The sequence below is a fragment of the Eurosta solidaginis genome, chromosome X (assembly GCF_040869045.1).
Source record: "Eurosta solidaginis isolate ZX-2024a chromosome X, ASM4086904v1, whole genome shotgun sequence".
NCBI lineage: Eukaryota > Metazoa > Arthropoda > Insecta > Diptera > Tephritidae > Eurosta > Eurosta solidaginis.
In genome coordinates this window covers 37,773,162-37,845,250 of record NC_090324.1, presented here as the reverse complement: position 1 = coordinate 37,845,250, position 72,089 = coordinate 37,773,162, and the positions used below count along the sequence as shown (strand labels likewise).

The 72,089-nt window shown below is 40.6% G+C and overlaps 1 pseudogene; it reads left to right on the top strand.

Annotated features, from left to right (window-relative positions):
- Window positions 1-34,580: 34,580 nt before the first annotated feature.
- LOC137234850 (uncharacterized) lies at window positions 34,581-49,656 on the top strand (annotated as a pseudogene).
- The last annotated feature ends 22,433 nt before the right edge of the window (window positions 49,657-72,089 follow it).

The following is a 72,089-nucleotide window of genomic DNA, read 5'->3' as shown; positions in this document are numbered from 1 at the left end:
TCATTTATTTGATTTTTACTATGACGTTTTACAGGTTTATGTCTTTATCAGGATCTTCTTCGATTCTTCTCAAAATGTCATGTTCAGTTAGAGTAGTATTACCATTTAAAGTTTCAGCTTGATTTTGACTTTCTACAGCCTTGTTTATTAATTGTTCATCATTTAGTTTGTTGGGAATATGCGCGGCTGGTCGCTCATAATTATTCATATAATTTATTTTTTCTTTAACGCCAATAACACTATCTCATTTTGAGTTTTGTCAAAACATTTCTCATTAATGATATCACCAGATTTTCGCGTTTTCAGGTTTTTTATCGATATCTGATTCAGTTTTCATTACATTGCTTTGTACAGCTCATTTTATTAATCCATCATCATGGGGCTTACTTGGAATATACGAAGCTGCTCTTTCATAGTCTTTCATAAAATTTATTTTTCGTCTAACGCTAACAAAATTATCTGGTTTTTGTTTTTTATTAAAACATTGCTCATTAATAATATCAATAGGCTTTCGCTTCTTTTTGGTAGGTTTCTTCATCGCTTGCCTCTCAACATTTTCTTTCCGTAGAATATTCTAAATCTGCATCGTTCGAATAAATGTTTGTTTTACTATCAAGATCATTATCATTCACATAATTTTCAACGGTTAACAATGTATCAACTTCCATGTCTTTACTTTCCTTTGCATTGTCCGCCTGCCAAATTTCATCATCACCATCACCATTATAATTGGTAACATTATTTTTATTACTAGAGTTTTTCAAATTATCAACTAACTCATTTAATGGTTTCGAAATGGGTTTAAATGTATCCTCCAACAAGTTGATTCTATCCAATTCTCCCAATTATATTCTTTTTAGTTTTTCTTTTAATACTTTCCTGATCTTAACAAAATTTGCTAATACAGTCATATGATTATTTGACATGATTTTGGTAAATCTGTTACCTATCAGCTGTGTATCTGATAAGAATCTGGTAAACTTCTTTTATAGTTGTATAAAATTATCGAAACCCCTTCGATATCGCCTTTATTTATAGGATCATCTTTACTTATAACAATTGTAGCAAATTTGCCAGTCAAACAAACCACCGCTGTATAGCTAAATGGTTAGCGCAGCATGCCTAAAGCGTACTGATGATGATGGCTTAGCACCCTTCGAAATGGATCTATCTGCGCAGCTATGGCAGGTTGTCTGAAAAATTTTCTACTTACTCTTCCAAAAACAAAATACAATTTTTCAAATTTAGAAAAATTAAAAAATAACAATAATTAGAAAAAAAATTATTGTTCTGGCCTTGAGCTCGAATTGAACTTTGAATCATTTATCAATAGGCCGATAAAAACAAAAACAATTGTTAATAAACCATGAGCGCTTGGGAATGTCAAACAAAGTAATTGACAATAAACAAAAATCCAGCATTATCAGTGATTTGCACCAGATGGCGCAACACTGAACAAATATAGTTGGTAAAAAGGAATAGAAATAGCAAATTTGCCAGTGAAACAAACCACCGCTGTGTAGCTAAATGGTTAGCGCAGCATACCTAAAGCGTACTGATGATGATGGCTTAGCACCCTTCGAAATGGATCTATCTGCGCAGCTATGGCAGGTTGTCTGAAAAATTTTCTACTTACTCTTCCAAAAACAAAATACAATTTTTCAAGTTTAGAAAAATTAAAAAATAACAACAATTAGAAAAAAAATTATTGTTCTGGCCTTGAGCTCGAATTGAACCTTGAATCCTTTACTTATAACAACAAACCCATATTCATTTCTCCAAGACTCTATACAAATTTTTAAAAATGTTTTGTGGGACATATCTCCGATAACATGATCATTATAGATATGCTTAAGATTAATTTCATCTTGTTTGAACACAATAATCATATTTGCATTATCACGAATTAAGTGTTTAGGAATTTTTGTATAAGTTTGACATATATAGAAAGAATCAATGTTCTTCTGACGACCCATACAAAAATAATCTCGTATTGTACTTTGTTTTTTCATATTACATCATCGAATATAAAAATTGAGTCTGGTTTAGCTTCAGCGGGTTTGATGACATCAACATTTTCACTAAATGTATAAAGATTTATTCCTTTTATCGGCTCCATAAGCCTTTTTAGATAGATATATTTTGGTTGATATAAAGATTTTGAATAAATGTATATATTTCGGAAATTAAGCCCTTTGGGCTTTCAATTAAACTGAGCATAACATTAGTTTTTCCACAATTTGACGGTCCCACAATCAGCGCTCGTATGGATTTTGGTAAAAGGGGACTATGTCTGGTAACATTTTTAACATTTATACAATTGTCGGCATTATTAACCTTAAGTTGGAGACGTTGTTTAACAACTTTCATTTTGTTTACTAGATTTATAGCAATATAAACAATAGCTTTTATAATAAATAAATCATCACTTAATTATAACTCACCCACACTCACTCTCATTATTATTAAGAAGAAGAAGAAGAAAACAAACACTTAATGGGACGAATACGGAAAAACGCTGGCCAGGGTTTTGTAAATAGTTTGATTAATTCTTTACCTATTGAGCTTCATTTACCTAGATATCAATTTTGTGGTCCTGGAAAGAAACTCCGACAACGGATAGAAAGAGGAGATAAGGGTATAAATCCTTTAGATGAAGCCTGTAGAGAACATGATATTGCATATTCCCAATCGAAAGATATAAATAACAGACACCAAGCTGATAAAGTTTTATCTGAGAAAGGCTGGCAACGTGTAACATCTAAGGATAGTGATTTCAAAGAACGAGCAAACGCTTGGTTTGTTACAAATGCAATGAAAGCAAAACTCAAATTGGGAATGGGTTTAAAAAATAAGAAAAGAAATACATCTAAATATAAAAAACGGAAAAAGATGAAAACTCGTAAAGTATCATCTAGTAAAACTTTTTTGATGGCAGTTAAAAAAGGTACCAACATACTTAACAAAAAGAAGCCGCAGACATTTAATGAGGCCTATAACATTTCTAAGAATGCTATAGAGTCTAGCTTTAAAAATAAAGAAATTAATATACCCAGAATAACTCCAGTCCCAAAAATTGGTGGAATTTTACCACTACTTCCAATTTTAACAGCGTTGGGTGCACTTGGTGGTATAACATCTGGTGGATCAGCTATAGCAAAAGTTTTGAATGATATCAGGAATGGAAAGGAGCAATTGGTTGAGGCTAGCCGTCATAATAGATATATGGAATCAATCGCTATGGTGAAGGGACTCTTCCTCAAACCGTATAGAAGGCGATATGGTTTATTTTTACGACTCTATCCAAAAAGCGAATAAAAAGCGTACCCAAAAGGCCGTTAACAGACATAGATTTAATGAAATATTGCAAACATCTTAAATACTTCAGAGGAATTTTTATGCGAAGTTCCTTACCGAATAAACCGAATGCTCAAGAATATGGAATTCCTAATTTGGACGATGCTGATGGTCCTGGCACTCATTGGGTAGAATACTATAAAAACAAAAATTATAAAGAATATTTTGATAGTTTTGGAAATTTGCAGCCACCGATTGAACTGATTAATTATCTGAAGCCACCAATACATTACAATTATGATCAGAAACAAAAATACAACACAGTAATATGTGGTCAATTATGTTTACATTTTTTATTTAATAAAAATAAATTATATGAAATATAAAATATAAATTGTTTATTTTACTCTTAAATATATTACAGTAAAGTACTAAGGGGGCATTTAAAAATTGGGGGCCCTTTAAAAATTTCGGGCCCCTCATTTAAGTTCTGAGCTCGATACTCTCCTATATTGATAAACGTCTAAGCTCATTTTTTCTTGCAGGCAGAATACAAAACAAAAGGCTCTAAGCTTTTTCTTATAGATCAGCCAGAACGTATGCGTCTAAATGTAAGCATACAAACTTACAATCTAATGAAATACGACATGTGGTTTTATTTACTTATATATATATATATATATATATATATATATATATGTAAATATGCTTCAATGTTGAACAGTTAAGGTTTCTTATCAGCACGTTTTGATTTTTTCTCTTGTACATACATATATGTTACTATTTACATATAAACTTATGACCTAATAACAAGACAAACAAAATGTTCAGCATTCATATTTATTTACCCTTTCATGAAATTCTAACGTACATGCATATGTGTAAGTATGTACATACAAACTTATACCCTAATAAAAAGACAAATAAAATGTTCAATCTTCATATTAAAAAAATTTTATAATTTATATGCAGACATGGTTAAGGAGCCCAAATGGAAAATCATGAGTTCAATATTAAGATAACCTTTAGTTAACAATCTGCCCCTGATCGGGTACCCAACAGGCCCGTTTTGCGGACGAGAAAAAAGGGGAGAGGGGGGAGTTACTACATGTCCCCATCGACTCCTTTTTGTAGACGAGAAAAAAAGGGGTTTGGGGGTTGGGCGGTACTACAGGTGTCCAACTGCTACTTTTTGTAGACGAGAAAAAAGAGGAGGGTGGGGGATTGGGGAGCAGTCGCTCGATTAGAAATCTATGGGACTCTTTAAAACGGATCGGGTGAAGTCTAGGACTCATTACAAATATGAGGGACATTTAAAAATTCAAAAATGTAGGGCCCCCCATTTAACGATCCTCTCCGGAACGGCAAAGCTCTGCTAAAAGCAAAAATATCTGGTATAGGGTATGTGTCAGGAATAGTTATGGCATTTAGACGTTTAAAATCTATAACAATTCTATATTTTTTCCCGCGATCAGGCTGCGATTTTTTTGGCACAATCCATATGGGTGAATTGTAGGGGCTTTTTGAAGGAAGAATGATGCCTTCTGATAGTAGATCCTTAATTTGTTATTCTACTTCGCTACGCATGTTTACTGGATAGGGGTAGCTTTTAGTGAAGATGGGGTTTTCTGTTTCTCTTCTTATCTCTGCCCGGACGTTGGTTTCGATCATCATTCTATGATCGACTGGACCGAACACGTTTTCGTATTTGTAGAGTATCTTTCCCAGTCCTTTTCTAATAGAGTCAGAAATATTGGAGTCAAAAGGAATGTCTACGTGGATACTATTGACTTCTTGTACCTTTTGTCGCTTAAGGGGCAGAAAAATATCTGGTTTTAGTATGAGAAGATTTAATTCCCTATCTAACACTTCTTTAATCTCTGTTAGTGTATCGCCACCTATGATACCATCGAAGGATTTGAGTCCTGAAAGAGCAAAGAATGTGGTATGTAGATCTTTACCAACGAACTTAAAAAAATTTCCGCACACTTTTCTGTGTATTTTTATTTCTCCCCCCGCAGAAAATACATGGAAAGGCTTCTCCACCGGTATGGTATTTTGCGTTATGCGCTCGCTTATATAGTTCTTGTTTTCCCCCGTATCCACTAAAAACTTGAGTGTTCCCTGGCCTTGCGTGGTGTATTCTAAATACGGTACGCCGGACACGAGGCCCCTACCGTAAAATTTACCTGATACCCGGTGGGTTGTTCCTTATTGCTTTCTATAATGCCTTCTACGCCCTCCTCTTCATCTATTGGTACCTAATGGAACAATTTTCGTTGTTTGTTTGCTGAAACCCCTGAAGAACTAGGTCCCCTTTTTAGACTATCGTTTCTTCGAAAATTGGAGCTATTGGATTGCCGGCTTTGGGAAGATGGATCAGCATCCATTCTTGTGACGCCTGAGGGGCTGTTGTTGTTGCGCCAGCTCTGCGAAGATTGATTACTAATGCAAGATTTTCCTGACCCTGGGTGGTATGGGTTTGATCATAACTGGCTTGGGAATCTATTTATAAAACTTTTGTTTGTTGGGGCTGTATACCTATATCTAGATTGGTACTGAGGTGGGTTATCTCTGCTGCCTTGTTGCAAATGACGCGACTGATATACATCAGCGAATATTCTGTTATTTCTGTTGAATTTTTGTAGAGCTCTATAAATGGCACTTCTGCTATCCACGTTCATAAATGCGAGGCATAATGAGTATGCCTCTGGTAAGGATTTTGGTTTCTGTATGAGGAGCAGCGTCGGCAAGTCCCCATTTAGACCTCTTATAAAGACGTCGAGTGCCCTTCTTCGGTGCGTCTCCGCCAAAGCCTTAACTGTTTCCTTATTCTCGCATTTTTCCGTATTGATAGTGTTTATCATTAGAGATAATTGCTTGTTGATTTGAGCGTAAAATTCGGAGAGTTCTTGCCGTCCTCGAGTCATGTGGGTTAGTTGTTTATCGAGCGTTTGAATGTCTCTGGCATCGGCATAGTGCAGGGAAAGAATTTCCTTAATACTTCTTCAATCAGCATCCAGTGTAACGTAGCGTTACAATAGTATGACCCTAACTGTAACCCTTTTTCTCCTACACCTGAGACCCCACTCTAACCTTTTTTCACCTACGCCTGAGAGTATACATACATAGTACATTAACAGGTAGCCAACATAAGCAGCTACATACCAATGCATGCGAATAGCATTTGGCGATAACAATAATATGCACACGGTACGCCAACTCACAGTAAATGGCAGACTGAAGTACCCAATTAGCGGTTCATTTCTCACTCGCATCATAGCAGAAGCAGTCATTCCTCGGAGGTTAGTCAGAGGAAGTGGTTGCTTTATTAAGCAACCCAGTCACTCCTCCTGACTAGCTGAGTTGAAGGGGTGCTGCCTTGGCACTGGTCACCCCTTGCTTGCGGGGACAACGGGTCGTCGCCTTTATGGTTTTCTCGCCCGTGTCCCAGCTAAGTAAGGGGGGGGCGGCGCCTTAGGGCTACCCTGCCCCTTCCTCTCAGCTAAGGCTCCAGCCGACCTGGTTCGGCAGCTGCGTAGCGTGGTGCCTTCGGGCCCCAGTTTCTCCTCGCAACCTACGAATCGGCAAGGACAGAGCTGGTGCACCGCCCCCCGGCACCTTACCTTAGCGTGCAACCACGGGGTGAGCGATGTCCAGCGAACGAGCCAATCCCACCTCCAGAGGGAAAGGGGGTGCCGCCACGGTACTGGTCACCCCTTGCTTGCGGGACAACGGGTCGTCGCCTTTATGGTTTTCTCGCCCGTGTCCCAGCCAAGTAAGGGGGGGCTCGCCGATAGATCCCTCCCCCTCAGTCCTGGCTCAGGCAGTAGAGCGACCCGTCGGCTAAAGGGACTACCGCTGTGCCGTCAAGGCCCACTTCCCCTCAGCCCATGGATCGACCTACAAAGACCCGGCTGGTACAACTCCGCGTCCAGCCCTGCCATCGTGCAAGAATGGAGGCGGCCGTGTCCAGGTAGCGAGCCAGCACTGGAGGCGAGTGAGCCAACCACACCACGGAGTGGAAAGGGGCGCTGTCAGGGAACGGGTCACCCTCACTTGCGGGGACAACGGGTCGTTGCCTTTATGGTTTTCTCGCCCGTGTCCCAGCTAGGTGGGGGGGGGGGGGGGGCTCGCCGCCTTATGACCATCCGGCCCTGTTCCCCTCCGCCCCGGCCCGGCCGTCGACCGGTCCAGCAGCTAAAGGGGATACCGCTGTGCCGTAAGGTGCACTTCCCCTCAGCCCTTGGATCGGCCTTCGGAATTCCTGCTGGTACAACTCCGCGTCCAGCCCTGCATTCGTGCGGGCATGGAAGCGGTGGTGTCCAGCTGGCGGACCGGCATTAACCAGAACTCTTATTCAATTCCTTGCAGGTCCCTCCGCCGCCGCAATGTGACAGCGTCCTTGCAGGAAGCCGCCACCCGCAACCGCCGCTACTGGTAACCCCCCGAAAAGATAATCAAGTAGAACGTTCGCACCGACACCCCGTCTTGGCCACGCCACTGGTACGCGCTCCGTTGCCCTGTTGTTTCCGTCGCTATCCTACCGCCCTTGCGCCGCTGCTCCGACGATCGTTGGCCGCCCGCTATCCTACCGCCGTTGCGCCGCTGCTACGATGACCGTTAGCAGGTGCTACCTCACCACCGTCCAACCAGATCGCTGGTACCGTCACTGCGTCCATACCACTACATCGATCCGTCCGCTAATACTGTTCGCCGTCCAGCCGCCGTGCTAATCCCTCCATTGCATACCGCTGTACCAATCTGTCCGCTAATAGTGTCCGCCGTCCAGCCGCCGTGCTAATCCCGCCACTGCATACCGCTGTACCAATCTGTCCGCTAATACTGTCCGCCGTCCGGCCGCCGTGCTGATCCCGCCGCTCGACCGCCGCACTAACCCCTCTGCTATTACAACGACCGTTAGCCGCCGCTCGCCTCCCTTCCCCGCCATCTTCGCACGGAAAGCTGCTGCCTTCACTAACCGCCAAGCCGTGTGTGTGTATGTGTGTATTCGTCATTAACACACAACAACTGTGTTCTTATTAAGTGGGGGTTTGTGGGACCTCTACTTGACCCTGGATTGACTGAGTGCTACCTCAACGTTCGACAAAACCCACCTCATACCAGGATATTGTGGGATACCAGTGCAGCGTCTGCTGTCCCCTAATCTTATACCTAATATGCCTTAATATGGCCCTATAGATCGGCTTGTGCCGAACAACCTCATAATCCCTAACGATTTGCTCTGCACTGTGGAGCTCCTCGAAGTGTTCTAGTTGCGAGAGGATAGCATTTACTGCGCCATTCATTTCCATAAGGGATTTTTTCATTTCCTCAGTGTTCATGTTTAAATAGCAAAATTTCATTCGGCCGCTGTTGGTGCTTTTGTTCTTGATGCTCTGGAACTTGCTTTTTATGATTTCGCTCTCACTCTGTTTTTTCTGAGTGCTCGATTTACTAATTTATATTTTCCTTAGTACTTATTATTTTGATCCACTTTACTTTCACTTTAATTTTGTGTCTGTTTTAAATACTTTTTTCCTTAGTGCTTATTATTTTGTTTCAATTTAGTTTCACTTTATCAGTATCGAAAAAAATTTGATTGAGCCATGTCCGTCCGTTAACACGATAACTTGAGTAAATTTGGAGGTATCTTGATGAAATTTGGTATGTAGGTTCCTGGGCACTCATCTCAGATCGCTATTCAAAAGGAACGATATCAGACAATAACCACGCCCACTTTTTCGATATCGAAAATTTCGAAAAATCGAAAAAGTGCGATAATTCATTACTAAAGACGAATAAAGCGATGAAACTTGGTAGGTGAGTTAAACTTATGACGCAGAAAAAAAATTAGTAAAATTTTGGACAATGGGCGTGGCACCACCCACTTTTAAAGGAAGGTAATTTAGAAGTTTTGCTAGCTGTAATTTGGCAGTCGTTGAAGATATCATGATAAAATTTCTTAATAAAAATTAGCGAAATCGGAGACCGACCACGCCCACTTTAATAAAAGTTTCTTTAAAGACAAATTTAAAAAAAAAGTTAATATCTTCACAGTATATAAGTAAATTATGTCAACATTCAACTGCAGTAATGATATGGTGCAACAAAATACAAACATAAAAGAAAATTTCAAAATGGGCGTGGCTCCTCCCTATTTCATTTAATTTGTATAGGATACTTTTAATGCCATAAGTCGAACAAAAATTTATCAATCCTTGAGAAATTTGGTAGGGCCTTAGATTCTAGGACGATAGCTGTTTTCTGTGAAAAAGGGCGAAATCGGTTGAAGTCACGCCCAGTTTTTATACACAGTCGACCATCTGTCCTTCCGCTCGGCCGTTAACATGATAACTTGAGCAAAAACCTATATATCTTTACTAAACTCAGTTCACGTAGTTATCTGAACTCACTTTGTATTGGTGCAAAAAATGGCTGAAATCCGACTATAACCACGCCCACTTTTTCGATATCGAAAATTACGAAAAATGAAAACAATGCCATAATTCTATACCAAATACGAAAAAAGGGATGAAACATGGTAATGGGATTGGTTTATTAACGCAAAATATAACTTTAGAAATAAACTTTGTAAAATGGGTGTCACACCCACAATATTAAGTAGAAAAAAAATGAAAAAGTTCTCCAGGGCGAAATCAAAAGCCCTTGGAAACTTGGCAGGAATACTGTTTGTGGTATTACATATATAAATAAATTAGCGGTACCCGACAGATGATGGCCTGGGTCACCCTGGTCCACATTTTGGTCGATATCTCGAAAACGCCTTCACATATACAACTAGCACCACTCCCTTTTAAAACCCTCAGTAATACCTTTAATTTGATACCCATGTCGTACACACATTATAGAGTCACCCCTGGTCCACCTTTATGGCGATATCTCGAAAAGGCGTCCACCTATAGAACTAAAGCCCACTCCCTTTTAAAATACTCATTATCACCTTTCTTTTGATACCCATTTGAACAAACGTATTCTAGAATCAACCCTGGTCTACCTTTATGGCGATATCTTGAAAAGGCGTACACCTACAGTACTAAGGCCCACTCCCTTTTAAAATACTTATTAACACCTTTCATTTGATACCCATATCGTACAAACAAATTCTAGAGTCACCCCTGGTCCACCTTAAGGCGCTATCTCGAAAAGTACTCATTAACACCTTTCATTTGATATCCATATCGTAAAAACAAATTCTAGAGTCACCCCTGATCATCCTTTATGGCGATATCTCGAAAATGCGTCCACCTACAGAACTAAGGCCCACCACTTTTAAAACACTCATTAACACCTTTTATTTGATACCCATATCTTACAAACAAATTTTAGACTCAGCCCTGGTCCACCTTTATGGCGATATCCCTAAATGGCGTCCACCTATAGAACTATGGCCCACTCGCTCTTAAAATACTCTTTAATACCTTCCATTTGATACACATGTCATACAAACACATTCAAGGTTTACCCTAGGTTCATTTTCCTACATGGTGATTTTCCCTTATTTTGTCTCCATAGCTCACAACTGAGTATGTAATGTTCGGTGATACCCGAACTTAGCCTTCCTTTCTTGTTTTGTGTTCGATTTAAATATTTTTTTTTTGCTAATTGCTCTTTTTTCCCAATGTTTATACACTCTGCACCGAGAACTGCTCGGGCGCCAGTTAAGCCTCACAGCAGGGGAGGCGATAAAAAATTAAAGTTGCGGTGAACTGCCCGTTCACCGAATTAAAATAAACACGAGAAATATGTTAACCTTACAAAATTTATTCTGTGCTCTTGCACGATCCAAACTGAACTAACTCGAACAAAGTATTTTACCTAGCAGCTAACTCTTATGTTAAAGTAATTATGCTATGCTAACCAATGATTGTATAAAAAATAGTTTACTTACTTACTTAATTGGCGCTTAACCGTCTAAACGGTTATGGCCGTCCAACAAGGCGCGCCAGTCGCTCCTTCGCTCCGCCAACCGGCACCAATTGGTGACACCAAGGGAGTTTAAATCGTTTTCCACCTGGTCCTTCCAACGGAGTGGGGGCCGCCCTCTACCTCTGCTTCCATAGGCGGGTTCCGATAGAAACACTTTCTTGGCCGGAGCATCATCTTTCATTCACATAACATGGCCTAGCCAGCGCAGCCGCTGCGTTTTAATTCGCTGGACTATGTTGATGTCCGCGTATAGCTCGTAGAGCTCATCATTAAATCTTCTTCGGTACTCGCCATCGCCAACGCGTAGAGGTCCATAAATCTTTCGAAGAACTTTTCTCTCGAACACTCCCAAAGCCGCTTCATCTGCTGTTGTCATGGTCAATGCTTCTGCCCCATATAGCAGGACGGGTACGATAAGTGACTTGTAGAGTATGATTTTCGTTCGCCGAGAGAGGACTTTACTTTTCAATTGCCTACCTAGTCCAAAGTAGCATTTATTGGCAAGATTGATTCTTCGCTGGATTTCAGTGCTGATGTTGTTGCTAGTGTTGATGCTGGTTCCCAAATAAACGAAGTCTTTTACTATTTCGAAATTTCGAAAATCGAATCGAAAAAAAGTTTACTTAACTAAAACTAGATTATGCTGTTCAATCACAATTTCTGCAACTACACCAATCGTTGTCCCAATTAACTTCCGCCTATTCTACGCGTGTGTCGCGTCTGCGAAACTTCAACACGCAACATAGCGCGGTCACATGCTCAGCAACGTGAGTAAATGGGTCAACCGCTGAATACTGCTGTTATAACTTATATGTAGCAAGCATGCGTATTTATGTATTCACATATTTACGTATATATATGGCAACATACTTTCGTACAGAGCTTTCGATGGTGATTCGGAGCAAGTTTTGTTTATTTGAATTCAGATTAGAAATGAAATGTTCTTATGTGTAATTTATACAAATAAAAAAACTACGTAAGTTTAAATATATATTTATCCGGCTTTTATTTTTTCCACAGGTATTAATGTCATAGGTATGAACAGAAAATTCTGTTGATGTAAAAGTTTACGCTATTAATCTAAAAAAAAAACAGAAATATCTGTTATTTCAATAGATTTCACTGTCAATGTCACTTCGACAATAAATACTGTTAATTTAACATTTTATTGTTATTTAGAATGAACAGAAATCCCTTTCATATTAAGAGTTTTGATTGGTATTCTTAGAGCGACAGTAATAATTGTTTATTTAACAAAGCTATGGGTAAAGTATAATGAAACTACTTTTTCGTTTATTTGACTACTAAAACGGTCAATTACGAATCAACGATTTGTGCGCAGTTGATTCAACATCTTGTTGCGATGGATAAAAATTGACGAAAATTTCGGTTGAATTGACCCGTATTTCGATTGATTTTACCAGTCTTTTTCTTTCATTGTAAGCATACATACAACATAAAAAATAATTATTAATCAAAAGAGACAATTTCTTAATCGAATTAAAAAAAACCCTATGTTATAACTTAACAATACTTTAAACTCTACAAAATAATACTGAACTGAATTCTGTATCAAAATTGTATATATGTCATATAACTAGTATTTGCATATTGCAATGCAAAAGAAAAATTTTTTCTATATCATTGTATAAATAAATTTGATTATCACTAATTAAAACTATTTCACATATAAAATATTAAACAAGTTCAATAATACTGTATAAATAAATTTAATTATCATTAATTAAAACTATTTCACATATTAAATATTAAATAATATCATTCAATTAAAATAATTCAAAGCAATGAACGAATTTAAATTCAAAAGAGAGGAAATAGCCACTTATCAAAGTTAAATTCGTTCATCGAAAAACAAAATTTAATTTATTTTTAACTTCATTTCGAAATGGAAAATAGCCTCAATTTGCCCAATATTTAAGTCAGGCAACAAAAATGATGTGACAAACTATATACCCATCTCTAAACTGTCTACTTGCTCGAAACTCTTTGAGAAAGTCATTAAAGAAAAACTTGCATTCACAATAAAGGGCACCATTGATGAGTATCAACACGGTTTTCTCAGTGGGCGCTCCACTATTACGAACCTTGCCTCATTCTCCCAATTTTGCGTCAGTGCATTTAAGATTGGTAATCAAGTAGGCGTTGTTTACACCGATTTCGCAAATGCTTTTGACACTGTTTCTCATAACATATTATTGCATAAGCTAGAAATAATGGGTTTCCATTCTAAATTTTTGTGTTGGATTAGATCATATCTCTCCAATAGAATTTCTTTTGTTGAAATAGGTAATGTCAAGACTTATTCCTTGAAGCCACTTCTGGCGTTCCACAAGGCAGTATTCTTGGACCGATTCGTTTTCTTCTTTTTATGAAATGTACTTATGTGTAATTTATACAAATAAAAAAACTACGTAAGTTTAAGTATATATTTATCAGGCTTTTAGTTTTTCCACAGGTATTAAAGTCATAGGTATGAATAGAAAATTCTTTTGATGTAAAAGTTTACGCTATTAATCTAAAAAAAAAAAAAAACAGAAATATCTGTTATTTCAATAGGTTTCACTGTCAGTCTAATTTCGACAATAAATACTGTTAATTTAACATTTTACGCTGGTTATTTCGAATGAAAAGAAATCCCTTTCATATTAACAGTTTTGATTGGTATTCTTAGAGCGACAGTAATAATTGTTAATTTAACAAAACTATGGGTAAAGTGGTGTGATGGTAGCGTGCTCCGCCTATCACACCGTATGCCCTGGGTTCAACTCCCGGGAAAAGCAACATCAAAATTTTAGAAATAAGATTTTTCAATTAGAAGAAAATTTTCTAAGCGGGGTCGCCCCTCGGCAGTGTCTGGCAAGCGCTCCGATTGTATTTCTGCCATGAAAAGCCCTCAGTGAAAACTCATCTGCCTTGCAGATGCCGTTCGGAGTCGGCATAAAACATGTAGGTCCCGTCCGGCCAATTTGTAGGGAAAAATCAAGAGGAGCACGACGCAAATTGGAAGAGAAGCTCGGCCTTAGATCTCTTCGGAGGTTATCGCGTCTTACATTTATTTTTTTTATTTATGGGTAAAGTATAACTACTTTTTCGTTTATTTGACTACTAAAACGGTCAATTACGAATCAACGATTTGTGCGCAGTTGATTCAACATCTTGTTGCGATGGATAAAAATTGACGAATATTTCGGTTGAATTGACCCGTATTTCGATTGATTTTACCAGTCTTTTCTTTCATTGTAAGCATACATACAACATACAAAATAATTATTAATCAAAAGCGACAATTTCTTAATCGAATAAAAAAACCCTATGTTATAAGTTAACAATACTTTAAACTCTACAAAATAATACTGAACTGAATTCTGTATGAAAATTGTATATATGTCATAAAACTAGCATTTGCATATTGCAATGCAAAAAAAAAAATTTTTCTATATCATTGTATAAATAAATTTGATTATCACTAATTAAAACCATTTCATATATTAAATATTAAACAAGTTCAATAATACTGTATAAATAAATTTAATTATCATTAATTAAAACTATTTCACATATTAAATATTAAATAATATCATTTAATTAAAATAATTCAAAGCAATGAAAGAATTTAAATTCAAAAGAGAGGGAATAGCCACTTATCAAAGTTAAATTCGTTCATCGAAAAACAAAATTTAATTTATTTTTAACTTCATTTCGAAATGGAAAATAGCCTCGATTTGCGCAATATTTAAGTCAGGCAACAAAAATGATGTGATCTCTATCTACTGTCTACTTGCTCGAAACTCTTTGAGAAAGTCATTAAAGAAAAATTTGCATTCACGATAAAGGGCACCATTGATGAGTATCAACACGGTTTTCTCAGTGGGCGCTCCACTATTACGAACCTTGCCTCATTCTCCCAATTTTGCGTCAGTGCATTTAAGATTGGTAATCAAGTAGGCGTTGTATACACCGATTTCGCAAATTCGTTTGACACTGTTTCTCATAACATATTATTGCGTAAGCTAAAATTAATGGGTTTCCATTCTAAATTTTTGTGTTGGATTAGATCATATCTCTCCAATAGAATTTCTTTTGTTGAAATAGAGAATGTCAAGTCTTATTCCTTGAAGCCACTTCTGGCGTTCCACAAGGAAGTATTATTGGACCGGTTCTCTTTCTTCTTTTTATACTCAGTTGAGCGGAGCTCACAGAGTATATTAACTTTGATTGGATAACGGTTGGTTGTACAGGTATAAAGGAATCGAGATAGATATAGACTTATATACATCAAAATCATCAGTATCGAAAAAAAATTTGATTGAGCCATGTCGGTCCGTCCGCCCGTTAACACGATGACTTGAGTAAATTTGGAGGTGTCTTGATGAAATTTGGTATGTAGGTTCCTGGCCACTCACCTCAGATCGCTATTCAAAACGAACGATATCGGACTATAACCACGCCCACTTTTTCGATATCGAAAATTTCGAAAAATCGAAAAAGTGCGATAATTCATTACCAAAGACGAATAAAGCGATGAAACTTGGTAGGTGAGTTAAGCTTATGGCGCAGAATAGAAAATTAGTAAAATTTTGGACAATGGGCGTGACACCGCCCACTTTTAAAAGAAGATAATTTAGAAGTTTTGCTAGCTGTAATTTGGCAGTTGTTGAAGATATTATGATGAAATTTGGCAGGAACGTTACTCCTATTACTATATGTATTCTTAATAAAAATTTTCTTTAATCGGGTTTCCATAAAAACAAAACAGTCGGTAGTATCAACATTAATAAAAATTTGCAAAATCGGAGAACGACCACACCTACTTTTAAAAAAATTTTTTTAAAATCAAATTTAAAAAAAAAGTTAATATCCTTACAGTATATAAGTAAATTATGCCAACATTCAACCAGTAATGATATAGTGCAACAAAATACAAAAATAAAAGAAAATTTCAAAATGGGCGTGGCTCCGCCCTATTTCATTTAATTTGTCTAGGATACTTTTAATGCCATAAGTGGAACACAAATTTACCAATCCTTGTGAAATTTGGTAGGACCTTAGAATCTAGGACGATAAATATTTTATGTGAAAAAGGGCGAAATCGGTTGAAGCCACGCCCAGTTTTTATACACAGTCGACCGTCTGTCCTTCCGCTCGGCCGTTAACACGATAACTTGAGTAAAAATCGATATATCTATACTAAACTCAGTTCAAGTATTTATCTGAACTCACTTTGTATTGGTACAAAAAATGGCCGAAATCCGACTATGACCACGCCCACTATCGAAAATTACGAAAACTGAAAAAAATGTCATAATTCTATACCAAATACGAAAAATGGGATGAAACATGGTAATTGGATTGGTTTATTGACGCAAAATGTAACTTTAGAAAAAAACTTTGTAAAATGGGTGTGATACCCACCATATTAAGTAGAAGAAAACGAAAAAGTTCTGCAGGGCGAAATCAAAAGCCCTTGGAATCTTGGCAGGAATACGGTTCGTGGTATTACATATATAAATAAATTAGCGGTACCCGACAGATGATGGTCTGGGTCACCCTGGTCCACATTTTGGTCGATATGTCGAAAACGCTTTCACATATACAACTACCACCACTCCCTTTTAAAAACCTCATTAATACTTTTAATTTGATATCGTACACACATTATAGAGCCACCCTGGTCCACCTTAATGGCGATATCAAAAAAAGCGTCCACCTAATGAACTAAGGCCCACTCCCTTTTAAAATACTCATTGTTTAGGCCAGTAGGCTAACCCCAAAGGAAAATTAAGGGCCGGCCACCCTAATGCAATTTAATACAAAACCGCTTATTTGTTACGGCCGTTAGCACATATACTAAAGGCAAAATTGACGTTTCGTTAAGTTACCCCGCCAAAGGCCTGTTAGCTTTGGGGGTAAACGGAATGCGTGGAAAGGAAACTCTTTCACTTGGATTAAAACCGCAGCAGTTTACGCACGCTCGAACGTCTTGAAGCCGAAAGTTAAAACCACATCAAACGTCACACCGCCAGAACGCAGAGTCCCTGGATATATTAAAGGTAATATTGTAGCAATTACATGCTTGCACCTTTAAACTCTCTTTCTGTTATTTTCCACTGCATATTTTGTGAAATAAAGTCTATTGAAATTTTAATATTAATCACTGCCTTTCTTTCCTAACCTCCATCGAGAGAAACTAGTCTGAAATCCGCCAGCTCAAGTTTTCATGGTCCTTCAGCGCCAGTAAAGGAGTCAGAACTATATCGAGATACAGTCCACTAATAAAACAATTAAATTTATCAAATAATCACATCAAGCGTTGACTACAAAGCCATTCCGGACAAAACAACGGAATTTGTTCAGCGTCAATACACTAATAAAAGCGTTGGTTAAAAGGTATGTGCTCAAATTAAAAGTGACACAAAGAAAAAAGTGGTTAAGTTTTTTTCATATAAATCACACGCAGTGATAAAAAATTTGCTAAAAAAAAGTGACACAAGAGAAAAGTGTAAAAAGTTGTTTGTTCATATTAATCACATGCGGTGATTAAAAAATTACTGAATAAACAGTGGTATTGCAAAGCCTTTTGTCTATCCAATACTCTCCCCCACCCGTGGTAAGAGGTATTGGATACAGCCTAAGGCTAGCAGTCAGTGGCTTTAAACTTCCCTTGAAACGTTGCACTGCACTGCACTTTCGGTTCTTGCAACCATCGCGGTTATAAATTATTATACAAATTTTGAGCTTATACGTGACAAAAAGGTGCTTGTCCAAATTTCTATAACACCATTTTGGTCGTTATCTGAATATTTAGAAAAAATCGCTATCACAGTGTGTCTAAGCTTTGGGCAATTGAGGGCGAGCAGTTTAATAAGAGTTATAAATGAGTAATTTTATGTGCTTGTAAGCGTATGAGTCGTGGCACAGTGGCTGACGTACCCGACCAAACGCCCGGGGTTGCGGGTTCAACTCCCACCAAGCATTCCTTTTTTTTTTTTATTTATAAATTATTATTAAGGGACTGTATTGAGTTTATAGGGTTTTTGATTTAATGTATTCCATTTATTGAGTTGGGTAGTTTTAGTGTTATTGGTGTCTTTAAGTCATGGGAGGATGCATAGCATCACTACACCTTTATTTATTTATTTGTGTTTATTTTAAGGGATTCAGTTTATTAAGTTGGGTAGTTTTAGTGTTATTGGTGTGTTTAAGTCATGGGAGGATGCATAGCATCAGTACACCTTTTATTTATTTAATTTGGGGGCGAGCACTGGGGGCTCTGAGGCTTCGCTCTACTGAGCCACCTCATCCTCTATTTGAAGAACCCTTTAAAATGTGATATGGAGGCGAGCACGGGACGGCTCTGAGGTATTGGCACCCTATTTTCTACAAGAAAAACCTCTATTTATTTAATTTGGGGCGAGCGTTGGGCACTCTGAGGTTTCGCTCTAATGAGCCACCTCATCTTCTATTTGAAGAACCCCTTCAAAGTGTGATTTGGAGGCGAGCACTGGGCTCTGATGTATTAGCACACCATCCGAAGAACCTCAATTTTAATTAAAAAACTCAAACTATGTCTTTAGAATATTTCACTAACCAGTTGAGAATTACAAGCACACTCAATGGCTACTGAAAGAAACGAACGAAAAATGTTCATAGTTTAAGTCTCTTAAACATACTCCCCCCTTAGACGGCTTAGTCGTCTAATGAAACTTCCATACGAGCCAGTGATCCGGCTCGAAGGACCATGTCTAAGCTTTGGGCAATTGAGGGCGAGCAGTTAAATAAGAGTTATAAATGAGTAATTTTATGTGCTTGTAAGCGTATGAGTCGTGGCACAGTGGCTGACGTACCCGACCAAACGCCCGGGGTTGCGGGTTCAACTCCCACCAAGCATTCCTTTTTTTTTTTTAATTTATAAATTATTATTATTAAGGGACTGTATTGAGTTTATGGGGTTTTTGATTTAATGTATTCCATTTATTGAGTTGGGTAGTTTTAGTGTTATTGGTGTATTTAAGTCATGGGAGGATGCATAGCATCAGTACACCTTTATTTATTTATTTGGGGGCGAGCACTGGGGGCTCTGAGGCTTCGCTCTACTGAGCCACCTCATCCTCTATTTGAAGAACCCTTTAAAATGTGATATGGAGGCGAGCACGGGACGGCTCTGAGGTATTGGCACCCTATTTTCTACAAGAAAAACCTCTATTTATTTAATTTGGGGCGAGCGTTGGGCACTGTGAGGTTTCGCTCTAATGAGCCACCTCATCTTCTATTTGAAGAACCCTTTCAAAGTGTGATTTGGAGGCGAGCACTGGGCTCTGATGTATTAGCACACCATCCGAAGAACCTCAATTTTAATTAAAAAACTCAAACTATGTCTTTAGAATATTTCACTAACCAGTTGAGAATTACAAGCACACTCAATGGCTACTGAAAGAAACGAACGAAAAATGTTCATAGTTTAAGTCTCTTAAACACAGTGCTCTCTGCTCGTTTAAAAATTTAAACGTGCACACACACACGTTTTATTGCAAAAGACCATTTAATGGCTCTAGCTACAAGCGTTAATTTTGTGGCAAGCAAATTTTCCTTGGACACTTAGCACCAGCAATACATTTTATTAGAAGAGACATAACCTCACTCCTCATATTGCACACCGGTCACACATACAGGCTCACTGTTTTGTCAATTTAATTATAATATCTTCTTTTTTTAAAAAACAATATAAATTGGGTTTGAGTCGTTAAATCCTCACATTTATATTCGATTTTTTTCACTGTATCTTTATATCACATATTTGTTATATTATATCACACCGTATATAATTATTTTTCATAAAATCTGGTATTCAGTGGCGAAGAGCTGAAAATAGCACTTTATTGCATATATATACATATATATTTGGTTATAATAAATTTTAAAAGATCATTAAGAGGTGATTCCAAAATTTTTCTTTTGCGTGAAAATTTGTTTTTGAGTGGTGGTGTTAGGTTATTGAAACCCTTCCCTTTGCTTCTGAGCATAAAACTCGAATTTGCTAACTAGGCCCTACATAATAGTTCTTCTCTGTTAAATATCAAACGATATGGAGAAATTCATTAAAGCAGCTGATGAGGTGGCACAGTTTGAGGCTGAATTCAACGACAGACCTCAAGCTGAACACACAAAATATACTCTAGCCATTCACCAAGAGGCGACGTATGCCGCATATGTACGCGGCAGTTCAACCATGGCTGAATTAATAGCAAAGCTAACTAAACGCGATAAGGAGGGAGAAGGGACACCTGATCCAGAACACATCATGCGACTACCTCCGTGCGATACGGATGTATTCAAAGGTGACTACCTCTCCTGGCCAACGTTCCGTGACATGTTCACGGCAATATACATACGGAATAAGCGCCTCACCCCAGTTGAGAAGTTATTTCACCTTAACCAAAAAACGCAGGGTGAGGCAAGGGATATAGTGAAAAAGTGCCCACTTACAAACGAAAGGTTTGACACTGCGTGGAAGAATTTAGGGGAAAGATATGAGATTAAACGAATTCTCGTCAATACCCAATTAAAAATATTATTCAATCTTAAAAGCGTAGAAAGTGAGTGTGGCACCGCGATTAAAACACTTCAGCGGGAAATAAATAATTGCATCTCAGCTCTAAAAGCTCATCAAATTGAGATAGGCAATTGGGATGCGATATTCACATATCTATGCTCCACCAAACTACCCGAAAGCACGCTAGCTTTATGGGAACAGACCATAGAGAATAAAACTGAAATATCAAAATGGGAAGATATGGATACATTTTTATCGAATAGGTTCCAGGCCTTGGAAACAGTCTCGGGATTAACAGGTAGCAAAAGTACCAAAGCTCCCAAACAACCACCAACCAAACATAATAATGATTCGTCTCAAAAGAAAGTAGGCGCCTACCAAGCAAATGTAGCTAGAAACACTTGCAGATGCTGTAAGAAAAATAACCACAAGCTGTCACAATGCCAAAGCTTCCAACGGCTCTCTGTCGTAGACAGAGTGGCGTTTATAACAGACAGCAGGGGCTGTCTGAATTGCCTCTCAGTGAAATACACAGTATCCAAATGTACGTGTTCCTTTAATTGTAGCATTTGCCATCTAAGGCATCATACACTCCTGCATATTCAACAAAGTGCCGGCACGAGTGCAAGGTCAACCAAAACCCAACAAACACAGTTAGATCTAAGACCACCCACCTCGGCACAGGCTCAAGCCCAACGTCAGTTTGCCACGGCAAATAATCAACCAACCAACTTCAATTCCTGTTTCGCCAATACTAGCAAGGGGGTTCTATTAGGTACTGCGCAAGTCAATATCTTTTATAACAACCAAAACGTTTCGGCCCGCGCCCTAATAGACTCCGGATCAGAGTGCTCGTTCATTTCGGAGCGACTTAAAAGAAGGATAAATTTGCCCAGTCGAAAGCTAAATGCACAAATGTCAGGGATAAACAACACGGTGTCAGCCCAAGTGAAAGGGGCATGCTTCATTCAGTTGCGGTCATCAATAAACTCGAATGTACGCATACACACTACGGCATTGGTTTTAGCCCAGCTCACTGGCAATCAGCTAACCTGTCAAATTGACTCCATGACACAACAAGTTTTCCCGGACTTGGTGCTAGCAGATCGGAGGTTCTTTGTAAATGAACAAGTAGATCTTATTCTGGGTGGGGATATTTACGCACAGATAATGCTAGGCGGTATACGAAAAAATGTTTTAGGCACCCTCCTTGTGCAGGAAACAGTATTTGGCTGGATATTAACTGGCCAAACGGAAACGCCCAGCCCCGCCGGCAGGTGTGTGTCATTTTTTAATGAGGTATCGCTGGACAAACAAATATCGTCATTTTGGGAGCTGGAAGACATTCCCAGAAACCATATTTATACCAAAGACGAAAATTACTGCGAGGAGTTGTATCAAAAAACCACCAAAAGAAATGAGGATGGCAAATATATCGTGTCTTTGCCTTTTAAGCAGGATTTTAAAAAGCGGTTCTCATTAGGACCGTCGCTAAAGAGCGCGTGCTCACAATTTTGCAGAAATGAAACCCGGTTAGCGAAAAATCCCGAATTGCAGACGGAATATAACCGAGTCGCATCAGAATATGAAACGTTATCTCATATGGCACGAGTAGAAGAGCATGTTCCGGCAGATACATGCGATACCTATTTTTTACCCCATCACGCAGTGATTAAGGAAGAAAGCGCCACCACTAAAGTGAGAGTCGTTTTTAACGCCTCCTGTCCCACTGCTAATGGAATAAGTTTAAATGATGTCCTTCATTCAGGCCCAGTCCTTCAGAGTGATCTAACAATTCTCATACTCCGTTGGAGATTGTTCCGATACGTATTCAACAGTGACATCGAAAAGATGTACCGGCAGATATTGCTAGAGCCCAGGGACACCAGGTATCAACGCATCGTCTTCAGGTCATCCACCAGCGAACCCATCGGCATATACGAATTGAAGACGGTGACCTTCGGAGTAAACTGCGCGCCCTACCTGGCCATAAGGACCCTTCTTCAACTAGCAGAGGACGTAGAGGAAACCTATCCCATCGCATCGGACATCCTACGACAGTTTATGCATGTCGACGATGTTTTAGCGGGCGGACACACCATTGCCACCGCCACCAAGGCACGGGACGAAATCCAAGCGGCATTACAATCAGCCGGCTTCTCCCTCAGGAAGTGGACTTCAAATTGCGATCAACTTCTGGAAGGTATTCCAAGATCGCACTTATTAAATGAAAACTTTTTAAACTTTGAGGATGCTAGCATGGTTAAAGCCCTAGGGATCAGGTGGAATGCCCACTCTGACTATTTCAAATGTCTAGAAGACTCTGGTGTATCGAGTAGGAAAAGTGACTGTTCTAGCTAGCAGATTAATACAACTAGAAGTTTTAAGAATAAGGCTGAAAATATGTGTGTTTCTAAAACTGATACACGCTGTTCAGATTAGGCACGCAGTTACAACGCCAATATGAGCAATGAAACCAATAGAATGCGCATTTCGCGACTTATCGAACAATTTTAAACGACCATTTGATTGTATTTGACCTGAAAATATAAGAAAGAAATCATAGTAAAAGGAAACCACAACTAAATTTACAATACTTACCGCTCTGCTACCGTACAACCTCGTAGATTTTTTCATAGTGACATTTCTCATTCAGGAAATGCCTTTAATAACTAATCAACAGTGATGCCAACACCCATGGCCGCAATTAATTGGCACTTGACTCACCCTGCACCATTTTAGGCCAAAAAGCCAAGTGTACCAAATATTCTGATATATCGTTAATAGCAAATAAGACGTTGCTATTCAATGAAATACCAATTCAGAACTTAGACCAACTCGTTTACGAATGAATGTATGAGGTGAAAAATTAGTACAAGGGAAGGGGTAATAACTGATCTAACCACCAGTGTAATAATGTCCACACATTAATCCAGCAAAGTTTTGCACCTTGTTGGTGCCCGGCAAAAACGCTCTCGTCATTCCACGTCATCTGACTAGTCATTTTACGGTCATGGGTTGTATTCATAGTCACATTTGCATGGGCGTGGTAAAGTTTTATGAACAAATTTTTTGTTGGTGGGAGCCCAGGGTGGTTTATAGCAAACATCACCACAATTTATAGCAAGGTTCCGCACTTTAAAACACATTAGAGGACACAAATATAACCCCAAATCTTGAGCTTTGTTTCCAAGTTTTGTATACCTAATTTTGTATACCTAAATTTGTATACCTAATTTTGTATACCTAAATTTGTATACCTCATTTTGTACACCTGGATTTGTATACCTAAGTTCGAAATTTGTACACCGGGCTCTGAAATTTGTATACATAAATTCTAAATTTGTATACCTGGTTCCGAAAAATTTTATAAGTCAAAGTTTTGTGGTAATCTCGTCACTCAGCCACAACCAGATATTTTTTTTGTGCCCATTTCCTGAAATCTAGAAGTTTCTACTTATTTTTTATTCACGCAATCCACTAATCTAGACAATTTAGCAGTTTGGAAACAGATAAAACTAGTTAGTGTACCTTTTGTATGTTTCTGTGTTTATTCATTAAAAATACAAACAGTATATCACATAGCTTTGCTCAATTCAGTAGCCCAATTAAACTGTGCAAATATATAAACAAATCACATAGTAATTTTCGTTTGAAAACAGCCAAATATTTTCTTTGTGCCCATTTCCTGAAATCTAGAAGTTTCTACTTATTTTTTATTCACGCAATCCACTAATCTAGACAATTTAGCAGTTTGGAAACAGATAAAACTAGTTAGTGTACCTTTTGTATGTTTCTGTGTTTATTCATTAAAAATACAAACATTATATCACATAGCTTTGCTCAATTCAGTAGCCCAATTAAACTGTGTGAAAACTTGAGCTGGCGGATTCCAGACTAGTTTCTCTCGATGGAGGTTAGGAAAGAAAGGCAGTGATTAATAATAAAATTTCAATAGACTTTATTTCACAAAATATGCAGTGGAAAATAACAGAATGAGAGTTTAAAGGTGCAAGCATGCAATTGCTACAATATTACCTTTAATATATCCAGGGACTCTGCGTTCTGGCGGTGTGACGTTTGATGTGGTTTTAACTTGCGGCTTCAAGACGTTCGAGCGTGCGTAAACTGCTGCGGTTTTAATCCAAGTGAAAGAGTTTCTTTCAACGCATTCCGTTTACCCCCAAAGCTAACAGGCCTTTGGCGGGGTAACTTAACGAAACGTCAATTTTGCCTTTAGTATATGTGCTAACGGCCGTAACAAATAAGCGGTTTTGTATTAAATTGCATTAGGGTGGCCGGCAAGGTTCTGCACTTTAAAACACATTAGAGGACACAAATATAACCCCAAATCTTGAGCTTTGTTTCCAAGTTTTGTATACCTAATTTTGTATACCTAAATTTGTATAGCTAATTTTGTATACCTAAATTTGTATACCTCATTTTGTACACCTGGATTTGTATACCTAAGTTCGAAATTTGTACACCGGGCTCTGAAATTTGTATACCTAAATTCTAAATTTGTAAACCTGGTTCCGAAAAATTTTATAAGTCAAAGTTTTGAGGTAATCTCGTCACTCAGCCACAACCAGATATTTTTTTTGAAAAATAATCAATACATATATAATATGACTTAATGAGTCTAATTGCAGGCATCATGACCCGCTACGGCCAATTGCGCAAGGTATATGAAAAAAAGGCCAGCTATTTCAAGGTCCCATACCATTTGTGTTCGGCTAGGCATCCGATCCGTCTATGCCCAGTCTACCGTTCAAAGACGCCTGAGGAACGGATGCGTGAAGCTCTTCTGGGCAATTATTGTGGCAATTGCCTCTCCATGGCGCATCGCACGGCTGGTTGCACAAGCAACGGGAGATGTCGGCGATGTGGCGAGAAACACCACACCACTCTTCACGTGGATGAGCAAACCAAAGCCTCGCGTGAGCCGTCCAAGCCGTGGAGCGTACGGGTAGAGGAGGAAGAACGCGAGAACCACGAAGGGGCGTTATCACTATACGCCTCCGATATTGAGGCGGAGGAAGTGGAACGAGAAAGCACGGAGAGGGACACCTTTTCTTAACCGGCCAGCATGGTCCAAGAGAGATCGGAACCACTGCCCTTCCGAATCTCCGATATATCGGAACCACTGCCCTTCCGACTATCAGAGGGATCGGAACCACGGCTCTTCCGACCCCTGCTACAACATGAGCGCCAACAGTCGAACAAAACCCCTCACCATCGTCGCCGAACGCGACAACGCCCCCAGCTGGCCAACAACAACACAAATCGCCGTCACGAAGCCATCACGACTAGCCTGCCTCGCTCTACGTCGACCGCCGCCGATTCTCGAGGAGTCATTGCCACTCGCCAGCTAAGGACGCCGCTAACGTTCCGCAGTGGACGCGCAGGGTTGGACCCCGTCGCTGGACCGGTACTGCGGCCCATGATCTCGCTTTCGCCGACCGCTATCGTCAAAATAGAAGCTGGAGGACGACTACATCTGGTGCGAGCATTGATCGACGTTTGTTCGCCGTCAACTGTCATATCGGCCGACTTGGTCCGGGATCTGCGGCTGGACGAAACTCGAGTGGGTAGCCAGACAGGCTGTGTGGTGTGTCTGCGGGGGAAGCACGGCGACAACAAACGCATTGCGACCCATGCCGTCGTCACACCACATTTCCACCGAGTGGTGCCTAGTCACAGCCTGGATCCAGCCATCGCGGCTATGTATACACACATGTGTCTCGCCGATCCCAAATTCTACGTCGCGTCGCCAGTACGCCTAGTTCTCGGGGCAGACGTATATGCCGACATTATGCTGAATCAAGTTCTGTCAGCGTCATTCGGCCCGCTCTTGGCGCAAAGTACGATATTCGGCTTCGTGCTCTCTGGAGTATCCAGAGCCTAAAGGGTCGCAGATAAATATCACAAAAAAAAAAATTAATTTTGAATTTGCCTTTAAATTATGAATTTTGTAATAAAGAATATGTTATACTTTGAACTCATGCGTACAGTCTGTCCATCCACAAATTTCTCATCTTTCTCCCTCTAGATGTTGTCTACTCTAGCAGCAGGGCAAGGCGAGGTTGCGTACCGCAAGGGGGCCGGCATGTTTAGGCCAGTAGGCTAACCCCAAAGGAAAATTAAGGGCCGGCCACCCTAATGCAATTTAATACAAAACCGCTTATTTGTTACGGCCGTTGGCACATATACTAAAGGCAAAATTGACGTTTCGTTAAGTTACCCCGCCAAAGGCCTGTTAGCTTTGGGGGTAAACGGAATGCGTGGAAAGGAAACTCTTTCACTTGGATTAAAACCGCAGCAGTTTACGCACGCTCGAACGTCTTGAAGCCGCAAGTTAAAACCACATCAAACGTCACACCGCCAGAACGCAGAGTCCCTGGATATATTAAAGGTAATATTGTAGCAATTGCATGCTTGCACCTTTAAACTCTCTTTCTGTTATTTTCCACTGCATATTTTGTGAAATAAAGTCTATTGAAATTTTAATATTAATCACTGCCTTTCTTTCCTAACCTCCATCGAAAGAAACTAGTCTGAAATCCGCCAGCTCAAGTTTTCATGGTCCATCAGCGCCAGTAAAGGAGTCAGAACTATATCGAGATACAGTCCACTAATAAAACAATTAAATTTATCAAATCATGACATCAAGCGTTGACTACAAAGCCATTCCGGACAAAACAACGGAATTTGTTCAGCGTCAATACACTAATAAAAGCGTTGGTTAAAAGGTATGTGCTCAAATTAAAAGTGACATAAAGAAAAAAGTGGTTAAGTTTTTTTCATATAAATCACACGCAGTAATAAAAAATTTGCTAAAAAAAAGTGACACAAGAGAAAAGTGTAAAAAGTTGTTTGTTCATATTAATCACATGCGGTGATTAAAAAATTACTGAATAAACAGTGGTATTGCAAAGCCTTTTGTCTATCCAATACTCTCCCCCACCCGTGGTAAGAGGTATTGGACACAGCCTAAGGCTAGCAGTCAGTGGCTTTAAACTTCCCTTGAAACGTTGCACTGCACTGCACCTTCGGTTCTTGCAACCATCGCGGTTATAAATTATTATACAAATTTTGAGCTTATTCGAGACAAAAAGGTGCTTGTCCAAATTTCTTTAACACCACTTTGGTCGTTATCTGAATATTTAGAAAAAATCGCTATCACAGTGCTTTCTGCTCGTTTAAAAATTTAAACGTGCACACACACACGTTTTATTGCAAAAGACCATTTATTGGCTCTAGCTACAAGCGTTAATTTTGTGGCAAGCAAATTTTCCTTGGACACTTAGCACCAGCAATACATTTTATTAGAAGAGACATAACCTCACTCCTCATATTGCACACCGGTCACACATACAGGCTCACTGTTTTGTCAATTTAATTATAATATCTTCTTCTTTTAAAAAACAATATAAATTGGGTTTGAGTCGTTCAATCCTCACATTTATATTCGATTTTTTTCACTGTATCTTTATATCACTTATTTGTTATATTATATCACACCGTATATAATTATTTTTCATAAAATCTGGTATTCAGTGGCGAAGAGCTGAAAATAGCACTTTATTGCATATATATACATATATATTTGGTTATAATAAATTTTAAAAGATCATTAAGAGGTGATTCCAAAATTTTTCTTTTGCGTGAAAATTTGTTTTTGAGTGGTGGTGTTAGGTTATTGAAACCCTTCCCTTTGCTTCTGAGCATAAAACTCGAATTTGCTAACTAGGCCCTACATAATAGTTCTTCTCTGTTAAATATCAAACGATATGGAGAAATTCATTAAAGCAGCTGATGAGGTGGCACAGTTTGAGGCTGAATTCAACGACAGACCTCAAGCTGAACACACAAAATATACTCTAGCCATTCACCAAGAGGCGACGTATGCCGCATATGTACGCGGCAGTTCAACCATGGCTGAATTAATAGCAAAGCTAACTAAACGCGATAAGGAGGGAGAAGGGACACCTGATCCAGAACACATCATGCGACTACCTCCGTGCGATACGGATGTATTCAAAAGTGACTACCTCTCCTGGCCAACGTTCCGTGACATGTTCACGGCAATATACATACGGAATAAGCGCCTCACCCCAGTTGAGAAGTTATTTCACCTCAACCAAAAAACGCAGGGTGAGGCAAGGGATATAGTGAAAAAGTGCCCACTTACAAACGAAGGGTTTGACACAGCGTGGAAGAATTTAGGGGAAAGATATGAGATTAAACGAATTCTCGTCAATACCCAATTAAAAATATTATTCAATCTTGAAAGCGTAGAAAGTGAGTGTGGCACCGCGATTAAAACACTTCAGCGGGAAATAAATAATTGCATCTCAGCTCTAAAAGCTCATCAAATTGAGATAGGCAATTGGGATGCGATATTCACATATCTATGCTCCACCAAACTACCCGAAAACACGCTAGCTTTATGGGAACAGACCATAGAGAATAAAACTGAAATATCAAAATGGGAAGATATGGCTAAATTTTTATCGAATAGGTTCCAGACCTTGGAAACAGTCTCGGGATTAACAGGTAGCAAAAGTACCAAAGCTCCCAAACAACCACCAACCAAACATAATAATGATTCGTCTCAAAAGAAAGTAGGCGCCTACCAAGCAAATGTAGCTAGAAACACTTGCAGATGCTGTACGAAAAATAACCACAAGCTGTCACAATGCCAAAGCTTCCAACGGCTCTCTGTCGTAGACAGAGTGGCGTTTATAAAAGACAGTAGGCGGTGTCTGAATTGCCTCTCAGTATCCTCACAGTATCCAAATGTACGTGTTCCTTTAATTGTAGCATTTGCCATCTAAGGCATCATACACTCCTGCATATTCAACAAAGTGCGGGCACGAGTGCAAGGTCAACCACAACCCAACAAACACAGTTAGATCAAAGACCATCCACCTCGGCACAGCAAGGGGGTTCTATTAGGTACTGCGCAAGTCAATATCTTTTATAACAACCAAAACTTTTCGGCCCGCGCCCTAATAGACCCCGGATCAGAGTGCTCGTTCATTTCGGAGCGACTTAAAAGAAGGATAAATTTGCCCAGTCGAAAGCTAAATGCACAAGTGTCAGGGATAAACAACACGGTGTCAGCCCAAGTGAAAGAGGCATGCTTCATTCAGTTGCGGTCATCAATAAACTCGAATGTACGCATACACACTACGGCATTGGTTTTAGCCCAGCTCACTGGCAATCTGCCAACCTGTCAAATTGACCGCATGACACAACAAGTTTTCCCGGACTTGGTGCTAGCAGATCGGAGGTTCTTTGTAAATGAACAAGTAGATCTTATTCTGGGTGGGGATATTTACGCACAGATAATGCTAGGCGGTATACGAAAAAATGTTTTAGGCACCGTCCTTGCGCAGGAAACAGTATTTGGCTGGATATTAACTGGCCAAACGGAAACGGCCAGCCCAGCCGGCAGGTGTGTGTCATTTTTTAATGAGGTATCGCTGGAAAAACAAATATCGTCATTTTGGGAGCTGGAAGACATTCCTAGAAACCATATTTATACCAAAGACGAAAATTACTGCGAGGAGTTGTATCAAAAAACCACAAAAAGAAATGAGGATGGCAAATATATCGTGTCTTTGCCTTTTAAGCAGGATTTTAAAAAGCGTATCTCATTAGGACCGTCGCTAAAGAGCGCGTGCTCACAATTTTGCAGAAATGAAACCTGGTTAGCGAAAAATCCCGAATTGCAGACGGAATATAACCGAGTCGTATCAGAATATGAAACGTTAGCTCATATGGCACGAGTAGAAGAGCATGTTCCGGCAGATACATGCGATACCTATTTTTTACCCCATCACGCAGTGATTAAGGAAGAAAGCACCACCACTAAAGTGAGAGTCGTTTTTAACGCCTCCTGTCCCACTGCTAATGGAATAAGTTTAAATGATGTCCTTCATTCAGGCCCAGTCCTTCAGAGTGATCTAACAATTCTCATACTCCGTTGGAGATTGTTCCGATACGTATTCAACAGTGACATCGAAAAGATGTACCGGCAGATATTGCTAGAGCCCAGGGACACCAGGTATCAACGCATCGTCTTCAGGTCATCCACCAGCGAACCCATCGGCATATACGAATTGAAGACGGTGACCTTCGGAGTAAACTGCGCGCCCTACCTGGCCATAAGGACCCTTCTTCAACTAGCAGAGGACGTAGAGGAAACCTATCCCATCGCATCGGACATCCTACGACAGTTTATGTATGTCGACGATGTTTTAGCGGGCGGACACACCATTGCCACCGCCACCAAGGCACGGGACGAAATCCAAGCGGCATTACAATCAGCCGGCTTCTCCCTCAGGAAGTGGACTTCAAATTGCGATCAACTTCTGGAAGGTATTCCAAGATCGCACTTATTAAATGAAAACTTTTTAAACTTTGAGGATGCTAGCATGGTTAAAGCCCTAGGGATCAGGTGGAATGCCCACTCTGACTATTTCTATTTTTCTGCGAAACCCACCGATAACCAAGTCGTGTTCACAAAGAGAACAATATTATCTGCTATAGCAAAATTATTTGATCCACTAGGTTGGCTAGGGCCATTTATTATTACCTCGAAAATCATTATGCAAGGTATTTGGCTGGAAGGCACGGGCTGGGACGAAGCTGTGTCTCCCGCGATATTAGATAGATGATTTTTGAGAAAGCTACAGACATATTGAAAGCATTCGTATACCACGTTGGGTACAGTTTTCCCCGGTAGCGAGCAGCGAACTACATGGCTTCTGCGATGCTTCCGAGAAAGCATACGCAGCCGCAATATACCTGAGGGTACAAGTTGATAATCATGTGTTCGTAAATCTGCTCTACGCAAAAACCCGTGTAGCCCCGGTGAAGACTATATCTCTGCCCCGCCTTGAACTATGTGGTGCGATCCTGCTAGCAGAAATAGTACAGTCAGTCGCGAAAAATCTTAATTTTAACAACCCTACAACCTATCTATGGACGGATTCGACAATCGTCCTTGCATGGATTCGCAAGCCCCCATGCTCGTGGTCCACTTTCGTTGCCCATAGGGTGACAAAAATAATCGACAAAGTAGGGAAAGAAAACTGGCTTCATGTTGACTCGGCATCAAACCCGGCAGATCTTGCAAGTAGAGGTATACCCGCTGAAGATCTCATAAACAAAGCCCTGTGGTGGGAGGGCCCTTCTTGGCTTCATGAAGATAGATCAAATTGGCCTACCCAAGAAACAGAATATACCACCACGTAAGAAGAAAAGCGGGTCCAGGTACACTCATCAATAGTAGATACAGACTCTGATAACCTCACAAGATTTTCTGACCTCTCGAGAGCTTTGAAAGTACTATCCTACGTCTGGAGATTCTTTCAAAGAACTAACCCAAAAACAAGAGCCTCATTTCAGTCGAAGTCTTGCTCAATTTCGTCGAACGAAATAAAAGCAACGACCCAACGTCTGACTATTATCTATCAAAAGAGGCATTATGGGGAGGAGTATTCAGCTTTAAAATCTAAAAAAATTATAGGAGCAAAGAGCGAGGTACTACCACTGAACCCATTCTTAGATGAAAGGGGGGTTATGAGGGCAGGCGGCCGCCTCGAAGCTTCCGAAGATATCCCGTGCAATGAGCGACATCCAGTCATTTTGCCATATAATTGCCAGTTGTCGCGTCTTATTGTAAAGTTTACCCATAGGATCTCACTCCATGGGGAAAACCAACTTATGCTACGCCTCATCCGTACGCAGTATTGGATACCACGGGTCAAGAATATGATAAAATCGACAATACACAATTGCAAGGAATGCACGATTTACCGAAAACGTGTTCACACCCAGATAATGGGAATTTTACCCAAGGAAATAACTACGTACTCACGGGCATTCACAAATACAGGAGTCGATTTTGCGGGACCTTTTGATACAAAGAACTTTCGACGACGAGGTTGTAGAGTGTCGAAGGGGTATGTGTGCTTGTTCGTTTGCTTTGCAACGAAAGCGATTCACCTGGAACCCACCTCCGACCTCAGTACCCAATCATATTTAGCAGCATTTGCGAGGTTCGTATCGCGAAGAGGCTGCCCTAGTAAGATGTTTTCCGACAATGGCACGAATTTTGTCGGGGCTTCTTGAGCACTTAAAGCGGAAATGAGGGAATTCCTACAAAATGCCCGCTATAACACCCTATCCAGGTATTCCCATCAATCCTTATCGTGGCACTTCATTCCCGCATCAGCTCCTCACATGGGGGGGACTGTGGGAGGCGGGAGTGAAAAGTTTTAAAAGCCATTTCACAAAAATCGCTTCAAGTTGCAAATTCACCTTTGAGGAGTTTGCGACTTTGCTATGCAGGATCGAAGCCTGCCTCAACTCCCGAACATTGAGCCCTGCGTCAAACAATGCATCAGACCTGGAGCCACTAACCCCAGGCTACTTTCTGGTAGGAGGGCATCTCTTATCTCCACCAGAACCTGATGCCAGCGAAAACTCTGCCTCAATCATAAATCGATGGCAAAAGTTAAAAGCCCTACATCACTCCTTCTGCAAGAGGTGGAAATCGGAATACCTCTCTGAACAGCAGAAGAGAAATAACTGGAGATATCCCAAAACGAACCTAAAAATCGGGGACCTGGTCGTAATCAAGGAGGATAATTTGTCTCCAAACGAATGGACTCGGACGGGTGGTCAAATTACACCCAGGACCTGACGATCGCGTCAGAGTGGTCGATATCATGACGATGAAAGGCCAGATAACTCGACCCTTGGTAAAGCTCATCATCTTACCCTACAATCGCGATGAGGCAGAAGAATCTGCGGCATCCAATTAAAAATCCCTTCTATTGTCTTCCTGTTCACGAAAGACCAAACCAATGAGTCTACGTCGTGAGCTACCCAACTTATAAATCTAGTGAAAATTCAACCTATAACAATGAATGTTCAAAAAAAGAGAAAAACAACTGTCGGCTTTTACGCGCCCCTTCACCTTTCAATGGTGATTTAATACCTGTATTTGAAAAACTATCCAAACCATCGAAATTCTCATATTCATTAAAGACGAAAGGTACATTTAATAAGACACTTTTGAAAAAGCGTCGATTCAGAAAAAACTCCTCAAAAAATCACAGGCACGTCTAGCCAGCCCGGTACTTTCATCCATAATAGCGAACCATGCAGCTTTAATTGATTCTGCAACACTTACCTTTCAAGGCATGTGAAGGTCTCAATACGGTTCACTACATATGGCGATGCAAGTTTGGCCAACACTTTGTCAATAATACGTTCAACAATGTGCGTATACTTCTTACACAGATCGGCAAGGGTGATAATTATAGTATTTACAATGGTGGACGATCAACATTTTGCAAAATTGAACCATACAGCGTACAACTGGTACTTGCCGACATAGCATCACGAAGAAAATCCCCAACAGCAAGACCAGGCTCTACGCCATCAAATTCCACAAGGCCAATCTGTTCAACCACATTTTAAACCCCCAAATACTGTATGGCCCACGTCAAAATTATTTCAATCAACGTTTGCCAGAAAATTTGAAAGGATTTTTTGTGCTATATATTTCAGCTTATGTGTTATTTTCAATAAAAATGTATTTATAAAATATATTCACACGCGATATATCCATTAAATAATCCATCGTTATAGAAAATAAAGTCTGTGTATTCTTGAGTACTTTGGAAACGTGGAAAAATCTATGCGCGGCAGCAATTCAACAGGATTATACGATCGGGTCATGGAAAAGGAGGAAGCTGTGTGCGTGCAATACCAGCAAGGTGATTACAAGACACCCAAAAAGGCATCCATGTTAATTGATAGAGAACGTTTAATAGATCAAATTAATATGCTAACAACTCGACCAGATAATCAAACGTGCACAAAGCTACCTACAATCAAAGACTTCGGTATTATGAAACCAATAAGCCGCGGCGCATTTGGAAGAGTTTTTGGGCTATAAAAACGATGATCCTAATAAATTATACGCAATCAAAGTAATGCGTAAATCCGATAAGATAAATAAGAATATGGTATCACAAGTTATTTCAGAGCGTAATGCTTTAGCATTGTCACGTAGCCCATTTTGTGTCGGCCTATGTTACTCGCTGCAATCAATCTCCTATATCTATTTAGTAATGGATTATATGGTGGGCGGTGGTCTCAAATCATTACTTACCATGAATGGCTACTTTGACGAATCAGTTGCGCGTTTCTATGTAGCAGAAGTTGCATTAGCATTGCAATATTTACATGAGCATGGAATTGTGCATCGTGATATAAAGCCAGATAATATGCTGTTATCGGAGACTGGTCATGTAAAGTTGACTGATTTTGGTTTGAGCAAAATTGAGAATAGGAAAGATTTGGAAATTTCCGATCTGATAAACACTTCGACTGCGCTAATACACGTACACCTGGTCAGTTGCTTTAATTAACGTCGCACTCGTTTTTTGGCTCGGAGAAGAAAATAGAATGTGGCACAGGCACTCCTAATTTGATGAATGAACGGAATGTAAGAACTGAATCATCAGATAGTGAAGCAGATACATCATTGACTTAACTCACCCTACAGTCCAGGTTGAGCAACATTTGAAGTATTTTTCAAAAGGTAGTTCTTTCAATCGCACGCTGTTGTTGGTTTGTGGGTGACAATAACGTGACTGTAGACGTTGACGATTGCTTTACAACAATATGTTGGCCATGTTTTTGTTGCCATGTTGCGAATGTGTGAGGTGACATTTTTATAAGCGTCGATCCACTGGCCGCAGTTATTATTGACGAAACAGCGCCAACAGATGTTTGCGCATTGCTTGCATTTATTATTGATATGTTTTCTGCGTATTGTTTTGTTGTGTTGGTGAGCGCACTGCTGTCACCACCCCGCCACCACCACCGCTACCGCTACTTGCCACGACACGATGCCCAATTACGTGAACGGGCTGCTTATTAGAGCTAGCAATGCCACCACCACTTGTTGATGTAGATGGTAAAATTGACCTTACACTGCCGCTCCCAATGCTTGGTACAAGTCGTATTATATTGTCAGCAAGTGTATGTTTTGGTTGTTGTTGTGGCGATTGTTCTTGCTGTGTTCCATTATCTACATAAATTGTGTGCTATCCATGTAAATAGCTGTTGTGGCATCAACATTGTTGTTGGAGACCGAAAACGAAACAGGCACTGAATGCAAATTCGTGTCTCTGACTAAAACATCTTGACACTCAATACCAGTTCCTGATTTTGTTAAAGAGTTTGCCATACTTATTGGTATCAAAAACTATGCGATTGCTGTTGCTTATGCGTTTGTTGCATATTTCATGCGGCGTTAGATTGTTTGAGAAGTTGTGGGGAGGACGGTGCTTTATTTTTAGTAGCTGAAGTTATGTTAGACTGTCCTCTTATTTGACTGACTACAATTGGTTTATTAATAGATACTTTTTTGCTAACAAGTGTAGCGCTCAATCGAGAAGGAGAATATTGTTGTGATGCAGCAATCTTACCTGTTCCTGGCGATGAAGATTTTGATGACGTTACAGCTGTTGCATTTGATACATGTACGGTTTGCAGACCACTTGGCGTGGCTACAATAATAGGTGTAGACCTACTACCGACTCCTGTGTTTAATGTTTTACTTGGATACACGATTAAATTTATTTGTTTGCTTTATTCTCTTCAACAACCAATTCATTTGCTGTAGCTACATCCTTCGTGAGGGTGAATGAAGCTGAACGCCCAAGTGACAGCAAAATTTCTGGTGTCTCGCCATTCCTTTCAGCTGACGAAATTAATATATCTGCAACGCACACATGCAACGCAACCAATACACAACTCACCGATATCACTTCCTCCTATCATAAATGTACATCAACAAAATTAAGTAAAAATGATGGAAGTGCGAATACAATTGCAGCCAATAACACGCGTCACGTTGGCTTTGCAGATATAGGTATTAGCATGAAAGTTGCAAATGACTATGCTGCTGTTTCTAAAGCGAACTGTAAAGCTGCAAGCTTGATTATAAAAAGCAGAATAAGTTTTTAGCTAAAGGCGAACCATATAAGCAGGAAGAAACTTCATTTGAGTTTAACATGGTTCGGAAACGTACCATTGACGAGATACAGCGTTTACGCACTTCAAATGTCTAGAAGACTCTGGTGTATCGAGTAGGAAAAGTGACTGTTCTAGCTAGCAGATTAATACAACTAGAAGTTTTAAGAATAAGGCTGAAAATATGTGTGTTTCTAAAACTGATACACGCTGTTCAGATTAGGCACGCAGTTACAACGCCAATATGAGCAATGAAACCAATAGAATGCGCATTTCGCGACTTATCGAACAATTTTAAACGACCATTTGATTGTATTTGACCTGAAAATATAAGAAAGAAATCATAGTAAAAGGAAACCACAACTAAATTTACAATACTTACCGCTCTGCTACCGTACAAACTCGTGGATTTTTTCATAGTGACATTTCTCATTCAGGAAATGCCTTTAATAACTAATCAACAGTGATGCCAACACCCATGGCCGCAATTAATTGGCACTTGACTCACCCTGCACCATTTTAGGCCAAAAAGCCAAATGTACCAAATATTCTGATAGATCGTTAATAGCAAATAAGACGTTGCTATTCAATGAAATACCAATTCAGAACTTAGACCAACTCGTTTACGAATGAATGTATGAGGTGAAAAATTAGTACAAGGGAAGGGGTAATAACCGATCTAACCACCAGTGTAATAATGTCCACACATTAATCCAGCAAAGTTTTGCACCTTGTTGGTGCCCGGCAAAAACGCTCTCGTCATTCCACGTCATCTGACAAGTCATTTTACGGTCATGGGTTGTATTCATAGTCATATTTGCATGGGCGTGGTAAAGTTTTATGAACAAATTTTTTGTTGGTGGGAGCCCAGGGTGGTTTATAGCAAACATCACCACAATTTATAGCAAGGTTCTGCACTTTAAACCACATTAGAGGACACAAATATAACCCCAAATCTTGAGCTTTGTTTCCAAGTTTTGTATACCTAATTTTGTATACCTAAATTTGTATACCTAATTTTGTATACCTAAATTTGTATACCTCATTTTGTACACCTGGATTTGTATACCTAAGTTCGAAATTTGTACACCATACATACATGTAAGGCGCGATAACCTCCGAAGAGATCTAAGGCCGAGCTTCTCTTCCAATTTGCGTCGTGCTCCTCTTGATTTTTCCCTACAAATTGGCCGGACGGGACCTGCATGTTTTATGCCGACTCCGAACGGCATCTGCAAGGCAGATGAGTTTTCACTGAGAGATTTTCATGGCAGAAATACAATCGGAGCGCTTGCCAGACACTGCCGAGGGGCGACACCGCTTAGAAAAATTTTCTTCTAATTGAAAAATCTTATTTCTAAAATTTTGATGTTGCTTTGCCTGGGAGTTGAACCCAGGGCATACGGTGTGATAGGCGGAGCACGCTACCATCACACCACGGTGGCCGCCGGGCTCTGAAAATTGTATACATAAATTCTAAATTTGTATACCTGGTTCCGAAAAATTTTATAAGTCAAAGTTTTGAGGTAATCTCGTCACTCAGCCACAACCAGATATTTTTTTTTTGTGCCCATTTCCTGAAATCTAGAAGTTTCTACTTATTTTTTATTCACGCAATCCACTAATCTAAACAACTTAGCAGCTTGGAAACAGAGAAAACTAATTAGTGTACCTTTTGTACGTTTCTGTGTTTTTCATTAAAAATACAAACATTATATCACATAACCTTGCTCAATTCAATAGCCCAATTAAACTGTGCAAATATATAAACAAATCACATAGAAATTTTCGTTTGAAAACAGCCAAATATTTTCTTTGTGCCCATTTCCTGAAATCTAGAAGTTTCTACTTATTTTTTATTCACGCAATCCACTAATCTAGACAATTTAGCAGTTTGGAAACAGATAAAACTAGTTAGTGTACCTTTTGTATGTTTCTGTGTTTATTCATTAAAAATACAAACATTATATCACATAGCTTTGCTCAATTCAGTAGCCCAATTAAACTGTGTGAAAACTTGAGCTGGCGGATTCCAGACTAGTTTCTCTCGATGGAGGTTAGGAAAGAAAGGCAGTGATTAATATTAAAATTTCAATAGACTTTATTTCACAAAATATGCAGTGGAAAATAACAGAAAGAGAGTTTAAAGGTGCAAGCATGCAATTGCTACAATATTACGTTTAATATATCCAGGGACTCTGCGTTCTGGCGGTGTGACGTTTGATGTGGTTTTAACTTGCGGCTTCAAGATGTTCGAGCGTGCGTAAACTGCTGCGGTTTTAATCCAAGTGAAAGAGTTTCCTTTCCAACCATTCCGTTTACCCCCAAAGCTAACAGGCCTTTGGCGGGGTAACTTAACGAAACGTCAATTTTGCCTTTAGTATATGTGCTAACGGCCGTAACAAATAAGCGGTTTTGTATTAAATTGCATTAGGGTGGCCGGCAAGGTTCTGCACTTTAAAACACATTAGAGGACACAAATATAACCCCAAATCTTGAGCTTTGTTTCCAAGTTTTGTATACCTAATTTTGTATACCTAAATTTGTATAGCTAATTTTGTATACCTAAATTTGTATACCTCATTTTGTACACCTGGATTTGTATACCTAAGTTCGAAATTTGTACACCGGGCTCTGAAATTTGTATACCTAAATTCTAAATTTGTATACCTGGTTCCGAAAAATTTTATAAGTCAAAGTTTTGAGGTAATCTCGTCACTCAGCCACAACCAGATATTTTTTTTTGAAAAATAATCAATACATATATAATATGACTTAATGAGTCTAATTGCAGGCATCATGACCCGCTACGGCCAATTGCGCAAGGTATATGAAAAAAAGGCCAGCTATTTCAAGGTCCCATACCATTTGTGTTCGGATAGGCATCCGATCCGTCTATGCCCAGTCTACCGTTCAAAGACGCCATGGCGCATCGCACGGCTGGTTGCACAAGCAACGGGAGATGTCGGCGATGTGGCGAGAAACACCACACCACTCTTCACGTGGATGAGCAAACCAAAGTCTCGCGTGAGCCGTCCAAGCCGTGGAGCGTACAGGTAGAGGAGGAAGAACGCGAGAACCACGAAGGGGCGTTATCACTATACGTCTCCGATATTGAGGCGGAGGAAGTGGAACGAGAAACCACGGAGAGGGACACCTATTCTCAACCGGCCAGCATGGTCCAAGAGAGATCGGAACCGCTTCCTTCCGAATCTCCGATATATCGGAACCACTGCCCTTCCGACTATCAGGGGGATCGGAACCACGGCTCTTCCGACCCCTGCTACAACATGAGCGCCAACAGTCGAACAAAACCCCTCACCATCGTCGCCGACAACGACAACGCCCCCAGCTGGCCAACAACAACGCAAATCGCCGTCACGAAGCCATCACGACTAGCCTGCCTCGCTCTACGTCGACCGCCACCGATTCTCGAGGAGTCATTGCCACTCGCCAGCTAAGGACGCCGCTAACTTTCCGCAGTGGACGTGCAGGGCTGGACCCCGTCGCTGGACCGGTACTGCGGCCCATGATCTCGCTTTCTCCGACCGCTATCGTCAAAATAGAAGCTGGAGGACGACTACATCTGGTGCGAGCATTGATCGACGTGTGTTCGCCGTCAACCGTCATATTGGCCGACTTGGTCCGGGATCTGCGGCTGGACGAAACTCGAGTGGGTAGCCAGACAGGCTGTGTGGTGTGTCTGCGGGGGAAGCACGGCGACAACAAACGCATTGCGACCCATGCCGTCGTCACACCACATTTCCACCGAGTGGCGCCTAGTCACAGCCTGGATCCAGCCATCGCGGCTATGTATACACACATCTGTCTCGCCGATCCCAAATTCTACATCGCGTCGCCAGTACGCCTAGTTCTCGGGGCAGACGTATATGCCGACATTATGCTGAATCAAGTTCTGCCAGCGTCATTCGGCCCGCTCTTGGCGCAAAGTACGATATTGGGCTTCGTGCTCTCTGGAGTATCCAGAGCCTAAAGGGTCGCAGATAAATATCACAAAAAAAAAAAACAAAATGAATTTTGAATTTGCCTTTAAATTATGAATTTTGTAATAAAGAATATGTTATACTTTGAACTCATGCGTACAGTCTGTCCATCCAAAAATTTCTCATCTTTCTCCCTCTAGATGTTGTCTACTCTAGCAGCAGGGCAAGGCGAGGTTGCGTACCGCAAGGGAGCCGGCATGTTTAGGCCAGTAGGCTAACCCCAAAGGAAAATTAAGGGCCGGCCACCCTAATGCAATTTAATACAAAACCGCTTATTTGTTAAGGCCATTAGCACATATACTAAAGGCAAAATTGACGTTTCGTTAAGTTACCCCGCCAAAGGCCTGTTAGCTGTGGGGGTAAACGGAATGCGTGGAAAGGAAACTCTTTCACTTGGATTAAAACCGCAGCAGTTTACGCATGCTCGAACGTCTTGAAGCCGCAAGTTAAAACCACATCAAACGTCACACCGCCAGAACGCAGAGTCCCTGGATATATATAAGGTAATATTGTAGCAATTGCATGCTTGCACCTTTAAACTCTCTTTCTGTTATTCCCCACTGCATATTTTGTGAAATAAAGTCTATTGAAATTTTAATATTAATCACTGCCTTTCTTTCCTAACCTCCATCGAGAGAAAATAGTCTGGAATCCGCCAGCTCAAGTTTTCACTCATTATCACCTTTCGTTTGATACCCATATTGTACAAACGCATTCTAGAATTAACCCTGGTCCACCTTTATAACGATATCCCGAAAAGGCGTCCACCTATTGAACTAAGGCCCACTCCTTTTAAAATACTCATTAACACCTTTCAATTGATACCCATATCGTACAAACAAATTCTGGAGTGACCCCTGGGCCACCTTTATGGCGATATCTCGAAAAGGCGTCCACCTATAGAACTAAGGCCCACTCCCTTTTAAAATACTCATTAACACCTTTCATTTGATACCCATATCGTACAAACAAATTCTAGAGTCAGCCCTGGTCCACCTTTATGGCGATATTCCTAAATGGCGTCCACCTATAGAACTAAGGCCCACGCCCTTTTAAAATACTCATTAACACCTTTCATTTGATACCCATATCGTACAAACAAATACTAGAGTCACCCCTGGTCCCCCTTTATGGTGATATCTCGAAAAGGCGTCCACCTATAGAACTAAGGCCCACTCCCTTTTAAAAAGTCCTTAACACCTTTCATTTGATACCCATATCGTACAAACAAATTTTAGAGTCAACCCTGGTCTCCCTTTATGGTGATATCTCGAAAAGGCGTCCACCTATAGAACTAAGGCCCACTTACTTTTAAAAAACTCCTTAGCACCTTTCGTTTGATACTCATATCGTGCAAACAAATTCTAGAGTCACCCCTCGTCCCCCTTTATGGCGATATCTCGAAAAGGCGTCCACCTATAGAACTGAGGCCCACGCCCTTTTAAAAAACTCATTAACACCTTTCATTTGATACACATATCGTACAAACTAATTCTAGAGTCACCCCTGGTCCACCTTTATGGCGATATCTCGAAAAGGCGTCCACCTATAGAACTAAGGCCCACTCCCTTTTAAAATACTCATTAACACCTTTCATTTGATACCCATATCGTACAAACAAATTCTAGAGTCAGCCCTGGTCCACCTTTATGGCGATATCTCGAAAAGGCGTCCACCTATAGAACTGAGGCCCACGCCCTTTTAGAAAACTCATTAACACCTTTCATTTGATACCCACATCATGCAAACAAATTCTAGAGTCACCCCTGGTCCCCCTTTATGGCGATATCTCGAAAAGGCGTCCACCTATAGAACTAAGGCCCACTCCCTTTTAAAAAAGTCCTTAACACCTTTCATTTGATACCCATATAGTGCAAACAAATTCTAGAGTCACCCCTCGTCCCCCTTTATGGCGATATCTCGAAAAGGCGTCCACCTATAGAACTGAGGCCCACTCCCTTTTAAAAAAGTCCTTAACACCTTTCATTTGATACCCATATAGTGCAAACAAATTCTAGAGTCACCCCTCGTCCCCCTTTATGGCGATATCTCGAAAAGGCGTCCACCTATAGAACTGAGGCCCACGCCCTTTTAGAAAACTCATTAACACCTTTCATTTGATACCCACATCATGCAAACAAATTCTAGAGTCACCCCTCGTCCCCCTTTATGGCGATATCTCGAAAAGGCGTCCACCTATAGAACTGAGGCCCACGCTCTTTTAGAAAACTCATTAACACCTTTCATTTGATACCCACATCATGCAAACAAATTCTAGAGTCACCCCTCGTCCCCCTTTATGGCGATATCTCGAAAAGGCGTCCACCTATAGAACTGAGGCCCACGCTCTTTTAGAAAACTCATTAACACCTTTCATTTGATACCCACATCATACAAACAAATTCTAGACTCACCCCTGGTCCCCCTTTATGGCGATATCTCGAAAAGGCGTCCACCTATAGAACTAAGGCCCACTCCCTTTTAAAAAAGTCCTTAACACCTTTCATTTGATACCCATATCGTGCAAACAAATTCTAGAGTCACCCCTCGTCCCCCTTTATGGCGATATCTCGAAAAGGCGTCCACCTATAGAACTAAGGCCCACTCCCTTTTAAAAAAGTCCTTAACACCTTTCATTTGATACCCATATCGTGCAAACAAATTCTAGAGTCACCCCTCGTCCCCCTTTATGGCGATATCTCGAAAAGGCGTCCACCTATAGAACTAAGGCCCACGCCCTTTTAAAAAACTCATTAACACCTTTCATTTGATACACATATCGTACAAACTAATTCTAGAGTCACCCCTGGTCCACCTTTATGGCGATATCTCGAAAAGGCGTCCACCTATTGAACTAAGGCCCACTCCCTTTTAAAAAACTCATTAACACCTTTTATTTGATACTCATATCGTACAAACAAATTCTAGAGTCACCCCTGGTCCACCTTTATGGAGATATCTCGAAAAGGCGTCCACCTATAGGACTAAGGTCCACGCCCTTTTAAAATACTCATTAACACCTTCCATTTGATGCCCATATCGTACAAACAAATTCTAGAGTCACCCCTGTTCCACCTTTATGGCGATATCTCGAAAAGGCGTCCACCTATAGAACTGAGGCCCACGCCCTTTTAGAAAACTCATTAACACCTTTCATTTGATACCCACATCATGCAAACAAATTCTAGAGTCACCCCTGGTCCCCCTTTATGGCGATATCTCGAAAAGGCGTCCACCTATAGAACTAAGGCCCACTCCCTTTTAAAATACTCATTAACACCTTTCATTTGATACCCATATCGTACAAACAAATTCTAGAGTCAGCCCTGGTCCACCTTTATGGCGATATTCCTAAATGGCGTCCACCTATAGAACTAAGGCCCACGCCCTTTTAAAATACTCATTAACACCTTTCATTTGATACCCATATCGTAGAAACAAATACTAGAGTCACCCCTGGTCCCCCTTTATGGTGATATCTCGAAAAGGCGTCCACCTATAGAACTAAGGCCCACTCCCTTTTAAAAAAGTCCTTAACACCTTTCATTTGATACCCATATCGTACAAACAAATTCTAGAGTCACCCCTGGTCTCCCTTTATGGTGATATCTCGAAAAGGCGTCCACCTATAGAACTAAGGCCCACTTACTTTTAAAAAACTCCTTAGCACCTTTCGTTTGATACTCATATCGTGCAAACAAATTCTAGAGTCACCCCTCGTCCCCCTTTATGGCGATATTTCGAAAAGGCGTCCACCTATAGAACTAAGGCCCACTCCCTTTTAAAATACTCATTAACACCTTTCATTTGATACCCATATCATACAAACAAATTCTAGAGTCACCCCGGGTCCACATTTATGGCGATAACACGAAAAGGCGTGCACGTATAGAACTAAGGCCCTCTTCCTTTTAAAATACTCATTAACACCTTTCATTTGATACCCATATCGTACAAACAAATTCTAGAGTCACCCCTGGTCCACCTTTATGGTGATATCTCGAAAAGGCGTCCACCTATAAAACTAAGGCCCACTCCCTTTTAAAAAACGCCTTAACACCTTTCATTTGATACCCATTGTTGAAGCCAAACGCCTTCAATAGTTAGGAACCACTGGTGTTTCTTCATTCGCAGCTGTTCGCCACAAAGCTGCACTGTGATTGGAAATCTACCGGTGGTTCTCTTTCGAAGTTAGGGTTCGTTAACGCTGCGCTCAACTGCAGAGATTTAGTCTTCTACTTACGACAGCAGTTGAGACAGCGTTCCACAGCAGCATTTCAAAGCTAAGGTAACATATACACCTTTTCGGTAATATTTAACTTTATTAATTCTTTATATCTATTGAGATTTATATTTGTCATTTTAAATTCGATTTTTCACCCGCATATATCTTCATATATGCGGTTTCCTTTTCTTCAATAAACCTAACCATTTTTTATATCATATTTTACTAATTCCTTTGTTTCATTTCTTTTCTTTCGCCGATTTTCGCGAGGGTGCACAACAAAAAATATTGTAGAACATTTACATTAGTATATACGGACATATATGGTCATAAAAGTGTGTGCTTGCAAAGAAATTAAAGCAAAGCGATCATTTAACTTTGTTAGAAGTTTATAATTTCTATTGCGAGCAAATTTAAACGAATCTTTCAAAGTTTTCTATTGTGGGAAAGTTTTTTATTGTGAGAATAACATACATCAAACAATCATAAATTTCGTTGGACCATTTATCCTGACCATATCTGTCTGTGCTTTTTAATAAAAATCAGTAAATATTGGGGGTGAGAATTTAAAACATACATACGGAGATATTTGTTATTTCGAAATATTTCGCGCTTTTCCCGTCGGGTTTTCTTAAATTGATCTCTGCCAATTACATTCTTTGGTATAGCATTAATTTTCTCGTCTTATGTTTCACTCACATACGTACATACATATTAATTTATACACCGAACTTCAGTTCCAATCTCTCAAACGAAGAGAATAGTATTTAATATTTCGCGTTTTCCCCCCTTAGTCTGCAAATATTAATATCTGCCGGCTATTTACATAGCTAAAAACAAATTAGCTCGTTTGCGATTTGACCGACATACGATCTCATCAAATTCGCGTTCTTCCTCCCATTTTCACGGTCTCTTCATATAAAAATCCACGCATTGGTAAATTCGGTACAAACATACACATTTTCGTTTAGCTAATACTAGGTACAAACACACGCCATATTGGCAATTTATACCATTTGGGCAATTTATTACGCAATTTATCATATAATAAATTGTAATAACGAATTGCCAATTTAAAAAAAATTGCGTAATAAATTGTTTCAAACTGTAAATACAACCTTGTAAAGTGTGTTTATTGAGTAGATTTAAACGTCAGCTGCGCATGGCTCAACTATATGGTTGGCTCATCTCATCAGCTGATATTATTTTTTTCATTTCACTGGAGTAGGAATTGTCAAAAGAGGTTGGCAAACTCAAAATGAAACCAAAACATTGAACACATTATCTTACAGCACACAAAAATTTTAAAGTTTTATGTTTTCATTCCATTCCATTCACCTAATTCCAACACGCACATTTTGAAGTTCTGAATACAGGTATGTTGTTGCTGTATAGATGAGCCAACTGGCCATCAAATTACTATTGTGTAAGCTAAATTGAGTTGTATGAACACCACTCAATTTGAATTGATATTGCCTCAATTTATTTTTCTGTTTGAACATAGCATAACCTTGTTTTATTGTTCTCATAACACGAAAGTTCAATTGTGAGCGCCCAGTTGTTGACTTTAGGGGGACTCATGATAGCATATAAACTTATAAGGTGTAAAATTATATCCATTTACACACGCGGTTATATGAACGCACCTAGTAATACTCTTGATAAACTTGATTGTTTATCAGATGTATTATTGCCAAACAAAAATTGTTTGTTTGTTAACAAATTAAAAAATGCCAGGATTAAGTGAAAAATCAAAACTAAAACGTCTTTACTTGCTGATGTTGGATATTTTTGATGAAAATGCCGTCTGTAATGTCTGCAAGGTTGCATTCCTTTGAGTTTACCGCGTTTAAACAATGAAATGTGCGCGTAAATTTATACAAATCGTGTAAATGATTTTTCATACAAAATTTGACAGCTCGTGCGTAAACTAGATAAATTTATACGTTTACACACTTTATAAGGCATTTATACGGTTACATGAGGCCCCCTTTTGATTTTTTCTACTTTGTCATACCGTACATATACATACAAGGCACATTTGTAGGAACATACAGCCCAGTAGGAAATTTTTACACTGACCCCGTAGACAATTTTTCAAAAATTAACTTTCAATTAAATTTGAGAAATTCTTTCAAATTTATATTTAATTGGTGGCGCTTATCATTCCCTTTGACGGTTTTCAGTATTCGGGTCATATTTTATTCGATCGTTTTTTAATTTTCGGCACACAGAGCGTGGTCCTTTAAACAAGAGGTATGGCTTTGACTTATTTCACCAGGTGTTCAGATCAAGTTGTTGAATTCAACGCGCAATTCGACGGCGCCTTTTTAAAAGAAAATTCAAAAACGTCTCTAGAACTTTTAAAACAGGAAGTGATCGGTTCGTGGTCGAACACAAAGTTGGCGTATGAAAAATGTCTACAATCCTTGAAGAGTGACGAGGAAGTAGATTCGGTTAAAGCAAAGCAGTCAACCACTCTTAAGGACTACATATCCTGCCTTTCGCGTATTAGCGAATACATTCAAAAGGCCGAAGCAAGCGTTGCTCCGGTCATAGCCCCTGCCCAAGCAGCCACCCAATCTAATAGTCTGCGTTTATCGCCATGTGATACGGAAATATTCCATGGTGATTATGTCTCTTGGCCATCCTTCCGCGATCTATTCACTGCGATTTATATTAAGAATTCGCGACTAGATGACGTCGAAAAACTGTATTTCTTGCTTCAGAAAACAAGTGGTGAAGCAAAGGACATCGTCGCGAAAGCCCCGCTAACCAATCAAGCCTTCCACATGGCGTGGTCGAATCTCAAATCGGTGTACGAAAACAAACGGGTGCTGGTCAACAGTCATCTAAAGACACTTTTCTCCCTTCCAGTTATTCGGACTGAAAGTGCAAAAGCGTTAAAGGTGCTTCAGCGGAGCATTAATGGATGCTTATCAGCCCTTGAAATGCACGAGGTCAAGGTGGAAAATTGGGATCCAATTCTAATCTTCCATTGTTCTAATCGCTTACCGGAAGCAACGCTCGGTTTGTGGGAACAATCCTTAGAAGACAAAGCGGCGCTACCCAGATGGAGTCAAATGGACGCATTCCTCACGCAACGGTACAGGACTTTGGAATCAATAGTGGATGTAAAATGTTCTACAACATCGTCGTCGCCTAACACCCTTCACAAATCAACGGCACATTCGACCAACAACGCGAGCCAAAAGAAAGTAGCTCCTGCCACCAAAGTTTCAAATTCAAACTGCGTTTTATGTCCGAAGCAACACCATCCTCTCCGATTATGCACCAAATTCCTCTCCCTTTCCGTAAACGATAGGTTTGCGGCAATAAAAAAGCACAATTGCTGTCTAAATTGCCTTACGAAAGGCCATTCCATAAAGGACTGTAAAAGTCAATACTCCTGCACTACGAGCAAGAGTAGACACCACACTTTACTTCATAGATTGTCTTCCAACGCGCAACCCTCTAAAGAAACCATGGCTGGAACCGCGGCGCAAGCATTCCACACAAATATACAGTCCACTTCTTCGAATACAAATTTGTCGTTATCTGAGAATAATCTGAAATCGTCAGGTTTATCCTCAGCTCTTCTTGGAACTGCCATGGTTCACATTTGCCATTCGGGCGCAACATACATAGCTCGCGCGTTAATAGATTCTGCTGCTGAAGCGTCGTTTATTTCTGACCGACTGCGAAAACTTCTTAAGCTTCCTTTCTCGAAAACAAACGTGGTTATTTCCGGGCTAAACCAAAAGGTTTGCAACAATTCCGCGAAAAGTTGCTCGTTTATTTTGGGCTCACCCCGTGACCCAAACCTCTTCATAGAAACCTCGGCATTCGTATTACCTTAAATTACAGGTAATTTGCCATCGGCTTCAATCGATGAAACACTTCTCGACCAACTGCCAAAAGTACCTTTAGCAGATCCAAAGTTTTTACAAAGCGGTCCCATAGATGTTCTGATCGGGGGAGATTTATACCCTAAAGTTATGTTAGATGGCGTGAAACGTAGTATTCATAAAAATCTTTTATCTCAAGAGACCGTGTTCGGGTGGATTCTAACTGGGGCATCGGACACCGCACACGTCTCTTGCTTTGCTACCAAAGTCTCAATAGGAGAAGATATTAATTTAGATAGTCAGCTTCGTAAATTCTGGGAGTTAGAAGAAATACCCAAGAAGAATCATCAGTCATCGGAAGACTTGTTTTGTGAAGAGCTGTACTCGAAGACGACTATACGAAACCCGGATGGTAGATATGTCGTTTCGTTGCAGTTTAAAATTTTTTATCCCACGGATTTAAAATTAGGTGCATCTCGGCCAACCGCGTTGCAGCAATTTTATCGCAACGAAACAAGAATGTTAAAAAGCCCTTCGTTAAAAGAAGAATACGACAACGTCGTTAAGGAATACCTTGAATTAGGACACATGGAGCGAGTAGAAGCTCCAAATTTCGAACATTCACCTAGCCACTTTTACCTCCCACATTACGCGGTCATGCAACTCTTCGAATGGCGTCTCGTTAAATGATGTTCTCCATGTAGGCCCGGCTCTGCAATCAGATTTAACTCTTCTTATAATTCGGTGGCGGCTGTACAAGTTCGTTCTGAGTAGCGACATACAGAAAATGTATCGTCAAATTCTGGTCAAACCTGAACACAGACCTTATCAGAGGATTATTTTTAGGGATGACCCGCAAGGTAGCATACAAGACTGTCAACTTAAAACAGTCACCTTCGGGATAAATTGCGCGCCATACTTGGCAATTAGAACACTTATTCAATTAGCTCAAGACTGTCAGGATTCACATCCATTTGCAGCTCAAATGCTCCGGAACTCCATGTACGTAGATGACGTATTAGCTGGATTCCACAATATAGCCACAGCTTTACAAGCGCGAGATGAACTTATTGAGTCATTAAACAGCGCTGGCTTTTCCTTGAGGAAATGGTTCACAAATTCGAAAGACATTCTGAGGAATCTTCCGCAAGAGCATCTCTTGGACAAAGACTTCTTGGAATTAGATGAAACAAGTACGACAAAAGCATTAGGAATTCGATGGAATGCTAAATCAGATCGGTTCTTCTTTAAAATTCACGTTCCCTCGTTGCAGGAAACGTATACGAAACGCGAAGCACTGTCTCTTATAGCGAAGCTGTTTGACCCAGCAGGTTGGCTAGCACCAATAATGGTGCTAGCAAAAATAATTATGCAGCAAATCTGGTCTGATGGTACTCCCTGGGATAAGCCCTTATCTCCTCAAACTCTTTCCAAATGGAAAGCATTTTTAGAAAATTACCAATTTGTAGAGGAAATCGAAATTCCGCGATGGGTATGTTATTCTGAGGAATCACTTTTCCAATTTCATGCCTTTTGCGATGCCTCGGAAAAGGCATACGCGGGGGCGATATATTTAAGAGTAGAAAATCAGGGAATCACGTCTTCCAATCTCTTATTGGCCAAAACGAAAGTCGCATCAATCGAAACCATTTCACTTCCCCGTTTAGAGCTGTGTGGTGCTGTTCTGGTGGTCGATATGCTTCAATCACTTCTAAAAGAACTTCCATTCAAAGTAGAAAATATATACTGCTGGACAGATTCTACCATCGTTCTCGCGTGGTTAAGAAAAAGGCCCTGCTCTTGGACCACCTTTGTTGCTAATCGAGTGGCAAAGATCCACGATGCTCTCAGCGTTAGGCATTGGAGTCACGTGGATTCCAAGGATAATCCCGCGGATCTTGGTAGCAGAGGAACTTACCCACAGGACTTATGCTCGAATAAGTTGTGGTGGCACGGCCCCTCGTGGTTAGCCAAATCCGTAGAACAGTGGCCTTCCTTGGATGTAGATATAAACGACATTACGCTCGAAGTGAAGGGATTAAAAGCACACACTTCACAAGTGTCGAAGCAGGAGGATCCCTTAGAAAGATTTTCGTCGCTTCCGCGTGCACTGCGAGTCTTATCATATTTGTTTAGGTTCTACAATCGAACTAACCGATACACCCGACGGTTTAATTCTTACCCCTCTCTAATTATTTCTGGAGAAGAAATTTCTAAAATTCGAGTTCGGCTCATAATACTCGCACAGATGAATCACTTTCCAGAGGAACACAAGAATCTTACCGCTAAAATTGCAATATCGTCAAAGAGTAAAATTCGCTCATTAAACCCTTTCCTCGATATGCATGGTGTAATTCGGGCAAACGGCCGACTGACAAATTCGCAGATGTTGTCTGAAGACGAAAAGCGTCCGATTATTTTGCCCTATAGTTGTTATTTCGCAAAGTTGTTAGTAGAACTTACTCACAAGGGCTCTCTTCATGGCGGAAATCAATTGGTATTTCGGTTACTGCGCCAACAATATTGGATTCCGAAAGCCAAAAATCTCATAAAGACTGTTATTCATAATTGTAAACCATGTGTTATACACAGAAAACAAAATCAATGTCAAATTATGGCGGCTCTCCCGGAAGAACGGACGGTACTTTCCAGACCCTTTGAAAATACAGGTGTAGATTTCGCCGGTCCATTCGACATTAAAAGCTTTTCGGGAAGATCTTACAAGATTACTAAAGGTTACGCTTGTGTTTTTGTATGCTTCTCTACGAAAGCGATTCACTTAGAAGCTGCCAGCGATCTTTCAACAGAAACCTTTCTAGGCGCATTTTCAAGGTCCATTGCTAGAAGAAGCTGTCCAAAAAATATCTTTTCGGATAATGGAACTAACTTTGTTTAAAAAATTCATTACCACAACTCAAGAGTCTGTGTGTAACCTATATAGCCTTCAAGAAGTCTCCTGGTATTTTATCCCGGCAGGCGCTCCTCATATGGGTGGTCTCTGGGAAGCAGGGGTTAAAAGTTTAAAATTCCATCTTCGTCGTACCGCTGCTTCTCAGAAATTCAGCTTTGAATAATTTCAAACCCTTTTCGCATCGAAGCCTGTCTAAATTCAAGACCGATATCACCTAATTCCAACGACCCTGCTGATTGTGCAGCTCTTACTCCGGGTCATTTTCTAACTGGGGGGCCAATACTCGCCCCACCGGAACCCTCAATCGAAACAAACCCAATATCATTAATCAACCGATGGCAAAAACTTAAGGCTCTTAGTCAACAACATTCGCTTCGCTGGAAGGAGGAATACTTAAAGGAGCTTCACAAACGTCATAAATGGAAGTCCCCTCAAAAAGATATTGCCATCGATGACCTAGTTGTAGTTCGCCATGAAAATCTTCCACCTAGTGAATGGCGCTTGGGTAGGGTCACCAATATATATCATGGAACTGATAAAAGAGTTCGAGTGGCCGACATTCGCACCCAAAAGGGAATGAAAGCGCGCCCCATTATAAAGTTAGTTGTTTTACCAAACTAACCTTTAGCGTTTATCATCTGTTTTAATTCCTTAGCTTTACAATATGGATGCAGCACTCATTGAATGTTCACCGACCCCACCCCCCAATGCAGCGGCACCAGTGGAAACATCGACAAGCATTGAACGAGCAACAACGGACACATCGGCCAACACTGAGCAGGCGGCAATGAACACGTCAACATCAGCGAAGAAACTGCCAGGCCTCAACAAACGAAGCAATACGTTCAAATGCAGAGTTTGTGATCGATCACACCCTCTTCGATTCTGTAAAAGATTTATCGACGCAAGCTTTGAACGCCGACTACGTTTGGTATTGTTACACCGTTATTGCTCGCGATGCTTAGCGCATTCGCATATAACAAAAAACTGCAAAAGCACGGGAACATGCCATTTTTGTGGTGGGAAGCATCATTCGCTTCTACACTCCAGAACTCGTGTAACTTCTCGCCGTGAACTCCCCCCGATCCTCACACAGCTGTCCGGAACGATCACGGTTCTGCCAACAGTCGCCATTTATATACATATAGGGCAACGAAAGGTCCTGACCCGAGCTCTTCTCGACTCTTGCTCACCCACGAGCAAAGTGTGCAATTCATTGGTGCGCCGTCTTCGTATACCGACGGTGCCGGTTGCACATATTGATATGTGCGAGCTCTATATCAGCTCATCAAACGACTCACATGTTCGATTCACGTTGCCAGCAAGAGTCATGCCGTAGTTCGAGCTCAAGACCCCGACTCGCCATCTCAGCCAAGCCACATGTGATAAGTTTGTCAATATGACGTTGGCAGATCCCGGGTTTCACACATCTTCCGCAGTAGCCGTGATTCTGGGGGGGGGGAGGGGGGGGGGGGGGGATGTATATCACAAAATTATTAAAACCGAAATTGTAAAGTATCCAGGCTATCCGACAGCCCAAAATTCCGTGTTCGGATGGGTCCTTTCTGGCCCATGTGTCCTTTAAGGCACAGCGACCCCTTAATGGGTACCGTTTCGCGTCTTCCGCGTTCGCGTGGGTCCTATCCGGCCCGGGTGTCCCTTCAGGCACAGCGACCCCCTAATGGGTACCGTTTCGTACACTTAAATTTCCTCATCGGTTTAAGTATTCAATTGAATTGAACTTAATATATGAATTATACTAGCTTGGTAATTAATCATATAAGTAAGTCGCCGTTACATTATAACCCCTATGGGGTAGCAATTATGAATTTATAAAATACGAATATGAATTAGATTTAACTATAATAAAGCACTGTACATATTAAAGAAAACTCAACAATTTATTACTTTACACGCATTTAATGAATTTTAGTTTTAGTTTGGAAATATATATGGTGCTTGGCTTTTGAATTGTTTGTTGCAACCCCTACGTGTTGCAAGGCCGGTGGCAATGTTGAAGCCAAACGCCTTCAATAGTTAGGAACCACTGGTGTTTCTTCATTCGCAGCTGTTCGCCACAAAGCTGCACTGTGATTGGAAATCTACCGGTGGTTCTCTTTCGAAGTTAGGGTTCGTTAACGCTGCGCTCAACTGCAGAGATTTAGTCTTCTACTTACGACAGCAGTTGAGACAGCGTTCCACAGCATCATTTCAAAGCTAAGGTACACCTTTTCGGTAATATTTAACTTTATTAATTCTTTATATCTATTGAGATTTATATTTGTCATTTTAAATTCGATTTTTCACCCGCATATATCTTCATATATGCGGTTTCCTTTTCTTCAATAAACCTAACCATTTTTTATATCATATTTTACTAATTCCTTTGTTTCATTTCTTTGTTTCGCTCTTTTCATTTTTTTTCGAGTTGCCGTGAGGTCGAACCCGCATATTATTTTGTTTGTGTACACAAACACCCATATCTTACAAAAAAAATCTAGTCACCCTGGTCCCCCTTTATGGCGATATCTCGAAAGGCGCCCACCTATAGAACTAAGGTCCACTCATTAACACCTTTCATTTGATACCCATATCGTACAAACAAATACTAGAGTCAGTCCTGGTCCACCTTTATGGCGATATCCCTAAATGGCGTCCATCTATAGAACTAAGGCCCACGCCCTTTTAAAATACTCACTAAAGCCTTTCATTTGATACCCATATCGTACAAACAAATTCTAGAGTCAGCCCTGGTCCACCTTTATGGCGATATCCCTAAATGGCGTCCACCTATAGAACTAAGGCCCACTCCCTTTTAAAATACCCATTAACACCTTTCATTTGATACCCATATCGCACAAACAAATACTAGAGTCACCCCTGGTCCCCCTTTATGGCGATATCTCGAAAAGGCGCCCACCTATAGAACTAAGGTCCACTCCTTTTTAAAATACTCATTAACGCCTTTCATTTGATACCCATATCGTACAACAAATTCTAGGGTCACCCCTGGTCCACCTTTATGGCGATATCACGAAAAGGCGTCCACATATAGAACTAGGGCCCACTCCCTTTTAAAATACTCATTAACACCTTTCATTTGATACCCATATCGTACAAACAAATTCTAGAGTCAGCCCTGGTCCACCTTTATGGCGATATCCCTAAATGGCGTCCACCTATAGAACTAAGGCCCACGCCCTTTTAAAATACTCACTAAAACCTTTCATTTGATACCCATATCGTACAAACAAATTCTAGAGTCAGCCCTGGTCCACCTTTATGGCGATATCCCTAAATGGCGTCCACCTATAGAACTAAGGCCCACTCCCTTTTAAAATACCCATTAACACCTTTCATTTGATACCCATATCGCACAAACAAATACTAGAGTCACCCCTGGTCCCCCTTTATGGCGATATCTCGAAAAGGCGCCCACCTATAGAACTAAGGTCCACTCCTTTTTAAAATACTCATTAACACCTTTCAGTTGATACCCATATCGTACAAACAAATTCTAGAGTCAGCCCTGGTCCACCTTTATGGCGATATCCCTAAATGGCGTCCACCTATAGAACTAAGGCCCACGCCCTTTTAAAATACTCACTAAAACCTTTCATTTGATACCCATATCGTACAAACAAATTCTAGAGTCAGCCCTGGTCCACCTTTATGGCGATATCCCTAAATGGCGTCCACCTATAGAACTAAGGCCCACGCCCTTTTAAAATACTCACTAAAACCTTTCATTTGATACCCATATCGTACAAACAAATTCTAGAGTCAGCCCTGGTCCACCTTTATGGCGATATCCCTAAATGGCGTCCACCTATAGAACTAAGGCCCACGCCCTTTTAAAATACTCACTAAAACCTTTCATTTGATACCCATATCGTACAAACAAATTCTAGAGTCAGCCCTGGTCCACCTTTATGGCGATATCCCTAAATGGCGTCCCCCTATAGAACTAAGGCCCACTCCCTTTTAAAATACCCATTAACACCTTTCATTTGATACCCATATCGCACAAACAAATACTAGAGTCACCCCTGGTCCCCCTTTATGGCGATATCTCGAAAAGGCGCCCACCTATGGAACTAAGGTCCACTCCTTTTTAAAATACTCATTAACGCCTTTCATTTGATACCCATATCGTACAACAAATTCTAGGGTCACCCCTGGTCCACCTTTATGGCGATATCACGAAAAGGCGTCCACATATAGAACTAAGGCCCACTCCCTTTTAAAATACTCATTAACACCTTTCATTTGATACCCATATCGTACAAACAAATTCTAGAGTCACCCCGGTCCACCTTTATGGCGATATCTCGAAAAGGCTTCCACCTATAGAACTAAGGCCCACGCCCTTTTAAAAAACTCGTTAACACCTTTCATTTGATACCCATATCATACAAACAAGTTCCAGAGTCACCGCGGGTCCACCTTTATGGCGATATCACGAAAGGGCATCCACCTATAGAACTAAGGCCCACTCCCTTTTAAAATACTCATTAACACCTTTCATTTGATATCCATATCCTACAAACAAATTCTAGAGTCACCTCTGGTCCACCCTTATGGCGATATCTTGAAAAGGCGTCCACCTATAGAACTAAGGCCCACGCCCTTTTAAAAAACTCGTTAACACCTTTCATTTGATACCCATATCATACAAACAAATTCTAGAGACAACGCGGGTCCACCTTTATGGCGATATCACGAAAGGGCGTCCACCTATAGAACTAAGCCCCAGGCCCTTTTAAAATACTTATTAACACCTTTCATTTCATACCCATATCATACAAACAAATTCAAGAGTCACCCCGGGTCCACCTTTATGGCGATATCCCTAAATGGCGTCCACCTATAGAACTAAGGCTCAGGCCCTTTTAAAATACTCATTAACACCTTTCATTTGATACCCATATCGTACAAACAAATTCTAGAGTCACCCCTGGTCCACCTTTATGGCGATATCTCGAAAGGGCGTCCACCTATAGAACTAAGGCCCAGGCCCTTTTAAAATACTCATTAACACCTTTCATTTGATACCCATATGATACAAACAAATTCGAGAGTCACCCCGGGTCCACCTTTATTGTGATATCCCTAAATGGCGTCACCTATAGAACTAAGGCCCACACCCTTTTAAAAAACTCGTTAGCACCTTTCATTTGATACCCATATCATACAAACAAATTCTAGAGTCACCGCGGGTCCACCTTTATGGCGATATCACGAAAGGGCGTCCACCTATAGAACTAAGGCCCACTCCCTTTTAAAATACTCATTAACACCTTTCATTTGATACCCATATCGTACATTCAAATTCTAGAGTCAGCCCTGGTCCAAATGAAAGGGGGATATAAGGAAAGGGGGATATAAGGGGGAACTAAGGCCCACTCCCTTTTAAAATACTCATTAAAACCTTTCATTTGATACCAATATCGTACAAACAAATTCTAGAGTCACCCCTGGTCCCCCTTTATGGCGATATCTCGAAAAGGCGCCCACCTAGAGAACTATGGCCCACGCCCTTTTAAAAAACTCGTTAACACCTTTCGTTTGATACCCATATCTTACAAACAAATTCTAGAGTCAGCCCTGGTCCCCCTTTATGGCGATATCTCGAAAAGGCGCCCACCTATAGAACTAAGGCCCACTCCATTTTAAAATACTCATTAACACCTTTCATTTGATACCCATATCGTACAAACAAATACTACAGTCAGCCACCTTTTTGGCGATATCCCTTTTAAAATACCCATTAAAACCTTTCATTTGATACCCATATCGTACAAACAAATTCTAGAGTCACCCCTGGTCCCCCCTTTATGGCGATATCCCTAAATGGCGTCCACCTATAGAACTAAGGCCCACGCCCTTTTAAAATACTCACTAAAACCTTTCATTTGATACCCATATCGTACAAACAAATTCTAGAGTCAGCCCTGGTCCACCTTTATGGCGATATCCCTAAATGGCGTCCACCTATAGAACTAAGGCCCACGCCCTTTTAAAATACTCACTAAAACCTTTCATTTGATACCCATATCGTACAAACAAATTCTAGAGTCAGCCCTGGTCCACCTTTATGGCGATATCCCTAAATGGCGTCCACCTATAGAACTAAGGCCCACGCCCTTTTAAAATACTCACTAAAACCTTTCATTTGATACCCATATCGTACAAACAAATTCTAGAGTCAGCCCTGGTCCACCTTTATGGCGATATCCCTAAATGGCGTCCCCCTATAGAACTAAGGCCCACTCCCTTTTAAAATACCCATTAACACCTTTCATTTGATACCCATATCGCACAAACAAATACTAGAGTCACCCCTGGTCCCCCTTTATGGCGATATCTCGAAAAGGCGCCCACCTATGGAACTAAGGTCCACTCCTTTTTAAAATACTCATTAACGCCTTTCATTTGATACCCATATCGTACAACAAATTCTAGGGTCACCCCTGGTCCACCTTTATGGCGATATCACGAAAAGGCGTCCACATATAGAACTAAGGCCCACTCCCTTTTAAAATACTCATTAACACCTTTCATTTGATACCCATATCGTACAAACAAATTCTAGAGTCACCCCGGTCCACCTTTATGGCGATATCTCGAAAAGGCTTCCACCTATAGAACTAAGGCCCACGCCCTTTTAAAAAACTCGTTAACACCTTTCATTTGATACCCATATCATACAAACAAGTTCCAGAGTCACCGCGGGTCCACCTTTATGGCGATATCACGAAAGGGCATCCACCTATAGAACTAAGGCCCACTCCCTTTTAAAATACTCATTAACACCTTTCATTTGATATCCATATCCTACAAACAAATTCTAGAGTCACCTCTGGTCCACCCTTATGGCGATATCTTGAAAAGGCGTCCACCTATAGAACTAAGGCCCACGCCCTTTTAAAAAACTCGTTAACACCTTTCATTTGATACCCATATCATACAAACAAATTCTAGAGACAACGCGGGTCCACCTTTATGGCGATATCACGAAAGGGCGTCCACCTATAGAACTAAGCCCCAGGCCCTTTTAAAATACTTATTAACACCTTTCATTTCATACCCATATCATACAAACAAATTCAAGAGTCACCCCGGGTCCACCTTTATGGCGATATCCCTAAATGGCGTCCACCTATAGAACTAAGGCTCAGGCCCTTTTAAAATACTCATTAACACCTTTCATTTGATACCCATATCGTACAAACAAATTCTAGAGTCACCCCTGGTCCACCTTTATGGCGATATCTCGAAAGGGCGTCCACCTATAGAACTAAGGCCCAGGCCCTTTTAAAATACTCATTAACACCTTTCATTTGATACCCATATGATACAAACAAATTCGAGAGTCACCCCGGGTCCACCTTTATTGTGATATCCCTAAATGGCGTCACCTATAGAACTAAGGCCCACACCCTTTTAAAAAACTCGTTAGCACCTTTCATTTGATACCCATATCATACAAACAAATTCTAGAGTCACCGCGGGTCCACCTTTATGGCGATATCACGAAAGGGCGTCCACCTATAGAACTAAGGCCCACTCCCTTTTAAAATACTCATTAACACCTTTCATTTGATACCCATATCGTACATTCAAATTCTAGAGTCAGCCCTGGTCCAAATGAAAGGGGGATATAAGGAAAGGGGGATATAAGGGGGAACTAAGGCCCACTCCCTTTTAAAATACTCATTAAAACCTTTCATTTGATACCAATATCGTACAAACAAATTCTAGAGTCACCCCTGGTCCCCCTTTATGGCGATATCTCGAAAAGGCGCCCACCTAGAGAACTATGGCCCACGCCCTTTTAAAAAACTCGTTAACACCTTTCGTTTGATACCCATATCTTACAAACAAATTCTAGAGTCAGCCCTGGTCCCCCTTTATGGCGATATCTCGAAAAGGCGCCCACCTATAGAACTAAGGCCCACTCCATTTTAAAATACTCATTAACACCTTTCATTTGATACCCATATCGTACAAACAAATACTACAGTCAGCCACCTTTTTGGCGATATCCCTTTTAAAATACCCATTAAAACCTTTCATTTGATACCCATATCGTACAAACAAATTCTAGAGTCACCCCTGGTCCCCCCTTTATGGCGATATCTCTAAAAGGCGTCCACCTATAGAACTAAGGCCCACCCCTTTTAAAATACTCATTAACACATTTCATTTGATACCCATATCATACAAGCAAATTCTAGAGTCACCCCGGGTCCACCTTTATGGCGATATCACGAAAAGGCGTCCACCTATAGAACTAAGGCCCACTCCCTTTTAAAATACTCATTAACACCTTTCATTTGATACCCATATCGTACAAACAAATTCTAGAGTCAGCCCTGGTCCCCTTTATGGCGATATCTCGAAAAGGCGCCCACCTATAGAACTAAGGCCCACTCCATTTTAAAATATTCATTAACACCTTTCATTTGATACCCATATCGTACAAACAAATAGTAGAGTCAGCATTGGTCCACCTTTATGGCGATATCCCTTTTAAAATACCCATTAAAACCTTTCATTTGATACCCATATCGTACAAACAAATTCTAGAGTCACCCCTGGTCTCCCTTTATGGCGATATCTCTAAAAGGCGTCCACCTATAGAACTAAGGCCCACCCCTTTTAAAATACTCATTAACACATTTCATTTGATACCCATATCATACAAGCAAATTCTATAGTCACCCCGAGTCCACCTTTATGGCGATATCACGAAAAGGGGTCCACCTATAGAACTAAGGCCCACTCCCTTTTAAAACACTCATTAACACCTTTCATTTGATACCCATATCGTACAAACAAATTCTAGAGTCACCCCTGTTCCCCCTTTATGGTGATATCTCGAAAAGGCCTCCACCTATAGAACTAAGGCCCACTCCCTTTTAAAATACTCATTAACACCTTTCATTCGATACCCATATCACACAAACAAATTCTAGAGTCACCCCCGGTCCACCTTTATGGCGATATCCCTAAATGGCGTTCACCTATAGAACTAAGGCCCACGCCCTTTTAAAATACTCATTAACACCTTTCATTTGATACCCATATCGTACAAACAAATTCTAGAGTCACCCCTGTTCCCCCTTTATGGTGATATCTCGAAAAGGCGTCCACCTATAGAACTAAGGCCCACTCCCTTTTAAATTACTCATTAACACCTTTCATTTGATACCCGTATCGTACAAACAAATACTAGAGTCAGCCCTGGTCCACCTTTATGGCGATAACCCTAAATGGCGTCCACCTATAGAACTAAGGCCCACGCCCTTTTAAAATACTCTTTAACACCTTTCATTTGATACCCATATCGTACAAACAAATTCTAGAGTCACCCCTGGTCCTCCTTTATGGTGATATCTCGAAAAGGCGTCCACCTATAGAACTAAGGCCCACTCTCTTTTAGAATACTCATTAAAACCTTTCATTTGATACCCATATCGTACAAATAAATTCTAGAGTCACCCCTGGTCCCCCTTTATGGTGATATCATGAAAAGGCGTCCACCTATAGAACTAAGGCCCACTCCCTTTTAAAATACTCATTAACACCTTTCATTTGATACCCATATCATACAAACAAATTCTAGAGTCGCCCCAGGTCTACCTTTATGGCGATATCCCTAAATGGCGTTCACCTATAAGCCCAGGCCCTTTTAAAATACTTATTAACACCTTTCCTTTGATACCCATATCGTACAAACAAATTCTAGAGTCTCCCCTGGTCCACCCTTATGGTGATATCTCGAAAAGGCGTCCACCTATAGAAGTAAGGCCCACTCCCTTTTAAAATACTCATTAACACCTTTCATTTGATACCCATATCGTACAAACAAATTCTATAGTCACCCCTGGTCCCCCTTTATGGTGATATCTCGAAAAGGCGTCCACCTATAGAACTAAGGCCCACTCCCTTTTAAAATACTCATTAACACCATTCGTTTGATGCCCATATTGTACAAACAAATTCTAGGGTCACCCCTGGTCCACCTTTGTGGCGATATCACGAAAGGGCATCCACCTATAGAACTAAGGCCCACTCCCTTTTAAAATACTCATTAACACCTTTCATTTGATACCCATATCGTACAAACAAATTCTAGAGTCACCTCTGGTCCACCCTTATGGCGATATCTCGAAAAGGCGTCCACCTATAGAACTAAGGCCCACGCCCTTTTAAAAAACTCGTTAACACCTTTCATTTGATACCCATATCATACAAACAAATTCTAGAGTCACCGCGGGTCCACCTTTATGGCGATATCACGAAAGGGCGTCCACCTATATAACTAAGGCCCAGGCCCTTTTAAAATACTCATTAACACCTGTCATTTGATACCCATATCATACAAACAAATTCAAGAGTCACCCCGGGTCCACCTTTATGGCGATATCCCTAAATGGCGTCCACCTATAGAACTAAGGCTCAGGCCCTTTTAAAATACTCATTAACACCTTTCATTTGATACCCATATCATACAAACAAATTCTAGAGTCACCCCGGGTCTACCTTTATGGCGATATCCCTAAATGGCGTTCACCTATAGGCCCACTCCATTTTAAAATACTCATTAAAACCTTTCATATGATACCCATATCGTACAAACAAATTCTAGAGTTACCCCTGGTCCCCCTTTATGGTGATATCTCGAAAAGGCGTCCACCTATAGAACTAAGGCCCACTCCATTTTAAAATACTCATTAACACCTTTCATTTGATACCCATATCATACAAACAAATTCTAGAGTCACCCCGGGTCTACCTTTATGGCGATATCCCTAAATGGCGTTCACCTATAGGCCCAGGCCCTTTTAAAATACATATTAACACCTTTCATTTGATACCCATATCGTACAAACAAATTCTAGAGTCTCCCCTGGTCCACCCTTATGGTGATATCTCGAAAAGGCGTCCACCTATAGAAGTAAGGCCCACTCCCTTTTAAAATACTCATTAACACCTTTCATTTGATACCCATATCGTACAAACAAATTCTGGAGTCAGCCCTGGTCCCCCTTTATGGTGATATCTCGAAAAGGCGTCCACCTATAGAACTAAGGCCCACTCCCTTTTAAAATACTCATTAACACCATTCGTTTGATGCCCATATTGTACAAACAAATTCTAGGGTCACCCCTGGTCCAACTTTGTGGCGATATCACGAAAGGGCATCCACCTATAGAACTAAGGCCCACTCCCTTTTAAAATACTCATTAACACCTTTCATTTGATACCCATATCGTACAAACAAATTCTAGAGTTACCTCTGGTCCACCCTTATGGCGATATCTCGAAAAGGCGTCCACCTATAGAACTAAGGCCCACGCCCTTTTAAAAAACTTGTTAACACCTTTCATTTGATACCCATATCATACAAACAAATTCTAGAGTCACCGCGGGTCCACCTTTATGGCGATATCACGAAAGGGCGTCCACCTATAGAACTAAGGCCCAGGCCATTTTAAAATACTCATTAGCACCTTTCATTTGATACCCATATCATACAAACAAATTCAAGAGTCACCCCGGGTCCACCTTTATGGCGACATCCCTAAATGGCGTCCACCTATAGAACTAAGGCTCAGGCCCTTTTAAAATACTCATTAACACCTTTCATTTGATACCCATATCGTACAAACAAATTCTAGAGTCACCCCTGGTCCACCTTTATTGCGATATCTCGAAAGGGCGTCCACCTATAGAACTAAGGCCCAGGCCCTTTTAAAATACTCATTAACACCTTTCATTTGATACCCATATCATACAAACAAATTCAAGAGTCACCCCGGGTCCACCTTTATGGTGATATCCCTAAATGGCGTCCACCTATAGAACTAAGGCCCACGCCCTTTTAAAAAACTCGTTAACACCTTTCATTTGATACCCATATCATACAAACAAATTCTAGAGTCACCGGGGTCCACCTTTATGGCGATATCACGAAAGGGCGTCCACCTATAGAACTAAGGCCCACTCCCTTTTAAAATACTCATTATCACCTTTCATTTGATACCCATATCGTACATTCAAATTCTAGAGTCAGCCCTGGTCCAAATGAAAGGGGGATATAAGGAAAGGGGGATATAAGGGGGAACTAAGGCCCACTCCCTTTTAAAATACTCATTAACACCTTTCATTTGATACCCATATCGTACAAACAAATTCTAGAGTCACCCCTGGTCCCCCTTTATGGCGATATCTCGAAAAGGCGCCCACCTAGAGAACTATGGCCCACGCCCTTTTAAAAAACTCGTTAACACCTTTCGTTTGATACCCATATCTTACAAACAAATTCTAGAGTCAGCCCTGGTCCCCCTTTATGGCGATATCTCGAAAAGGCGTCCACCTATATAACTAAGGCCCACTCCATTTTAAAATACTCATTAACACCTTTCATTTGATACCCATATCATACAAACAAATTCTAGAGTCGCCCCGGGTCTACCTTTATGGCGATATCCCTAAATGGCGTCCATCTATAGAACTAAAGCCCACGCCCTTTTAAAATACTCATTAACACCTTTCATTTGATATCCATACCGTACAAACAAATTCTAGAGTCACCCCTTGTCCACCTTTATGGCGATATCTCGAAAAGGCGTCCACCTATAGAACTAAGGCCCACGCCCTTTTAAAAAACTTGTAAACACCTTTCATTTCATATGCATTTCGTACAAACAAATTCTAGAGTTACCGCTGGTACCCTTTTATGGCGATACCTCGAAAAGGCGTCCACCTATAGAACTAAGGCCAACTCCCTTTTAAAATACTCATTAACACCTTTCATTTGATACCCATATCATACAAACTAATTCTAGAGTCACCCCGGGTCCACCTTTATGGCGATATCACGAAAAGGCGTCCAACTATAGAACTAAGGCCCACTCCCTTTTAAAATACCCATTAAAACCTTTCATTTGATACCCATATCGTACAAACAAATTCTAGAGTTACCCCTGGTCCCCCTTTATGGCGATATCTCTAAAAGGCCTCCACCTATAGAACTAAGGCCCACCCCTTTTAAAATACTCATTAACACATTTCATTTGATACCCATATCATACAAACAAATTCTAGAGTCACCCCGGTCCACCTCTATGGCGATATCCCTTTTAAAATACCCATTAAAACCTTTCATTTGATACCCATATCGTACAAACAAATTCTAGAGTCACCCCTGGTCCCCCTTTATGGCGATATCTCTAAAAGGCGTCCACCTATAGAACTAAGGCCCACACCTTTTAAAATACTCATTAACACATTTCATTTGATACCCATATCATACAAGCAAATTCTAGAGTCAACCCGGGTCCACCTTTATGGCGATATCACGAAAAGGCGTCTACCTATAGAACTAAGGCCCACTCCCTTTTAAAATACTCATTAACACCTTTCATTTGATACCCATATCGTACAAACAAATTCTAGAGTCACCTGTGGCCCCCCTTTATGGTGATATCTCGAAAAGGCGTCCACCTATAGAACTAAGGCCCACTCTCTTTTAAAATACTCATTAACACCCCTTTCATTTGATACCCATATCGTACAAACAAATTCTAGAGTCACCCCTGGTCCACCTTTATGGCGATATCTCGAAAAGGCTTCCACCTATAGAACTAAGGCCCACGCCCTGTTAAAAAACTCGTTAACACCTTTCATTTGATACCCATATCATACAAACAAGTTCCAGAGTCACCGCGGGTCCACCTTCATGGCGATATCCCTAAATGGCGTCCACCTATAGAACTAAGGCTCAGGCCCTTTTAAAATACTCATTAACACCTTTCATTTGATACCCATATCGTACAAACAAATTCTAGAGTCACCCCTGGTCCACCTTTATGGCGATATCTCGAAAAGGCTTCCACCTATAGAACTAAGGCGCACGCCCTTTTAAAAAACTCGTTAACACCTTTCATTTGATACCCATATCATACAAACAAATTCAAGAGTTACCCCGGGTCCACCTTTATGGCGATATCTCGAAAGGGCGTCCACCTATAGAACTAAGGCCCAGGCCCTTTTAAAATACTCATTAACACCTTTCATTTGATACGCATATCATACAAACAAATTCAAGAGTCACCCCGGGTCCACCTTTATGGTGATATCCCTAAATAACGTCCACCTATAGAACTAAGGCCCACGCCCTTTTAAAAAACTCGTTAACACCTTTCATTTGATACCCATATCATACAAACAAATTCTAGAGTCACCGCGGGTCCACCTTTATGGCGATATCATGAAAGGGCGTCCACCTATAGAACTAAGGCCCACTCCCTTTTAAAATACTCATTAACACCTTTCGTTTGATACCCATATCGTACAAACAAATTCTAGAGTCACCCCTGGTCCCCCATTATGGCGATATCTCTAAAAGGCGTCCACCTATAGAACTAAGGCCCACCCCTTTTAAAATACTCATTAACACATTTCATTTGATACCCATATCATACAAACAAATTCTAGAGTCACCCCGGGTCCACCTTTATGGCGATATCCCTTTTAAAATACCCATTAAAACCTTTCATTTGATACCCATATCGTACAAACAAATTCTAGAGTCACCCCTGGTCACCCCTTAATGGCGATATCTCTAAAAGGCGTCCACCTATAGAACTAAGGCCCACCCCTTTTAAAATACTCATTAACACATTTCATTTGATACCCATATCATACAAGCAAATTCTAGAGTCACCCCGGGTCCACCTTTATGGCGATATCTCGAAAAGGCGCCCACCTATAGAACTAAGGCCCACTCCATTTTAAAATACTCATTAACACCTTTCATTTGATACCCATATCGAACAAACAAATATTAGAGTCAGTCCTGGTCCACCTTTATGGCGATATCCCTAAATGGCGTCCATCTATAGAACTAAAGCCCACGTCCATTTAAAATACTCATTAACACCTTTCATTTGATACCCATACCGTACAAACAAATTCTAGAGTCACCCCTTGTCCACCTTTATGGCGATATCTCGAAAAGGCGTCCACCTATAGAACTAAGGCCCACGCCCTTTTAAAAAACTTGTAAACACCTTTCATTTGATATGCATTTCGTACAAACAAATTCTAGAGTTACCGCTGGTCCCCCTTTATGGCGATACCTCGAAAAGGCGTCCACCTATAGAACTAATGCCAACTCCCTTTTAAAATACTTATTAACACCTTTCATTTGATACCCATATCATACAAACTAATTCTAGAGTCACCCCGGGTCCACCTTTATGGCGATATCACGAAAAGGCGTCCACCTATAGAACTAAGGCCCACTCCCTTTTAAAATACCCATTAAAACCTTTCATTTGAAACCCATATCGTACAAACAAATTCTAGAGTCACCCCTGGTCCCCCATTATGGCGATATCTCTAAAAGGCGTCCACCTATAGAACTAAGGCCCACCCCTTTTAAAATACTCATTAACACATTTCATTTGATACCCATATCATACAAACAAATTCTAGAGTCACCCCGGGTCCACCTTTATGGCGATATCCCTTTTAAAATACCCATTAAAACCTTTCATTTGATACCCATATCGTACAAACAAATTCTAGAGTCACCCCTGGTCACCCCTTAATGGCGATATCTCTAAAAGGCGTCCACCTATAGAACTAAGGCCCACCCCTTTTAAAATACTCATTAACACATTTCATTTGATACCCATATCATACAAGCAAATTCTAGAGTCACCCCGGGTCCACCTTTATGGCGATATCACGAAAAGGCGTCCACCTATAGAACTAAGGCCCACTCCCTTTTAAAATACTCATTAACACCTTTCATTTTATACCCATATCGTCCCCCTTTATGGTGATATCTCGAAAAGGCGTCCACCTATAGAACTAAGGCCCACTCCCTTTTAAAATACTCATTAACACCATTCGTTTGATGCCCATATTGTACAAACAAATTCTAGGGTCACCCCTGGTCCACCTTTGTGGCGATATCACGAAAGGGCATCCACCTATAGAACTAAGGCCCACTCCCTTTTAAAATACTCATTAACACCTTTCATACCCATATCGTGCAAACAAATTCTAGAGTTACCTCTGGTCCACCCTTATGGCGATATCTCGAAAAGGCGTCCACCTATAGAACTAAGGCCCACGCCCTTTTAAAAAACTCGTTAACACCTTTCATTTGAAACCCATATCATACAAACAAATTCTAGAGTCACCGCGGGTCCACCTTTATGGCGATATCACGAAAGGGCGTCCACCTATAGAACTAAGGCCCAGGCCATTTTAAAATACTCATTAACACCTTTCATTTGATACCCATATCATACAAACAAATTCAAGAGTCACCCCGGGTCCACCTTTATGGCGACATCCCTAAATGGCGTCCACCTATAGAACTAAGGCTCAGGCTCTTTTAAAATACTCATTAACACCTTTCAATTGATACCCATATCGTACAAACAAATTCTAGAGTCACCCCTGGTCCACCTTTATTGCGATATCTCGAAAGGGCGTCCACCTATAGAACTAAGGCCCAGGCCCTTTTAAAATACTCATTAACACCTTTCATTTGATACCCATATCATACAAACAAATTCAAGAGTCACCCCGGGTCCACCTTTATGGTGATATCCCTAAATGGCGTCCACCTATAGAACTAAGGCCCACGCCCTTTTAAAAAACTCGTTAACACCTTTCATTTGATACCCATATCATACAAACAAATTCTAGAGTCACCGCGGGTCCACCTTTATGGCGATATCACGAAAGGGCGTCCACCTATAGAACTAAGGCCCACTCCCTTTTAAAATACTCATTAACACCTTTCATTTGATACCCATATCGTACATTCAAATTCTAGAGTCAGCCCTGGTCCAAATGAAAGGGGGATATAAGGAAAGGGGGATATAAGGGGGAACTAAGGCCCACTCCCTTTTAAAATACTCATTAAAACCTTTCATTTGATACCCATATCGTACAAACAAATTCTAGAGTCACCCCTGGTCCCCCTTTATGGCGATATCTCGAAAAGGCGCCCACCTAGAGAACTATGGCCCACGCCATTTTAAAAAACTCGTTAACACCTTTCGTTTGATACCCATATCTTACAAACAAATTCTAGAGTCAGCCCTGGTCCCCCTTTATGGCGATATCTCGAAAAGGCGCCCACCTATAGAACTAAGGCCCACTCCATTTTAAAATACTCATTAACACCTTTCATTTGATACCCATATCGTACAAACAAATACTAGAGGCAGCCCTGGTCCACCTTTATGGCGATATCCCTAAATGGCGTCCATCTATAGAACTAAAGCCCACGCCCTTTTAAAATACTCATTAACACCTTTCATTTGATACCCATACCGTACAAACAAATTCTAGAGTCACCCCTTGTCCACCTTTATGGCGATATCTCGAAAAGGCGTCCACCTATAGAACTAAGGCCCTCGCCCTTTTAAAAAACTTGTAAACACCTTTCATTTCATATGCATATCGTACAAACAAATTCTAGAGTTACCGCTGGTCCCCCTTTATGGCGATACCTCGAAAAGGCGTCCACCTATAGAACTAAGGCCAACTCCCTTTTAAAATACTCATTAACACCTTTCATTTGATACTCATATCATACAAACTAATTCTAGAGTCACCCCGGGTCCACCTTTATGGCGATATCACGAAAAGGCGTCCAACTATAGAACTAAGGCCCACTCCCTTTTAAAATACCCATTAAAACCTTTCATTTGATACCCATATCGTACAAACAAATTCTAGAGTTACCCCTGGTCCCCCTTTATGGCGATATCTCTAAAAGGCGTCCACCTATAGAACTAAGGCCCACCCCTTTTAAAATACTCATTAACACATTTCATTTGATACCCATATCATACAAACAAATTCTAGAGTCACCCCGGTCCACGTCTATGGCGATATCCCTTTTAAAATACCCATTAAAACCTTTCATTTGATACCCATATCGTACAAACAAATTCTATAGTCACCCCTGGTCCCCCTTTATGGCGATATCTCTAAAAGGCGTCCACCTATAGAACTAAGGCCCACACCTTTTAAAATACTCATGAACACATTTCATTTGATACCCATATCATACAAGCAAATTCTAGAGTCACCCCGGGTCCACCTTTATGGCGATATCACGAAAAGGCGTCCACCTATAGAACTAAGGCCCACTCCCTTTTAAAATACTCATTAACACCTTTCATTTGATACCCATATCGTACAAACAAATTCTAGAGTCACCCCTGTTCCCCCTTTATTTGATACCCATATCGTACAAACAAATTCTAGAGTCACCTGTGGCCCCCCTTTATGGTGATATCTCGAAAAGGCGTCCACCTATAGAACTAAGGCCCACTCCTTTTTAAAATACTCATTAACACCTTTCATTTGATACCCAAATCGTACAAACAAATTCTAGAGTCACCCCTGGTCCACCTTTATGGCGATATCTCGAAAAGGCTTCCACCTATAGAACTAAGGCCCACGCCCTTTTAAAAAACTCGTTAACACCTTTCATTTGATACCCATATCATACAAACAAGTTCCAGAGTCACTGCGGGTCCACCTTTATGGCGATATCACGAAAGGGCATCCACCTATAGAACTAAGGCCCACTCCCTTTTAAAATACTCATTAATACCTTTCATTTGTTACCCATATCGTACAAACAAATTCTAGAGTCACCTCTGGTCCACCCTTATGGCGATATCTCGAAAAGGCGTCCACCTATAGAACTAAGGCCCACGCCCTTTTAAAAAACTCGTTAACACCTTTCATTTGATACCCATATCATACAAACAAGTTCCAGAGTCACTGCGGGTCCACCTTTATGGCGATATCACGAAAGGGCGTCCACGTATAGAACTAAGGCCCAGGCCCTTTTAAAATACTCATTAACACCTTTCATTTGATACCCATATCATACAAACAAATTCAGGAGTCACCCCGGGTCCACCTTTATGGCGATATCTCTAAGTGGAGTCCACCTATAGAACTAAGGCTCAGGCCCTTTTAAAATACTCATTAACACCTTTCATTTGATATCCATATCGTACAAACAAATTCTAGAGTCACCCCTGGTCCACCTTTATGGCGATATCTCGAAAGGGCGTCCACCTATAGAACTAAGGCCCATTCCATTTTAAAATACTCATTAACACCTTTCATTTGATACCCATATCATACAAACAAATTCAAGAGTCACCCCGGGTCCACCTTTATGGTGATATCCCTAAATGGCGTCCACCTATAGAACTAAGGCCCACGCCCTTTTAAAAAACTCGTTAACACCTTTCATTTGATACCCATATCATACAAACAAATTCTAGAGTCACCGGGGGTCCACCTTTATGGCGATATCTCGAAAGGGCGTCCACCTATAGAACTAAGGCCCACTCCCTTTTAAAATACTCATTAACACCTTTCATTTGATACCCATATCGTACATTCAAATTCTAGAGTCAGCCCTGGTCCAAATGAAAGGAGGATATAAGGAAAGGGGGATATAAGGGGGAACTAAGGCCCACTCCCTTTTAAAATACTCATTAAAACCTTTCATTTGATACCCATATCGTACAAACAAATTCTAGAGTCACCCCTGGTCCACCTTTATGGCGATATCTCGAAAGGGCGTCCACCTATAGAACTAAGGCCCATGCCATTTTAAAATACTCATTAACACCTTTCATTTGATACCCATATCATACAAACAAATTCAAGAGTCACCCCGGGTCCACCTTTATGGCGATATCTCTAAGTGGCGTCCACCTATAGAACTAAGGCTCAGGCCCTTTTAAAATACTCATTAACACCTTTCATTTGATATCCATATCGTACAAACAAATTCTAGAGTCACCCCTGGTCCACCGTTATGGCGATATCTCGAAAGGGCGTCCACCTATAGAACTAAGGCCCATGCCATTTTAAAATACTCATTAACACCTTTCATTTGATACCCATATCATACAAACAAATTCAAGAGTCACCCCGGGTCCACCTTTATGGCGATATCTCTAAGTGGCGTCCACCTATAGAAGTAAGGCTCAGGCCCTTTTAAAATACTCATTAACACCTTTCATTTGATATCCATATCGTACAAACAAATTCTAGAGTCACCCCTGGTCCCCCTTTATGGCGATATCTCGAAAAGGCGCCCACCTATAGAACTAAGGCCCACGCCCTT